Raw genomic sequence first — 72089 nt, 5'->3', positions numbered from 1 at the left:
CCGTAATACGTGATAACGTTATACCATACGACGTTATACCATATGACGTTATACCATACAAAGTAATGCGCTATAACGTAATACCATATAACGTAATACGTTATAACGTTACACCATATAACGGAATACGTTATAATGTTATACCATATAACGTAATACGTTATGACGTTATACCATATAACGTAATGCGTTATGACGTTATACCATATAACGCAATACGTTTTAACGTTATACCATATAACGCAATACGTTATAACGTTATACCATATAACGTAATACGTTATAACGTTATACCATATACCGTAATACGTGATAACGTTATACCATATGACGTTATACCATATAACCTAATGCGTTATAACGTAATACCATATAACGTAATACGTTATAACGTTATACCATATAACGTAGTACGTTATAACGTTATACCATATAACGTAATATGTTATGACGTTATACCATATAACGCAATACGTTATAACGTTATACCATATAACGCAATACGTTATGACGTTATACCATACAATGTAATGCGTTATAACGTAATACCATATAACGTAATACGTTATAACGTTATACCATATAGCGTAATACGTTATGACGTTATACCATATAGCGTAATACGTTATAACGTTATACCATATAGCGTAATACGTTATGATGTTATACCATATAGCGTAATACGTTATGACGTTATACCATATAACGTAATACGTTATAACGTTATACCATATACCGTAATACGTGATAACGTTATATCATATGACGTTATACCATACAACGTAATGCGTTATAACGTAATACCATATAACGTAATACGTTATAACGTTACACCATATAACGTAATACGTTATAACGTAATACCATATAACGTTATACGTTATAACGTTATACCATATGGCGTAATACGTTATAATGTTATACCATATAGCGTAATACGTTATGACGTTATACCATATAACGTAGTACGTTATAACGTTATACCATATAACGTAATACGTTATGACGTTATACCATATAGCGTAATGCGTTATAACGTTATACCATATAACGTAATACGTTGTGAGGTAATAACATATAACGTAATACGTTATAACGTTATACCATATACCGTAATACGTGATAACGTTATACCATATGACGTTATACCATACAAAGTAATGCGCTATAACGTAATACCATATAACGTAATACGTTATAACGTTACACCATATAACGGAATACGTTATAATGTTATACCATATAACGTAATACGTTATGACGTTATACCATATAACGTAATGCGTTATGACGTTATACCATATATCGCAATACGTTTTAACGTTATACCATATAACGCAATACGTTATAACGTTATACCATATAACGTAATACGTTATAACGTTATACCATATACCGTAATACGTGATAACGTTATACCATATGACGTTATACCATATAACCTAATGCGTTATAACGTAATACCATATAACGTAATACGTTATAACGTTATACCATATAACGTAGTACGTTATAACATTATACCACATAACGTAATATGTTATGACGTTATACCATATAACGCAATACGTTATAACGTTATACCATATAACGCAATACGTTATGACGTTATACCATACAATGTAATGCGTTATAACGTAATACCATATAACGTAATACGTTATAACGTTATACCATATAGCGTAATACGTTATGACGTTATACCATATAGCGTAATACGTTATGACGTTATACCATATAACGTAATACGTTATAGCGTTATACCATATAACGTCATACGTTATAACGTTATTCCATATAACGTAGTACGTTATGACGTTATACCATATAACGTCATACGTTATAACGTTATTCCATATAACGTAATACGTTATAATGTTATACCATATAACGTAATACGTTGTGACGTTATGCCATATAGCGTAATACGTTATGACGTTATACCATATAACGCAATACGTTATAACGTTATACCATATAACGCAATACGTTATAACGTTATTCCATATAACGTAATACGTTATAATTTTATACCATATAACGTAATACGTTATGACGTTATACCATATAACGTAATACGTTATAACGTTACACCATATAACGGAATACGTTATAATGTTATACCATATAACGTAATACGTTATGACGTTATACCATATAACGTAATGCGTTATGACGTTATACCATATATCGCAATACGTTTTAACGTTATACCATATAACGCAATACGTTATAACGTTATACCATATAACGTAATACGTTATAACGTTATACCATATACCGTAATACGTGATAACGTTATACCATATGACGTTATACCATATAACCTAATGCGTTATAACGTAATACCATATAACGTAATACGTTATAACGTTATACCATATAACGTAGTACGTTATAACATTATACCACATAACGTAATATGTTATGACGTTATACCATATAACGCAATACGTTATAACGTTATACCATATAACGCAATACGTTATGACGTTATACCATACAATGTAATGCGTTATAACGTAATACCATATAACGTAATACGTTATAACGTTATACCATATAGCGTAATACGTTATGACGTTATACCATATAGCGTAATACGTTATGACGTTATACCATATAACGTAATACGTTATAGCGTTATACCATATAACGTCATACGTTATAACGTTATTCCATATAACGTAATACGTTATGACGTTATACCATATAACGTCATACGTTATAACGTTATTCCATATAACGTAATACGTTATAATGTTATACCATATAACGTAATACGTTGTGACGTTATGCCATATAGCGTAATACGTTATGACGTTATACCATATAACGCAATACGTTATAACGTTATACCATATAACGCAATACGTTATAACGTTATTCCATATAACGTAATACGTTATAATTTTATACCATATAACGTAATACGTTATGACGTTATACCATATAACGTAATGCGATATGACGTTATACTATATAACGCAATACGTTAAAACGTTATACCATATAACGCAATAGGTTATAACGTTATGCCATATAACGTAATACGTTATAACGTTATTCCATATAACGTAATACGTTATAATGTTATACCATATAACGTAATACATTATGACGTTGTACCATATAGCGTAATACGTTGTGACGTTATGCCATATAGCGTAATACGTTATGACGTTATACCATATAACGTCATACGTTATAACGTTATTCCATATAACGTAATACGTTATAACGTTATACCATATAGCGTAATGCGTTATAACGTTATACCATATAACGTAATACGTTATAACGTTATACCATATAACGTCATACGTTATAACGTTATTCCATATAACGTAATACGTTATAATGTTATACCATATAACGTAATACATTATGACGTTGTACCATATAGCGTAATACGTTGTGACGTTATGCCATATAGCGTAATACGTTATGACGTTATACCATATAACACAATACGTTATAACGTTATACCATATAACGTAATACGTTGTGAGGTAATAACATATAACGTAATACGTTATAACGTTATACCATATACCGTAATACGTGATAACGTTACACCATATGACGTTATACCATACAAAGTAATGCGCTATAACGTAATACCATATAACGTAATACGTTATAACGTTACACCATATAACGGAATACGTTATAATGTTATACCATATAACGTAATACGTTATGACGTTATACCATATAACGTAATGCGTTATGACGTTATACCATATAACGCAATACGTTTTAACGTTATACCATATAACGCAATACGTTATAACGTTATACCATATAACGTAATACGTTATAACGTTATACCATATAGCGTAATGCGTTATAACGTTATACCATATAACGTAATACGTTATAACTTTATACCATATAACGTAATACGTTATGACGTTATACCATATAACGTAATGCGTTATAACGTTATACCATAAAACGCAATGCATTATAACGTTATACCATATAACGTAATACGTTGTGACGTAATACCATATAACGTAATACGTTATAACGTTATACCATATAGCGTAATGCGTTAAAACGTTATACCATATAACGTAATACGTTATGACGTTATACCATATAACGTAATGCGTTATGACGTTATACCATATAACGCAATACGTTATAACGTTATACCATATAACGCAATACGTTATAACGTTATACCATATAACGTAATACGTTGTGAGGTAATAACATATAACGTAATACGTTATAACGTAATACCATATAACGTAATACGTTATAACGTTATACCATATAGCGTAATACGTTATAATGTTATACCATATAACGTAATACGTTATGACGTTATACCATATAACGTAGTGCTTTATAACGTTATACCATATAACGTAATACGTTATGACGTTATACCATATAGCGTAATGCGTTATAACGTTATACCATATAACGTAATACGTTGTGAGGTAATAACATATAACGTAATACGTTATAACGTTATACCATATACTGGAATACGTGATAACGTTATACCATATGACGTTATACCATACAACGTAATGCGTTATAACGTAATACCATATAACGTAATACGTTATAACGTTACACCATATAACGGAATACGTTATAATGTTATACCATATAACGTAATACGTTATGACGTTATACCATATAACGTAATGCGTTATAACGTTATACCATATAACGCAATACGTTATAACGTTATACCATATAACGCCATACGTTATAACGTTATACCATATAACGTAATACGTTATAACGTTACACCATATACCGTAATACGTGATAACGTTATACCATATGACGTTATACCATACAACCTAATGCGTTATAACGTAATACCATATAACGTAATAAGTTATAACGTTATACCATATAACGTAATACGTTATAACGTTATACCATATACCGTAATACGTGATAACGTTATACCATATGACGTTATACCATACAACGTAATGCGTTATAACGTAATACCATATAACGTAATACGTTATAACGTTATACCATATAGCGTAATGCGTTATAACGTTATACCATATGACGTAATACGTTATAACTTTATACCATATAACGTAATACGTTATGACGTTATACCATATAACGTAATGCGTTATGACGTTATACCATATAACGCAATACGTTATAACGTTATACCATATAACGCAATACGTTATGACGTTATACCATACAATGTAATGCGTTATAACGTAATACCATATACCGTAATACGTTATAACGTTATACCATATAGCGTAATGCGTTATAACGTTATACCATATAACGTAATACGTTATAACGTTATACCATATTACGTCATACGTTATAACGTTATTCCATATAACGTAATACGTTATGACGTTATACCATAAAACGTAATGCGATATGACGTTATATTATATAACGCAATACGTTAAAACGTTATACCATATAACGCAATAGGTTATAACGTTATACCATATACCGTAATACGTGATAACGTTATACCATATGACGTTATACCATACAAAGTAATGCGCTATAACGTAATACCATATAACGTAATACGTTATAACGTTACACCATATAACGGAATACGTTATAATGTTATACCATATAACGTAATACGTTATGACGTTATACCATATAACGTAATGCGTTATGACGTTATACCATATATCGCAATACGTTTTAACGTTATACCATATAACGCAATACGTTATAACGTTATACCATATAACGTAATACGTTATAACGTTATACCATATACCGTAATACGTGATAACGTTATACCATATGACGTTATACCATATAACCTAATGCGTTATAACGTAATACCATATAACGTAATACGTTATAACGTTATACCATATAACGTAGTACGTTATAACATTATACCACATAACGTAATATGTTATGACGTTATACCATATAACGCAATACGTTATAACGTTATACCATATAACGCAATACGTTATGACGTTATACCATACAATGTAATGCGTTATAACGTAATACCATATAACGTAATACGTTATAACGTTATACCATATAGCGTAATACGTTATGACGTTATACCATATAGCGTAATACGTTATGACGTTATACCATATAACGTAATACGTTATAGCGTTATACCATATAACGTCATACGTTATAACGTTATTCCATATAACGTAATACGTTATGACGTTATACCATATAACGTCATACGTTATAACGTTATTCCATATAACGTAATACGTTATAATGTTATACCATATAACGTAATACGTTGTGACGTTATGCCATATAGCGTAATACGTTATGACGTTATACCATATAACGCAATACGTTATAACGTTATACCATATAACGCAATACGTTATAACGTTATTCCATATAACGTAATACGTTATAATTTTATACCATATAACGTAATACGTTATGACGTTATACCATATAACGTAATACGTTATAACGTTACACCATATAACGGAATACGTTATAATGTTATACCATATAACGTAATACGTTATGACGTTATACCATATAACGTAATGCGTTATGACGTTATACCATATATCGCAATACGTTTTAACGTTATACCATATAACGCAATACGTTATAACGTTATACCATATAACGTAATACGTTATAACGTTATACCATATACCGTAATACGTGATAACGTTATACCATATGACGTTATACCATATAACCTAATGCGTTATAACGTAATACCATATAACGTAATACGTTATAACGTTATACCATATAACGTAGTACGTTATAACATTATACCACATAACGTAATATGTTATGACGTTATACCATATAACGCAATACGTTATAACGTTATACCATATAACGCAATACGTTATGACGTTATACCATACAATGTAATGCGTTATAACGTAATACCATATAACGTAATACGTTATAACGTTATACCATATAGCGTAATACGTTATGACGTTATACCATATAGCGTAATACGTTATGACGTTATACCATATAACGTAATACGTTATAGCGTTATACCATATAACGTCATACGTTATAACGTTATTCCATATAACGTAATACGTTATGACGTTATACCATATAACGTCATACGTTATAACGTTATTCCATATAACGTAATACGTTATAATGTTATACCATATAACGTAATACGTTGTGACGTTATGCCATATAGCGTAATACGTTATGACGTTATACCATATAACGCAATACGTTATAACGTTATACCATATAACGCAATACGTTATAACGTTATTCCATATAACGTAATACGTTATAATTTTATACCATATAACGTAATACGTTATGACGTTATACCATATAACGTAATGCGATATGACGTTATACTATATAACGCAATACGTTAAAACGTTATACCATATAACGCAATAGGTTATAACGTTATGCCATATAACGTAATACGTTATAACGTTATTCCATATAACGTAATACGTTATAATGTTATACCATATAACGTAATACATTATGACGTTGTACCATATAGCGTAATACGTTGTGACGTTATGCCATATAGCGTAATACGTTATGACGTTATACCATATAACGTCATACGTTATAACGTTATTCCATATAACGTAATACGTTATAACGTTATACCATATAGCGTAATGCGTTATAACGTTATACCATATAACGTAATACGTTATAACGTTATACCATATAACGTCATACGTTATAACGTTATTCCATATAACGTAATACGTTATAATGTTATACCATATAACGTAATACATTATGACGTTGTACCATATAGCGTAATACGTTGTGACGTTATGCCATATAGCGTAATACGTTATGACGTTATACCATATAACACAATACGTTATAACGTTATACCATATAACGTAATACGTTGTGAGGTAATAACATATAACGTAATACGTTATAACGTTATACCATATACCGTAATACGTGATAACGTTACACCATATGACGTTATACCATACAAAGTAATGCGCTATAACGTAATACCATATAACGTAATACGTTATAACGTTACACCATATAACGGAATACGTTATAATGTTATACCATATAACGTAATACGTTATGACGTTATACCATATAACGTAATGCGTTATGACGTTATACCATATAACGCAATACGTTTTAACGTTATACCATATAACGCAATACGTTATAACGTTATACCATATAACGTAATACGTTATAACGTTATACCATATAGCGTAATGCGTTATAACGTTATACCATATAACGTAATACGTTATAACTTTATACCATATAACGTAATACGTTATGACGTTATACCATATAACGTAATGCGTTATAACGTTATACCATAAAACGCAATGCATTATAACGTTATACCATATAACGTAATACGTTGTGACGTAATACCATATAACGTAATACGTTATAACGTTATACCATATAGCGTAATGCGTTAAAACGTTATACCATATAACGTAATACGTTATGACGTTATACCATATAACGTAATGCGTTATGACGTTATACCATATAACGCAATACGTTATAACGTTATACCATATAACGCAATACGTTATAACGTTATACCATATAACGTAATACGTTGTGAGGTAATAACATATAACGTAATACGTTATAACGTAATACCATATAACGTAATACGTTATAACGTTATACCATATAGCGTAATACGTTATAATGTTATACCATATAACGTAATACGTTATGACGTTATACCATATAACGTAGTGCTTTATAACGTTATACCATATAACGTAATACGTTATGACGTTATACCATATAGCGTAATGCGTTATAACGTTATACCATATAACGTAATACGTTGTGAGGTAATAACATATAACGTAATACGTTATAACGTTATACCATATACTGGAATACGTGATAACGTTATACCATATGACGTTATACCATACAACGTAATGCGTTATAACGTAATACCATATAACGTAATACGTTATAACGTTACACCATATAACGGAATACGTTATAATGTTATACCATATAACGTAATACGTTATGACGTTATACCATATAACGTAATGCGTTATAACGTTATACCATATAACGCAATACGTTATAACGTTATACCATATAACGCCATACGTTATAACGTTATACCATATAACGTAATACGTTATAACGTTACACCATATACCGTAATACGTGATAACGTTATACCATATGACGTTATACCATACAACCTAATGCGTTATAACGTAATACCATATAACGTAATAAGTTATAACGTTATACCATATAACGTAATACGTTATAACGTTATACCATATACCGTAATACGTGATAACGTTATACCATATGACGTTATACCATACAACGTAATGCGTTATAACGTAATACCATATAACGTAATACGTTATAACGTTATACCATATAGCGTAATGCGTTATAACGTTATACCATATGACGTAATACGTTATAACTTTATACCATATAACGTAATACGTTATGACGTTATACCATATAACGTAATGCGTTATGACGTTATACCATATAACGCAATACGTTATAACGTTATACCATATAACGCAATACGTTATGACGTTATACCATACAATGTAATGCGTTATAACGTAATACCATATACCGTAATACGTTATAACGTTATACCATATAGCGTAATGCGTTATAACGTTATACCATATAACGTAATACGTTATAACGTTATACCATATTACGTCATACGTTATAACGTTATTCCATATAACGTAATACGTTATGACGTTATACCATAAAACGTAATGCGATATGACGTTATATTATATAACGCAATACGTTAAAACGTTATACCATATAACGCAATAGGTTATAACGTTATACCATATAACGTAATACGTTAAAACGTTATACCATATACCGTAATACGTGATAACGTTATACCATAAGACGTTATACCATACAACGTAATGCGTTATAACGTAATACCATATAACGTAATACGTTATAACGTTACACCATATAACGGAATACGTTATAATGTTATACCATATAACGTAATACGTTATGACGTTATACCATATAACGTAATGCGTTATGACGTTATACCATATAACGCAATACGTTTTAACGTTATACCATATAACGCAATACGTTATAACGTTATACCATATAACGTAATACGTTATAACGTTATACCATATACCGTAATACGTGATAACGTTATACCATATGACGTTATACCATATAACCTAATGCGTTATAACGTAATACCATATAACGTAATACGTTATAACGTTATACCATATAACGTAGTACGTTATAACGTTATACCATATAACGTAATATGTTATGACGTTATACCATATAACGCAATACGTTATAACGTTATACCATATAGCGTAATGCGTTATAACGTTATACCATATGACGTAATACGTTATAACTTTATACCATATAACGTAATACGTTATGACGTTATACCATATAACGTAATGCGTTATGACGTTATACCATATAACGCAATACGTTATAACGTTATACCATATAACGCAATACGTTATAACGTTATACCATATAACGTCATACGTTATAACGTTATTCCATATAACGTAATACGTTATGACGTTATACCATAAAACGTAATGCGATATGACGTTATATTATATAACGCAATACGTTAAAACGTTATACCATATAACGCAATAGGTTATAACGTAATACCATATAACGTAATACGTTATAACGTTACACCATATAACGTAATACGTTATAACGTAATACCATATAACGTTATACGTTATAACGTTATACCATATGGCGTAATACGTTATAATGTTATACCATATAACGTAATACGTTATGACGTTATACCATATAACGTAGTACGTTATAACGTTATACCATATAACGTAATACGTTATGACGTTATACCATATAGCGTAATGCGTTATAACGTTATACCATATAACGTAATACGTTGTGAGGTAATAACATATAACGTAATACGTTATAACGTTATACCATATACCGTAATACGTGATAACGTTATACCATACGACGTTATACCATATGACGTTATACCATACAAAGTAATGCGCTATAACGTAATACCATATAACGTAATACGTTATAACGTTACACCATATAACGGAATACGTTATAATGTTATACCATATAACGTAATACGTTATGACGTTATACCATATAACGTAATGCGTTATGACGTTATACCATATAACGCAATACGTTTTAACGTTATACCATATAACGCAATACGTTATAACGTTATACCATATAACGTAATACGTTATAACGTTATACCATATACCGTAATACGTGATAACGTTATACCATATGACGTTATACCATATAACCTAATGCGTTATAACGTAATACCATATAACGTAATACGTTATAACGTTATACCATATAACGTAGTACGTTATAACGTTATACCATATAACGTAATATGTTATGACGTTATACCATATAACGCAATACGTTATAACGTTATACCATATAACGCAATACGTTATGACGTTATACCATACAATGTAATGCGTTATAACGTAATACCATATAACGTAATACGTTATAACGTTATACCATATAGCGTAATACGTTATGACGTTATACCATATAGCGTAATACGTTATAACGTTATACCATATAGCGTAATACGTTATGATGTTATACCATATAGCGTAATACGTTATGACGTTATACCATATAACGTAATACGTTATAACGTTATACCATATACCGTAATACGTGATAACGTTATATCATATGACGTTATACCATACAACGTAATGCGTTATAACGTAATACCATATAACGTAATACGTTATAACGTTACACCATATAACGTAATACGTTATAACGTAATACCATATAACGTTATACGTTATAACGTTATACCATATGGCGTAATACGTTATAATGTTATACCATATAGCGTAATACGTTATGACGTTATACCATATAACGCAGTACGTTATAACGTTATACCATATAACGTAATACGTTATGACGTTATACCATATAGCGTAATGCGTTATAACGTTATACCATATAACGTAATACGTTGTGAGGTAATAACATATAACGTAATACGTTATAACGTTATACCATATACCGTAATACGTGATAACGTTATACCATATGACGTTATACCATACAAAGTAATGCGCTATAACGTAATACCATATAACGTAATACGTTATAACGTTACACCATATAACGGAATACGTTATAATGTTATACCATATAACGTAATACGTTATGACGTTATACCATATAACGTAATGCGTTATGACGTTATACCATATAACGCAATACGTTTTAACGTTATACCATATAACGCAATACGTTATAACGTTATACCATATAACGTAATACGTTATAACGTTATACCATATACCGTAATACGTGATAACGTTATACCATATGACGTTATACCATATAACCTAATGCGTTATAACGTAATACCATATAACGTAATACGTTATAACGTTATACCATATAACGTAGTACGTTATAACATTATACCACATAACGTAATATGTTATGACGTTATACCATATAACGCAATACGTTATAACGTTATACCATATAACGCAATACGTTATGACGTTATACCATACAATGTAATGCGTTATAACGTAATACCATATAACGTAATACGTTATAACGTTATACCATATAGCGTAATACGTTATGACGTTATACCATATAGCGTAATACGTTATGACGTTATACCATATAACGTAATACGTTATAGCGTTATACCATATAACGTCATACGTTATAACGTTATTCCATATAACGTAATACGTTATGACGTTATACCATATAACGTCATACGTTATAACGTTATTCCATATAACGTAATACGTTATAATGTTATACCATATAACGTAATACGTTGTGACGTTATGCCATATAGCGTAATACGTTATGACGTTATACCATATAACGCAATACGTTATAACGTTATACCATATAACGCAATACGTTATAACGTTATTCCATATAACGTAATACGTTATAATTTTATACCATATAACGTAATACGTTATGACGTTATACCATATAACGTAATGCGATATGACGTTATACTATATAACGCAATACGTTAAAACGTTATACCATATAACGCAATAGGTTATAACGTTATGCCATATAACGTAATACGTTATAACGTTATTCCATATAACGTAATACGTTATAATGTTATACCATATAACGTAATACATTATGACGTTGTACCATATAGCGTAATACGTTGTGACGTTATGCCATATAGCGTAATACGTTATGACGTTATACCATATAACGTCATACGTTATAACGTTATTCCATATAACGTAATACGTTATAACGTTATACCATATAGCGTAATGCGTTATAACGTTATACCATATAACGTAATACGTTATAACGTTATACCATATAACGTCATACGTTATAACGTTATTCCATATAACGTAATACGTTATAATGTTATACCATATAACGTAATACATTATGACGTTGTACCATATAGCGTAATACGTTGTGACGTTATGCCATATAGCGTAATACGTTATGACGTTATACCATATAACACAATACGTTATAACGTTATACCATATAACGTAATACGTTGTGAGGTAATAACATATAACGTAATACGTTATAACGTTATACCATATACCGTAATACGTGATAACGTTACACCATATGACGTTATACCATACAAAGTAATGCGCTATAACGTAATACCATATAACGTAATACGTTATAACGTTACACCATATAACGGAATACGTTATAATGTTATACCATATAACGTAATACGTTATGACGTTATACCATATAACGTAATACGTTATAATGTTATACCATATAGCGTAATACGTTATGACGTTATACCATATAACGTAGTACGTTATAACGTTATACCATATAACGTAATACGTTATGACGTTATACCATATAGCGTAATGCGTTATAACGTTATACCATATAACGTAATACGTTGTGAGGTAATAACATATAACGTAATACGTTATAACGTTATACCATATACCGTAATACGTGATAACGTTATACCATATGACGTTATACCATACAAAGTAATGCGCTATAACGTAATACCATATAACGTAATACGTTATAACGTTACACCATATAACGGAATACGTTATAATGTTATACCATATAACGTAATACGTTATGACGTTATACCATATAACGTAATGCGTTATAACGTTATACCATATAACGCAATACGTTATAACGTTATACCATATAACGTAATACGTTATAACGTTATACCATATAGCGTAATGCGTTATAACGTTATACCATATAACGTAATACGTTATAACGTTATACCATATAACGTAATACGTTATAATGTTATACCATATAACGTAATACATTATGACGTTGTACCATATAGCGTAATACGTTGTGACGTTATGCCATATAGCGTAATACGTTATGACGTTATACCATATAGCGTAATACGTTATAACGTTATACCATATAGCGTAATACGTTATGATGTTATACCATATAGCGTAATACGTTATGACGTTATACCATATAACGTAATACGTTATAACGTTATACCATATACCGTAATACGTGATAACGTTATATCATATGACGTTATACCATACAACGTAATGCGTTATAACGTAATACCATATAACGTAATACGTTATAACGTTACACCATATAACGTAATACGTTATAACGTAATACCATATAACGTTATACGTTATAACGTTATACCATATGGCGTAATACGTTATAATGTTATACCATATAGCGTAATACGTTATGACGTTATACCATATAACGTAGTACGTTATAACGTTATACCATATAACGTAATACGTTATGACGTTATACCATATAGCGTAATGCGTTATAACGTTATACCATATAACGTAATACGTTGTGAGGTAATAACATATAACGTAATACGTTATAACGTTATACCATATACCGTAATACGTGATAACGTTATACCATATGACGTTATACCATACAAAGTAATGCGCTATAACGTAATACCATATAACGTAATACGTTATAACGTTACACCATATAACGGAATACGTTATAATGTTATACCATATAACGTAATACGTTATGACGTTATACCATATAACGTAATGCGTTATGACGTTATACCATATAACGCAATACGTTTTAACGTTATACCATATAACGCAATACGTTATAACGTTATACCATATAACGTAATACGTTATAACGTTATACCATATACCGTAATACGTGATAACGTTATACCATATGACGTTATACCATATAACCTAATGCGTTATAACGTAATACCATATAACGTAATACGTTATAACGTTATACCATATAACGTAGTACGTTATAACATTATACCACATAACGTAATATGTTATGACGTTATACCATATAACGCAATACGTTATAACGTTATACCATATAACGCAATACGTTATGACGTTATACCATACAATGTAATGCGTTATAACGTAATACCATATAACGTAATACGTTATAACGTTATACCATATAGCGTAATACGTTATGACGTTATACCATATAGCGTAATACGTTATGACGTTATACCATATAACGTAATACGTTATAGCGTTATACCATATAACGTCATACGTTATAACGTTATTCCATATAACGTAATACGTTATGACGTTATACCATATAACGTCATACGTTATAACGTTATTCCATATAACGTAATACGTTATAATGTTATACCATATAACGTAATACGTTGTGACGTTATGCCATATAGCGTAATACGTTATGACGTTATACCATATAACGCAATACGTTATAACGTTATACCATATAACGCAATACGTTATAACGTTATTCCATATAACGTAATACGTTATAATTTTATACCATATAACGTAATACGTTATGACGTTATACCATATAACGTAATGCGATATGACGTTATACTATATAACGCAATACGTTAAAACGTTATACCATATAACGCAATAGGTTATAACGTTATGCCATATAACGTAATACGTTATAACGTTATTCCATATAACGTAATACGTTATAATGTTATACCATATAACGTAATACATTATGACGTTGTACCATATAGCGTAATACGTTGTGACGTTATGCCATATAGCGTAATACGTTATGACGTTATACCATATAACGTCATACGTTATAACGTTATTCCATATAACGTAATACGTTATAACGTTATACCATATAGCGTAATGCGTTATAACGTTATACCATATAACGTAATACGTTATAACGTTATACCATATAACGTCATACGTTATAACGTTATTCCATATAACGTAATACGTTATAATGTTATACCATATAACGTAATACATTATGACGTTGTACCATATAGCGTAATACGTTGTGACGTTATGCCATATAGCGTAATACGTTATGACGTTATACCATATAACACAATACGTTATAACGTTATACCATATAACGTAATACGTTGTGAGGTAATAACATATAACGTAATACGTTATAACGTTATACCATATACCGTAATACGTGATAACGTTACACCATATGACGTTATACCATACAAAGTAATGCGCTATAACGTAATACCATATAACGTAATACGTTATAACGTTACACCATATAACGGAATACGTTATAATGTTATACCATATAACGTAATACGTTATGACGTTATACCATATAACGTAATGCGTTATGACGTTATACCATATAACGCAATACGTTTTAACGTTATACCATATAACGCAATACGTTATAACGTTATACCATATAACGTAATACGTTATAACGTTATACCATATACCGTAATACGTGATAACGTTATACCATATGACGTTATACCATATAACCTAATGCGTTATAACGTAATACCATATAGCGTAATGCGTTAAAACGTTATACCATATAACGCAATAGGTTATAACGTTATACCATATAACGTAATACGTTAAAACGTTATACCATATACCGTAATACGTGATAACGTTATACCATATGACGTAATACGTTGTGAAGTAATACCATATAACGTAATACGTTATAACGTTATACCATATACCGTAATGCGTGATAACGTTATACCATATACCGTAATGCGTGATAACGTTATACCATATGACGTTATACCATACAACGTAATGCGTTATAACGTAATACCATATAACGTAATACGTTATAACGTTATACCATATAGCGTAATGCGTTATAACGTTATACCATATAACGTAATACGTTATAACTTTATACCATATAACGTAATACGTTATGACGTTATACCATATAACGTAATGCGTTATGACGTTATACCATATAACGCAATACGTTATAACGTTATACCATATAACGTAATACGTTATAACGTTATACCATATACCGTAATGCGTGATAACGTTATACCATATGACGTTATACCATACAACGTAATGCGTTATAACGTAATACCATATAACGTAATACGTTATAACGTTATACCATATGGCGTAATGCGTTATAACGTTATACCATATAACGTAATACGTTATAACTTTATACCATATAACGTAATACGTTATGACGTTATACCATATAACGTAATGCGTTATGACGTTATACCATATAACGCAATACGTTATAACGTTATACCATATAACGCAATACGTTATAACGTTATACCATATAACGTAATACGTTGTGAAGTAATACCATATAACGTAATACGTTATAACGTTATACCATATAGCGTAATGCGTTATGACGTTATACCATATAACGTAGTACGTTAAAACGTTATACCATATACCGTAATACGTGATAACGTTATATCATATGACGTTATACCATACAACGTAATGCGTTATAACGTAATACCATATAACGTAATCCGTTATAACGTTACACCATATAACGTAATACGTTATAACGTAATACCATATAACGCAATACGTTTTAACGTTATACCATATAATGCAATACGTTATAACGTTATACCATATAACGTAATACGTTATAACGTTATACCATATACCGTAATACGTGATAACGTTATACCATATGACGTTATACCATATAACCTAATACGTTATGACGTTATACCATATAACGTAATGCGTTATGACGTTATACCATATAACGCAATACGTTATAACGTTATACCATATAACGCAATACGTTATAACGTTATACCATATAACGTAATACGTTGTGACGTAATACCATATAACGTAATACGTTATAACGTTATACCATATAGCGTAATGCGTTAAAACGTTATACCATATAACGTAATACGTTATGACGTTATACCATATAACGTAGTACGTTATAACGTTATACCATATAACGTAATATGTTATGACGTTATACCATATAACGCAATACGTTATAACGTTATACCATATAACGCAATACGTCATGACGTTATACCATACAATGTAATGCGTTATAACGTAATACCATATAACGTAATACGTTATAACGTTATACCATATAGCGTAATGCGTTATAACGTTATACCATATAACGTAATACGTTATAACTTTATACCATATAACGTAATACGTTATGACGTTATACCATATAACGTAATGCGTTATGACGTTATACCATATAACGCAATACGTTATAACGTTATACCATAAAACGCAATGCGTTATAACGTTATACCATATAACGTAATACGTTGTGACGTAATACCATATAACGTAATACGTTATAACGTTATACCATATAGCGTAATGCGTTAAAACGTTATACCATATAACGTAATACGTTATGACGTTATACCATATAACGTAATGCGTTATGACGTTATACCATATAACGCAATACGTTATAACGTTATACCATATAACGCAATACGTTATAACGTTATACCATATAACGTAATACGTTGTGAGGTAATAACATATAACGTAATACGTTATAACGTAATACCATATAACGTAATACGTTATAACGTTATACCATATAGCGTAATACGTTATAATGTTATACCATATAACGTAATACGTTATGACGTTATACCATATAACGTAGTACGTTATAACGTTATACCATATAACGTAATACGTTATGACGTTATACCATATAGCGTAATGCGTTATAACGTTATACCATATAACGTAATACGTTGTGAGGTAATAACATATAACGTAATACGTTATAACGTTATACCATATACTGGAATACGTGATAACGTTATACCATATGACGTTATACCATACAACGTAATGCGTTATAACGTAATACCATATAACGTAATACGTTATAACGTTACACCATATAACGGAATACGTTATAATGTTATACCATATAACGTAATACGTTATGACGTTATACCATATAACGTAATGCGTTATGACGTTATACCATATAACGCAATACGTTATAACGTTATACCATATAACGCCATACGTTATAACGTTATACCATATAACGTAATACGTTATAACGTTACACCATATACCGTAATACGTGATAACGTTATACCATATGACGTTATACCATACAACCTAATGCGTTATAACGTAATACCATATAACGTAATAAGTTATAACGTTATACCATATAACGTAATACGTTATAACGTTATACCATATACCGTAATACGTGATAACGTTATACCATATGACGTTATACCATACAACGTAATGCGTTATAACGTAATACCATATAACGTAATACGTTATAACGTTATACCATATAGCGTAATGCGTTATAACGTTATACCATATGACGTAATACGTTATAACTTTATACCATATAACGTAATACGTTATGACGTTATACCATATAACGTAATGCGTTATGACGTTATACCATATAACGCAATACGTTATAACGTTATACCATATAACGCAATACGTTATGACGTTATACCATACAATGTAATGCGTTATAACGTAATACCATATAACGTAATACGTTATAACGTTATACCATATAGCGTAATGCGTTATAACGTTATACCATATAACGTAATAAGTTATAACGTTATACCATATTACGTCATACGTTATAACGTTATTCCATATAACGTAATACGTTATGACGTTATACCATAAAACGTAATGCGATATGACGTTATATTATATAACGCAATACGTTAAAACGTTATACCATATAACGCAATAGGTTATAACGTTATACCATATAACGTAATACGTTAAAACGTTATACCATATACCGTAATACGTGATAACGTTATACCATAAGACGTTATACCATACAACGTAATGCGTTATAACGTAATGCCATATAACGTAATACGTTATAACGTTACACCATATAACGGAATACGTTAAAACGTTATACCATATACCGTAATACGTGATAACGTTATACCATAAGACGTTATACCATACAACGTAATGCGTTATAACGTTATACCATATAGCGTAATGCGTTATAACGTTATACCATATGACGTAATACGTTATAACTTTATACCATATAACGTAATACGTTATGACGTTATACCATATAACGTAATGCGTTATGACGTTATACCATATAACGCAATACGTTATAACGTTATACCATATAACGCAATACGTTATAACGTTATACCATATAACGTCATACGTTATAACGTTATTCCATATAACGTAATACGTTATGACGTTATACCATAAAACGTAATGCGATATGACGTTATATTATATAACGCAATACGTTAAAACGTTATACCATATAACGCAATAGGTTATAACGTAATACCATATAACGTAATACGTTATAACGTTACACCATATAACGTAATACGTTATAACGTAATACCATATAACGTTATACGTTATAACGTTATACCATATGGCGTAATACGTTATAATGTTATACCATATAACGTAATACGTTATGACGTTATACCATATAACGTAGTACGTTATAACGTTATACCATATAACGTAATACGTTATGACGTTATACCATATAGCGTAATGCGTTATAACGTTATACCATATAACGTAATACGTTGTGAGGTAATAACATATAACGTAATACGTTATAACGTTATACCATATACCGTAATACGTGATAACGTTATACCATATGACGTTATACCATACAAAGTAATGCGCTATAACGTAATACCATATAACGTAATACGTTATAACGTTACACCATATAACGGAATACGTTATAATGTTATACCATATAACGTAATACGTTATGACGTTATACCATATAACGTAATGCGTTATGACGTTATACCATATAACGCAATACGTTTTAACGTTATACCATATAACGCAATACGTTATAACGTTATACCATATAACGTAATACGTTATAACGTTATACCATATACCGTAATACGTGATAACGTTATACCATATGACGTTATACCATATAACCTAATGCGTTATAACGTAATACCATATAACGTAATACGTTATAACGTTATACCATATAACGTAGTACGTTATAACGTTATACCATATAACGTAATATGTTATGACGTTATACCATATAACGCAATACGTTATAACGTTATACCATATAACGCAATACGTTATGACGTTATACCATACAATGTAATGCGTTATAACGTAATACCATATAACGTAATACGTTATAACGTTATACCATATAGCGTAATACGTTATGACGTTATACCATATAGCGTAATACGTTATGACGTTATACAATATAACGTAATACGTTATAGCGTTATACCATATAACGTCATACGTTATAACGTTATTCCATATAACGTAATACGTTATGACGTTATACCATATAACGTCATACGTTATAACGTTATTCCATATAACGTAATACGTTATAATGTTATACCATATAACGTAATACGTTGTGACGTTATGACATATAGCGTAATACGTTATGACGTTATACCATATAACGCAATACGTTATAACGTTATACCATATAACGCAATACGTTATAACGTTATTCCATATAACGTAATACGTTATAATGTTATACCATATAACGTAATACGTTATGACGTTATACCATATAACGTAATGCGATATGACGTTATACTATATAACGCAATACGTTAAAACGTTATACCATATAACGCAATAGGTTATAACGTTATGCCATATAACGTAATACGTTATAACGTTATACCATATACCGTAATACGTGATAACGTTATACCATATGACGTTATACCATACAACGTAATGCGTTATAACGTAATACCATATAACGTAATACGTTATAACGTTATACCATATAGCGTAATGCGTTATAACGTTATACCATATAACGTAATACGTTATAACGTTATACCATATAACGTCATACGTTATAACGTTATTCCATATAACGTAATACGTTATAATGTTATACCATATAACGTAATACTTTATGACGTTGTACCATATAGCGTAATACGTTGTGACGTTATGCCATATAGCGTAATACGTTATGACGTTATACCATATAACGCAATACGTTATAACGTTATACCATATAACGTAATACGTTGTGAGGTAATAACATATAACGTAATACGTTATAACGTTATACCATATACCGTAATACGTGATAACGTTATACCATATGACGTTATACCATACAAAGTAATGCGCTATAACGTAATACCATATAACGTAATACGTTATAACGTTACACCATATAACGGAATACGTTATAATGTTATACCTTATAACGTAATACGTTATGACGTTATACCATATAACGTAATGCGTTATGACGTTATACCATATAACGCAATACGTTTTAACGTTATACCATATAACGCAATACGTTATAACGTTATACCATATAACGTAATACGTTATAACGTTATACCATATACCGTAATACGTGATAACGTTATACCATATGACGTTATACCATATAACCTAATGCGTTATAACGTAATACCATATAACGTAATACGTTATAACGTTATACCATATAACGTAATACGTTATAACGTTATACCATATACCGTAATACGTGATAACGTTATACCATATGACGTTATACCATACAACGTAATGCGTTATAACGTAATACCATATAACGTAATACGTTATAACGTTATACCATATAGCGTAATGCGTTATAACGTTATACCATATAACGTAATACGTTATAACTTTATACCATATAACGTAATACGTTATGACGTTACACCATATAACGTAATGCGTTATGACGTTATACCATATAACGCAATACGTTATAACGTTATACCATATAACGCAATACGTTATAACGTTATACCATATAACGTAATACGTTGTGACGTAATACCATATAACGTAATACGTTATAACGTTATCCATATAGCGTAATGCGTTAAAACGTTATACCATATAACGCAATAGGTTATAACGTTATACCATATAACGTAATACGTTAAAACGTTATACCATATACCGTAATACGTGATAACGTTATACCATATGACGTTATACCATACAACGTAATGCGTTATAACGTAATACCATATAACGTAATACGTTATAACGTTATACCATATAGCGTAATACGTGATAACGTTATACCATATGACGTTATACCATACAACGTAATGCGTTATAACATAATACCATATAACGTAATACGTTATAACGTTATACCATATAGCGTAATACGTTATGACGTTATACCATATAACGTAATACGTTATGACGTTATACCATATAACGTAATGCGTTATGACGTTATACCATATAACGCAATACGTTATAACGTTATACCATATAACGTAATACGTTGTGAGGTAATAACATATAACGTAATACGTTATAACGTTATACCACATAACGTAATACGTTATAACGTTATACCATATAGCGTAATACGTTATGACGTTATACCATATAACGTAATACGTTATAACGTTATACCATATACCGTAATACGTGATAACGTTATATCATATGACGTTATACCATACAACGTAATGCGTTATAACGTAATACCATATAACGTAATACGTTATAACGTTACACCATATAACGGAATACGTTATAATGTTATACCATATAACGTAATACGTTATGACGTTATACCATATAACGTAATGCGTTATGACGTTATACCATATAACGCAATACGTTATAACGTTATACCATATAACGCCATACGTTATAACGTTATACCATATAACGTAATACGTTATAACGTTACACCATATACCGTAATACGTGATAACGTTATACCATATGACGTTATACCATACAACCTAATGCGTTATAACGTAATACCATATAACGTAATACGTTATAACGTGATACCATATAACGTAATACGTTGTGAGGTAATAACATATAACGTAATACGTTATAACGTTATACCATATACCGTAATACGTGATAACGTTATACCATATGACGTTATACCAAACAAAGTAATGCGCTATAACGTAATACCATATAACGTAGTACGTTATAACGTTACACCATATAACGGAATACGTTATAATGTTATACCATATAACGTAATACGTTATGACGTTATACCATATAACGTAATGCGTTATGACGTTATACCATATAACGCAATACGTTTTAACGTTATACCATATAACGCAATACGTTATAACGTTATACCATATAACGTAATACGTTATAACGTTATACCATATACCGTAATACGTGATAACGTTATACCATATGACGTTATACCATATAACCTAATGCGTTATAACGTAATACCATATAACGTAATACGTTATAACGTTATACCATATAACGTAGTACGTTATAACGTTATACCATATAACGTAATATGCTATGACGTTATACCATATAACGCAATACGTTATAACGTTATACCATATAACGCAATACGTTATGACGTTATACCATACAATGTAATGCGTTATAACGTAATACCATATAACGTAATACGTTATAACGTTATACCATATAGCGTAATACGTTATGACGTTATACCATATAGCGTAATACGTTATGACGTTATACCATATAACGTAATACGTTATAGCGTTATTCCATATAACGTAATACGTTATAATGTTATACCATATAACGTAATACGTTATGACGTTATACCATATAACGTAATGCGATATGACGTTATACTATATAACGCAATACGTTAAAACGTTATACCATATAACGCAATAGGTTATAACGTTATACCATATACCGTAATACGTGATAACGTTATACCATATGACGTTATACCATACAACGTAATGCGTTATAACGTAATACCATATAACGTAATACGTTATAACGTTATACCATATAACGTAATATGCTATGACGTTATACCATATAACGCAATACGTTATAACGTTATACCATATAACGCAATACGTTATGACGTTATACCATACAATGTAATGCGTTATAACGTAATACCATATAACGTAATACGTTATAACGTTATACCATATAGCGTAATACGTTATGACGTTATACCATATAGCGTAATACGTTATGACGTTATACCATATAACGTAATACGTTATAGCGTTATTCCATATAACGTAATACGTTATAATGTTATACCATATAACGTAATACGTTATAACGTTATACCATATAGCGTAATACGTTATGACGTTATACCATATAGCGTAATACGTTATGACGTTATACCATATAACGTAATACGTTATAACGTTATACCATATACCGTAATACGTGATAACGTTATACCATATGACGTTATACCATACAACGTAATGCGTTATAACGTAATACCATATAACGTAATACGTTATAACGTTATACCATATAGCGTAATGCGTTATAACGTTATACCATATAACGTAATACGTTATAACGTTATACCATATAACGTCATACGTTATAACGTTATTCCATATAACGTAATACGTTATAATGTTATACCATATAACGTAATACATTATCACGTTGTACCATATAGCGTAATACGTTCTGACGTTATGCCATATAGCGTAATACGTTATGACGTTATACCATATAACGCAATACGTTATAACGTTATACCATATAACGTAATACGTTGTGAGGTAATAACATATAACGTAATACGTTATAACGTTATACCATATACCGTAATACGTGATAACGTTACACCATATGACGTTATACCATACAAAGTAATGCGCTATAACGTAATACCATATAACGTAATACGTTATAACGTTACACCATATAACGGAATACGTTATAATGTTATACCATATAACGTAATACGTTATGACGTTATACCATATAACGTAATGCGTTATGACGTTATACCATATAACGCAATACGTTTTAACTTTATACCATATAACGCAATACGTTATAACGTTATACCATATAACGTAATACGTTATAACGTTATACCATATACCGTAATACGTGATAACGTTATACCATATGACGTTATACCATATAACCTAATGCGTTATAACGTAATACCATATAACGTAATACGTTATAACGTTATACCATATAACGTAATACGTTATAACGTTATACCATATACCGTAATACGTGATAACGTTATACCATATGACGTTATACCATACAATGTAATGCGTTATAACGTAATACCATATAACGTAATACGTTATAACGTTATACCATATAGCGTAATACGTTATGACGTTATACCATATAGCGTAATACGTTATGACGTTATACCATATAACGTAATACGTTATAGCGTTATACCATATGACGTCATACGTTATAACGTTATTCCATATAACGTAATACGTTATGACGTTATACCATATAACGTCATACGTTATAACGTTATTCCATATAACGTAATACGTTATAATGTTATACCATATAACGTAATACGTTGTGACGTTATGCCATATAGCGTAATACGTTATGACGTTATACCATATAACGCAATACGTTATAACGTTATACCATATAACGCAATACGTTATAACGTTATTCCATATAACGTAATACGTTATAATGTTATACCATATAACGTAATACGTTATGACGTCATACCATATAACGTAATGCGATATGACGTTATACTATATAACGCAATACGTTAAAACGTTATACCATATAACGCAATAGGTTATAACGTTATGCCATATAACGTAATACGTTATAACGTTATACCATATACCGTAATACGTGATAACGTTATACCATATGACGTTATACCATACAACGTAATGCGTTATAACGTAATACCATATAACGTAATACGTTATAACGTTATACCATATAGCGTAATGCGTTGTAACGTTATACCATATAACGTAATACGTTATAACGTTATACCATATAACGTCATACGTTATAACGTTATTCCATATAACGTAATACGTTATAATGTTATACCATATAACGTAATACATTATGACGTTGTACCATATAGCGTAATACGTTGTGACGTTATGCCATATAGCGTAATACGTTATGACGTTATACCATATAACGCAATACGTTATAACGTTATACCATATAACGTAATACGTTGTGAGGTAATAACATATAACGTAATACGTTATAACGTTATACCATATACCGTAATACGTGATAACGTTACACCATATGACGTTATACCATACAAAGTAATGCGCTATAACGTAATACCATATAACGTAATACGTTATAACGTTACACCATATAACGGAATACGTTATAATGTTATACCATATAACGTAATACGTTATGACGTTATACCATATAACGTAATGCGTTATGACGTTATACCATATAACGCAATACGTTTTAACGTTATACCATATAACGCAATACGTTATAACGTTATACCATATAACGTAATACGTTGTAACGTTATACCATATACCGTAATACGTGATAACGTTATACCATATGACGTTATACCATATAACCTAATGCGTTATAACGTAATACCATATAACGTAATACGTTATAACGTTATACCATATAACGTAATACGTTATAACGTTATACCATATACCGTAATACGTGATAACGTTATACCATATGACGTTATACCATACAACGTAATGCGTTATAACGTAATACCATATAACGTAATACGTTATAACGTTATACCATATAGCGTAATGCGTTATAACGTTATACCATATAACGTAATACGTTATAACTTTATACCATATAACGTAATACGTTATGACGTTATACCATATAACGTAATGCGTTATGACGTTATACCATATAACGCAATACGTTATAACGTTATACCATATAACGCAATACGTTATAACGTTATACCATATAACGTAATACGTTGTGAAGTAATACCATATAACGTAATACGTTATAACGTTATACCATATAGCGTAATGCGTTAAAACGTTATACCATATAACGCAATAGGTTATAACGTTATACCATATAACGTAATACGTTAAAACGTTATACCATATACCGTAATACGTGATAACGTTATACCATATGACGTTATACCATACAACGTAATGCGTTATAACGTAATACCATATAACGTAATACGTTATAACGTTATACCATATAGCGTAATACGTGATAACGTTATACCATATGACGTTATACCATACAACGTAATGCGTTATAACATAATACCATATAACGTAATACGTTATAACGTTATACCATATAGCGTAATACGTTATGACGTTTTACCATATAACGTAATACGTTATGACGTTATACCATATAACGTAATGCGTTATGACGTTATACCATATAACGCAATACGTTATAACGTTATACCATATAACGTAATACGTTGTGAGGTAATAACATATAACGTAATACGTTATAACGTTATACCACATAACGTAATACGTTATAACGTTATACCATACAGCGTAATACGTTATGACGTTATACCATATAACGTAATACGTTATAACGTTATACCATATACCGTAATACGTGATAACGTTATATCATATGACGTTATACCATACAACGTAATGCATTATAACGTAATACCATATAACGTAATACGTTATAACGTTACACCATATAACGGAATACGTTATAATGTTATACCATATAACGTAATACGTTATGACGTTATACCATATAACGTAATGCGTTATGACGTTATACCATATAACGCAATACGTTATAACGTTATACCATATAACGCAATACGTTATAACGTTATACCATATAACGTAATACGTTGTGAGGTAATAACATATAACGTAATACGTTATAACGTTATACCACATAACGTAATACGTTATAACGTTATACCATATAGCGTAATACGTTATGACGTTATACCATATAGCGTAATACGTTATGACGTTATACCATATAACGTAATACGTTATAACGTTATACCATATACCGTAATACGTGATAACGTTATACCATATGACGTTATACCATACAACGTAATGCGTTATAACGTAATACCACATAACTTAATACGTTATAACGTTACACCATATAACGGAATACGTTATAATGTTATACCGTATAACGTAATACGTTATGACGTTATACCATATAACGTAATGCGTTATGACGTTATACCATATAACGTAATGCGTTATGACGTTATACCATATATCGCAATACGTTATAACGTTATACCATATAACGCAATACGTTATAACGTTATACCATATAACGTAATACGTTATGACGTTATACCATATAACGTAGTACGTTATAACGTTATACCATATAACGTAATACGTTATGACGTTATACCATATAGCGTAATGCGTTATAACGTTATACCATATAACGTAATACGTTGTGAGGTAATAACATATAACGTAATACGTTATAACGTTATACCATATACCGTAATACGTGATAACGTTATACCATATGACGTTATACCATATGACGTTATACCATACAAAGTAATGCGCTATAACGTAATACCATATAACGTAATACGTTATAACGTTACACCATATAACGGAATACGTTATAATGTTATACCATATAACGTAATACGTTATGACGTTATACCATATAACGTAATGCGTTATGACGTTATACCATATAACGCAATACGTTTTAACGTTATACCATATAACGCAATACGTTATAACGTTATACCATATAACGTAATACGTTATAACGTTATACCATATACCGTAATACGTGATAACGTTATACCATATGACGTTATACCATATAACCTAATGCGTTATAACGTAATACCATATAACGTAATACGTTATAACGTTATACCATATAACGTAGTACGTTATAACGTTATACCATATAACGTAATATGTTATGACGTTATACCATATAACGCAATACGTTATAACGTTATACCATATAACGCAATACGTTATGACGTTATACCATACAATGTAATGCGTTATAACGTAATACCATATAACGTAATACGTTATAACGTTATACCATATAGCGTAATACGTTATGACGTTATACCATATAGCGTAATACGTTATGACGTTATACCATATAACGTAATACGTTATAGCGTTATACCATATAACGTCATACGTTTTAACGTTATTCCATATAACGTAATACGTTATGACGTTATACCATATAACGTCATACGTTATAACGTTATTCCATATAACGTAATACGTTATAATGTTATACCATATAACGTAATACGTTGTGACGTTATGCCATATAGCGTAATACGTTATGACGTTATACCATATAACGCAATACGTTATAACGTTATACCATATAACGCAATACGTTATAACGTTATTCCATATAACGTAATACGTTATAATGTTATACCATATAACGTAATACGTTATGACGTTATACCATATAACGTAATGCGATATGACGTTGTACTATATAACGCAATACGTTAAAACGTTATACCATATAACGCAATAGGTTATAACGTTATGCCATATAACGTAATACGTTATAACGTTATACCATATACCGTAATACGTGATAACGTTATACCATATGACGTTATACCATACAACGTAATGCGTTATAACGTAATACCATATAACGTAATACGTTATAACGTTATACCATATAGCGTAATGCGTTATAACGTTATACCATATAACGTAATACGTTATAACGTTATACCATATAACGTCATACGTTATAACGTTATTCCATATAACGTAATACGTTATAATGTTATACCATATAACGTAATACTTTATGACGTTGTACCATATAGCGTAATACGTTGTGACGTTATGCCATATAGCGTAATACGTTATGACGTTATACCATATAACGCAATACGTTATAACGTTATACCATATAACGTAATACGTTGTGAGGTAATAACATATAACGTAATACGTTATAACGTTATACCATAAACCGTAATACGTGATAACGTTATACCATACAAAGTAATGCGCTATAACGTAATACCATATAACGTAATACGTTATAACGTTACACCATATAACGGAATACGTTATAATGTTATACCATATAACGTAATGCGTTATGACGTTATACCATATAACGCAATACGTTTTAACGTTATACCATATAACGCAATACGTTATAACGTTATACCACATAACGTAATACGTTATAACGTTATACCATATACCGTAATACGTGATAACGTTATACCATATGACGTTATACCATATAACCTAATGCGTTATAACGTAATACCATATAACGTAATACGTTATAACGTTATACCATATAACGTAATACGTTATAACGTTATACCATATACCGTAATACGTGATAACGTTATACCATATGACGTTATACCATACAACGTAATGCGTTATAACGTAATACCATATAACGTAATACGTTATAACGTTATACCATATAGCGTAATGCGTTATAACGTTATACCATATAACGTAATACGTTATAACTTTATACCATATAACGTAATACGTTATGACGTTACACCATATAACGTAATGCGTTATGACGTTATACCATATAACGCAATACGTTATAACGTTATACCATATAACGCAATACGTTATAACGTTATACCATATAACGTAATACGTTGTGACGTAATACCATATAACGTAATACGTTATAACGTTATACCATATAGCGTAATGCGTTAAAACGTTATACCATATAACGCAATAGGTTATAACGTTATACCATATAACGTAATACGTTAAAACGTTATACCATATACCGTAATACGTGATAACGTTATACCATATGACGTTATACCATACAACGTAATGCGTTATAACGTAATACCATATAACGTAATACGTTATAACGTTATACCATATAGCGTAATACGTGATAACGTTATACCATATGACGTTATACCATACAACGTAATGCGTTATAACATAATACCATATAACGTAATACGTTATAACGTTATACCATATAGCGTAATACGTTATGACGTTATACCATATAACGTAATACGTTATGACGTTATACCATACAACGTAATGCGTTATGACGTTATACCATATAACGCAATACGTTATAACGTTATACCATATAACGTAATACGTTGTGAGGTAATATCATATAACGTAATACGTTATAACGTTATACCACATAACGTAATACGTTATAACGTTATACCATATAGCGTAATACGTTATGACGTTATACCATATAACGTAATACGTTATAACGTTATACCATATACCGTAATACGTGATAACGTTATACCATATGACGTTATACCATACAAAGTAATGCGCTATAACGTAATACCATATAACGTAGTACGTTATAACGTTACACCATATAACGGAATACGTTATAATGTTATACCATATAACGTAATACGTTATGACGTTATACCATATAACGTAATGCGTTATGACGTTATACCATATAACGCAATACGTTTTAACGTTATACCATATAACGCAATACGTTATAACGTTATACCATATAACGTAATACGTTATAACGTTATACCATATACCGTAATACGTGATAACGTTATACCATATGACGTTATACCATATAACCTAATGCGTTATAACGTAATACCATATAACGTAATACGTTATAACGTTATACCATATAACGTAGTACGTTATAACGTTATACCATATAACGTAATATGCTATGACGTTATACCATATAACGCAATACGTTATAACGTTATACCATATAACGCAATACGTTATGACGTTATACCATACAATGTAATGCGTTATAACGTAATACCATATAACGTAATACGTTATAACGTTATACCATATAGCGTAATACGTTATGACGTTATACCATATAGCGTAATACGTTATGACGTTATACCATATAACGTAATACGTTATAGCGTTATTCCATATAACGTAATACGTTATAATGTTATACCATATAACGTAATACGTTATGACGTTATACCATATAACGTAATGCGATATGACGTTATACTATATAACGCAATACGTTAAAACGTTATACCATATAACGCAATAGGTTATAACGTTATGCCATATAACGTAATACGTTATAACGTTATACCATATACCGTAATACGTGATAACGTTATACCATATGACGTTATACCATACAACGTAATGCGTTATAACGTAATACCATATAACGTAATACGTTATAACGTTATACCATATAGCGTAATGCGTTATAACGTTATACCATATAACGTAATACGTTATGACGTTATACCATATAACGTAATGCGTTATGACGTTATACCATATAACGCAATACGTTTTAACTTTATACCATATAACGCAATACGTTATAACGTTATACCATATAACGTAATACGTTATAACGTTATACCATATACCGTAATACGTGATAACGTTATACCATATGACGTTATACCATACAACGTAATGCGTTATAACGTAATACCATATAACGTAATACGTTATAACGTTATACCATATAACGTAATATGCTATGACGTTATACCATATAACGCAATACGTTATAACGTTATACCATATAACGCAGTACGTTATGACGTTATACCATACAATGTAATGCGTTATAACGTAATACCATATAACGTAATACGTTATAACGTTATACCATATAGCGTAATACGTTATGACGTTATACCATATAGCGTAATACGTTATGACGTTATACCATATAACGTAATACGTTATAGCGTTATTCCATATAACGTAATACGTTATAATGTTATACCATATAACGTAATACGTTATAACGTTATACCATATAGCGTAATACGTTATGACGTTATACCATATAGCGTAATACGTTATGACGTTATACCATATAACGTAATACGTTATAACGTTATACCATATACCGTAATACGTGATAACGTTATACCATATGACGTTATACCATACAACGTAATGCGTTATAACGTAATACCATATAACGTAATACGTTATAACGTTATACCATATAGCGTAATGCGTTATAACGTTATACCATATAACGTAATACGTTATAACGTTATACCATATAACGTCATACGTTATAACGTTATTCCATATAACGTAATACGTTATAATGTTATACCATATAACGTAATACATTATGACGTTGTACCATATAGCGTAATACGTTCTGACGTTATGCCATATAGCGTAATACGTTATGACGTTATACCATATAACGCAATACGTTATAACGTTATACCATATAACGTAATACGTTGTGAGGTAATAACATATAACGTAATACGTTATAACGTTATACCATATACCGTAATACGTGATAACGTTACACCATATGACGTTATACCATACAAAGTAATGCGCTATAACGTAATACCATATAACGTAATACGTTATAACGTTACACCATATAACGGAATACGTTATAATGTTATACCATATAACGTAATACGTTATGACGTTATACCATATAACGTAATGCGTTATGACGTTATACCATATAACGCAATACGTTTTAACTTTATACCATATAACGCAATACGTTATAACGTTATACCATATAACGTAATACGTTATAACGTTATACCATATACCGTAATACGTGATAACGTTATACCATATGACGTTATACCATATAACCTAATGCGTTATAACGTAATACCATATAACGTAATACGTTATAACGTTATACCATATAACGTAATACGTTATAACGTTATACCATATACCGTAATACGTGATAACGTTATACCATATGACGTTATACCATACAATGTAATGCGTTATAACGTAATACCATATAACGTAATACGTTATAACGTTATACCATATAGCGTAATACGTTATGACGTTATACCATATAGCGTAATACGTTATGACGTTATACCATATAACGTAATACGTTATAGCGTTATACCATATGACGTCATACGTTATAACGTTATTCCATATAACGTAATACGTTATGACGTTATACCATATAACGTCATACGTTATAACGTTATTCCATATAACGTAATACGTTATAATGTTATACCATATAACGTAATACGTTGTGACGTTATGCCATATAGCGTAATACGTTATGACGTTATACCATATAACGCAATACGTTATAACGTTATACCATATAACGCAATATGTTATAACGTTATTCCATATAACGTAATACGTTATAATGTTATACCATATAACGTAATACGTTATGACGTCATACCATATAACGTAATGCGATATGACGTTATACTATATAACGCAATACGTTAAAACGTTATACCATATAACGCAATAGGTTATAACGTTATGCCATATAACGTAATACGTTATAACGTTATACCATATACCGTAATACGTGATAACGTTATACCATATGACGTTATACCATACAACGTAATGCGTTATAACGTAATACCATATAACGTAATACGTTATAACGTTATACCATATAGCGTAATGCGTTGTAACGTTATACCATATAACGTAATACGTTATAACGTTATACCATATAACGTCATACGTTATAACGTTATTCCATATAACGTAATACGTTATAATGTTATACCATATAACGTAATACATTATGACGTTGTACCATATAGCGTAATACGTTGTGACGTTATGCCATATAGCGTAATACGTTATGACGTTATACCATATAACGCAATACGTTATAACGTTATACCATATAACGTAATACGTTGTGAGGTAATAACATATAACGTAATACGTTATAACGTTATACCATATACCGTAATACGTGATAACGTTACACCATATGACGTTATACCATACAAAGTAATGCGCTATAACGTAATACCATATAACGTAATACGTTATAACGTTACACCATATAACGGAATACGTTATAATGTTATACCATATAACGTAATACGTTATGACGTTATACCATATAACGTAATGCGTTATGACGTTATACCATATAACGCAATACGTTTTAACGTTATACCATATAACGCAATACGTTATAACGTTATACCATATAACGTAATACGTTGTAACGTTATACCATATACCGTAATACGTGATAACGTTATACCATATGACGTTATACCATATAACCTAATGCGTTATAACGTAATACCATATAACGTAATACGTTATAACGTTATACCATATAACGTAATACGTTATAACGTTATACCATATACCGTAATACGTGATAACGTTATACCATATGACGTTATACCATACAACGTAATGCGTTATAACGTAATACCATATAACGTAATACGTTATAACGTTATACCATATAGCGTAATGCGTTATAACGTTATACCATATAACGTAATACGTTATAACTTTATACCATATAACGTAATACGTTATGACGTTATACCATATAACGTAATGCGTTATGACGTTATACCATATAACGCAATACGTTATAACGTTATACCATATAACGCAATACGTTATAACGTTATACCATATAACGTAATACGTTGTGAAGTAATACCATATAACGTAATACGTTATAACGTTATACCATATAGCGTAATGCGTTAAAACGTTATACCATATAACGCAATAGGTTATAACGTTATACCATATAACGTAATACGTTAAAACGTTATACCATATACCGTAATACGTGATAACGTTATACCATATGACGTTATACCATACAACGTAATGCGTTATAACGTAATACCATATAACGTAATACGTTATAACGTTATACCATATAGCGTAATACGTGATAACGTTATACCATATGACGTTATACCATACAACGTAATGCGTTATAACATAATACCATATAACGTAATACGTTATAACGTTATACCATATAGCGTAATACGTTATGACGTTTTACCATATAACGTAATACGTTATGACGTTATACCATATAACGTAATGCGTTATGACGTTATACCATATAACGCAATACGTTATAACGTTATACCATATAACGTAATACGTTGTGAGGTAATAACATATAACGTAATACGTTATAACGTTATACCACATAACGTAATACGTTATAACGTTATACCATATAACGTAATACGTTATGACGTTATACCATATAGCGTAATGCGTTATAACGTTATACCATATAACGTAATACGTTGTGAGGTAATAACATATAACGTAATACGTTATAACGTTATACCATATAACGCAATACGTTATAACGTTATACCATATAACGGAATACGTTATAATGTTATACCATATAACGTAATACGTTATGACGTTATACCATATAACGTAATGCGTTATGACGTTATACCATATAACGCAATACGTTATAACGTTATACCATATAACGCAATACGTTATAACGTTATACCATATAACGTAATACGTTGTGAGGTAATAACATATAACGTAATACGTTATAACGTTATACCACATAACGTAATACGTTATAACGTTATACCATATAGCGTAATACGTTATGACGTTATACCATATAGCGTAATACGTTATGACGTTATACCATATAACGTAATACGTTATAACGTTATACCATATACCGTAATACGTGATAACGTTATACCATATGACGTTATACCATACAACGTAATGCGTTATAACGTAATACCACATAACTTAATACGTTATAACGTTACACCATATAACGGAATACGTTATAATGTTATACCGTATAACGTAATACGTTATGACGTTATACCATATAACGTAATGCGTTATGACGTTATACCATATAACGTAATGCGTTATGACGTTATACCATATATCGCAATACGTTATAACGTTATACCATATAACGCAATACGTTATAACGTTATACCATATAACGTAATACGTTATGACGTTATACCATATAACGTAGTACGTTATAACGTTATACCATATAACGTAATACGTTATGACGTTATACCATATAGCGTAATGCGTTATAACGTTATACCATATAACGTAATACGTTGTGAGGTAATAACATATAACGTAATACGTTATAACGTTATACCATATACCGTAATACGTGATAACGTTATACCATATGACGTTATACCATATGACGTTATACCATACAAAGTAATGCGCTATAACGTAATACCATATAACGTAATACGTTATAACGTTACACCATATAACGGAATACGTTATAATGTTATACCATATAACGTAATACGTTATGACGTTATACCATATAACGTAATGCGTTATGACGTTATACCATATAACGCAATACGTTTTAACGTTATACCATATAACGCAATACGTTATAACGTTATACCATATAACGTAATACGTTATAACGTTATACCATATACCGTAATACGTGATAACGTTATACCATATGACGTTATACCATATAACCTAATGCGTTATAACGTAATACCATATAACGTAATACGTTATAACGTTATACCATATAACGTAGTACGTTATAACGTTATACCATATAACGTAATATGTTATGACGTTATACCATATAACGCAATACGTTATAACGTTATACCATATAACGCAATACGTTATGACGTTATACCATACAATGTAATGCGTTATAACGTAATACCATATAACGTAATACGTTATAACGTTATACCATATAGCGTAATACGTTATGACGTTATACCATATAGCGTAATACGTTATGACGTTATACCATATAACGTAATACGTTATAGCGTTATACCATATAACGTCATACGTTATAACGTTATTCCATATAACGTAATACGTTATGACGTTATACCATATAACGTCATACGTTATAACGTTATTCCATATAACGTAATACGTTATAATGTTATACCATATAACGTAATACGTTGTGACGTTATGCCATATAGCGTAATACGTTATGACGTTATACCATATAACGCAATACGTTATAACGTTATACCATATAACGCAATACGTTATAACGTTATTCCATATAACGTAATACGTTATAATGTTATACCATATAACGTAATACGTTATGACGTTATACCATATAACGTAATGCGATATGACGTTATACTATATAACGCAATACGTTAAAACGTTATACCATATAACGCAATAGGTTATAACGTTATGCCATATAACGTAATACGTTATAACGTTATACCATATACCGTAATACGTGATAACGTTATACCATATGACGTTATACCATACAACGTAATGCGTTATAACGTAATACCATATAACGTAATACGTTATAACGTTATACCATATAGCGTAATGCGTTATAACGTTATACCATATAACGTAATACGTTGTGAGGTAATAACATATAACGTAATACGTTATAACGTTATACCATATACCGTAATACGTGATAACGTTATACCATATGACGTTATACCATATGACGTTATACCATACAAAGTAATGCGCTATAACGTAATACCATATAACGTAATACGTTATAACGTTACACCATATAACGGAATACGTTATAATGTTATACCATATAACGTAATACGTTATGACGTTATACCATATAACGTAATGCGTTATGACGTTATACCATATAACGCAATACGTTTTAACGTTATACCATATAACGCAATACGTTATAACGTTATACCATATAACGTAATACGTTATAACGTTATACCATATACCGTAATACGTGATAACGTTATACCATATGACGTTATACCATATAACCTAATGCGTTATAACGTAATACCATATAACGTAATACGTTATAACGTTATACCATATAACGTAGTACGTTATAACGTTATACCATATAGCGTAATGCGTTATAACGTTATACCATATGACGTTATACCATACAAAGTAATGCGCTATAACGTAATACCATATAACGTAATACGTTATAACGTTACACCATATAACGGAATACGTTATAATGTTATACCATATAACGTAATACGTTATGACGTTATACCATATAACGTAATATGTTATGACGTTATACCATATAACGCAATACGTTATAACGTTATACCATATAACGCAATACGTTATGACGTTATACCATACAATGTAATGCGTTATAACGTAATACCATATAACGTAATACGTTATAACGTTATACCATATAGCGTAATACGTTATGACGTTATACCATATAGCGTAATACGTTATGACGTTATACCATATAACGTAATACGTTATAGCGTTATACCATATAACGTCATAAGTTATAACGTTATTCCATATAACGTAATACGTTATGACGTTATACCATATAACGTCATACGTTATAACGTTATTCCATATAACGTAATACGTTATAATGTTATACCATATAACGTAATACGTTGTGACGTTATGCCATATAGCGTAATACGTTATGACGTTATACCATATAACGCAATACGTTATAACGTTATACCATATAACGCAATACGTTATAACGTTATTCCATATAACGTAATACGTTATAATGTTATACCATATAACGTAATACGTTATGACGTTATACCATATAACGTAATGCGATATGACGTTATACTATATAACGCAATACGTTAAAACGTTATACCATATAACGCAATAGGTTATAACGTTATGCCATATAACGTAATACGTTATAACGTTATACCATATACCGTAATACGTGATAACGTTATACCATATGACGTTATACCATACAACGTAATGCGTTATAACGTAATACCATATAACGTAATACGTTATAACGTTATACCATATAGCGTAATGCGTTATAACGTTATACCATATAACGTAATACGTTATAACGTTATACCATATAACGTCATACGTTATAACGTTATTCCATATAACGTAATACGTTATAATGTTATACCATATAACGTAATACTTTATGACGTTGTACCATATAGCGTAATACGTTGTGACGTTATGCCATATAGCGTAATACGTTATGACGTTATACCATATAACGCAATACGTTATAACGTTATACCATATAACGTAATACGTTGTGAGGTAATAACATATAACGTAATACGTTATAACGTTATACCATATACCGTAATACGTGATAACGTTATACCATACAAAGTAATGCGCTATAACGTAATACCATATAACGTAATACGTTATAACGTTACACCATATAACGGAATACGTTATAATGTTATACCATATAACGTAATACGTTATGACGTTATACCATATAACGTAATGCGTTATGACGTTATACCATATAACGCAATACGTTTTAACGTTATACCATATAACGCAATACGTTATAACGTTATACCATATAACGTAATACGTTATAACGTTATACCATATACCGTAATACGTGATAACGTTATACCATATGACGTTATACCATATAACCTAATGCGTTATAACGTAATACCATATAACGCAATACGTTATAACGTTATACCATATAACGTAATACGATATAACGTTATACCATATACCGTAATACGTGATAACGTTATACCATATGACGTTATACCATACAACGTAATGCGTTATAACGTAATACCATATAACGTAATACGTTATAACGTTATACCATATAGCGTAATGCGTTATAACGTTATACCATATAACGTAATACGTTATAACTTTATACCATATAACGTAATACGTTATGACGTTACACCATATAACGTAATGCGTTATGACGTTATACCATATAACGCAATACGTTATAACGTTATACCATATAACGCAATACGTTATAACGTTATACCATATAACGTAATACGTTGTGACGTAATACCATATAACGTAATACGTTATAACGTTATACCATATAGCGTAATGCGTTAAAACGTTATACCATATAACGCAATAGGTTATAACGTTATACCATATAACGTAATACGTTAAAACGTTATACCATATACCGTAATACGTGATAACGTTATACCATATGACGTTATACCATACAACGTAATGCGTTATAACGTAATACCATATAACGTAATACGTTATAACGTTATACCATATAGCGTAATACGTGATAACGTTATACCATATGACGTTATACCATACAACGTAATGCGTTATAACATAATACCATATAACGTAATACGTTATAACGTTATACCATATAGCGTAATACGTTATGACGTTATACCATATAACGTAATACGTTATGACGTTATACCATATAACGTAATGCGTTATGACGTTATACCATATAACGCAATACGTTATAACGTTATACCATATAACGTAATACGTTGTGAGGTAATATCATATAACGTAATACGTTATAACGTTATACCACATAAGGTAATACGTTATAACGTTATACCATATAGCGTAATACGTTATGACGTTATACCATATAACGTAATACGTTATAACGTTATACCATATACCGTAATACGTGATAACGTTATATCATATGACGTTATACCATACAACGTAATGCGTTATAACGTAATACCATATAACGTAATACGTTATAACGTTACACCATATAACGGAATACGTTATAATGTTATACCATATAACGTAATACATTATGACGTTATACCATATAACGTAATGCGTTATGACGTTATACCATATAACGCAATACGTTATAACGTTATACCATATAACGCCATACGTTATAACGTTATACCATATAACGTAATACGTTATAACGTTACACCATATACCGTAATACGTGATAACGTTATACCATATGACGTTATACCATACAACCTAATGCGTTATAACGTAATACCATATAACGTAATACGTTATAACGTTATACCATATAACGTAATACGTTGTGAGGTAATAACATATAACGTAATACGTTATAACGTTATACCATATACCGTAATACGTGATAACGTTATACCATATGACGTTATACCATACAAAGTAATGCGCTATAACGTAATACCATATAACGTAGTACGTTATAACGTTACACCATATAACGGAATACGTTATAATGTTATACCATATAACGTAATACGTTATGACGTTATACCATATAACGTAATGCGTTATGACGTTATACCATATAACGCAATACGTTTTAACGTTATACCATATAACGCAATACGTTATAACGTTATACCATATAACGTAATACGTTATAACGTTATACCATATACCGTAATACGTGATAACGTTATACCATATGACGTTATACCATATAACCTAATGCGTTATAACGTAATACCATATAACGTAATACGTTATAACGTTATACCATATAACGTAGTACGTTATAACGTTATACCATATAACGTAATATGCTATGACGTTATACCATATAACGCAATACGTTATAACGTTATACCATATAACGCAATACGTTATGACGTTATACCATACAATGTAATGCGTTATAACGTAATACCATATAACGTAATACGTTATAACGTTATACCATATAGCGTAATACGTTATGACGTTATGCCATATAGCGTAATACGTTATGACGTTATACCATATAACGTAATACGTTATAGCGTTATTCCATATAACGTAATACGTTATAATGTTATACCATATAACGTAATACGTTATGACGTTATACCATATAACGTAATGCGATATGACGTTATACTATATAACGCAATACGTTAAAACGTTATACCATATAACGCAATATGTTATAACGTTATGCCATATAACGTAATACGTTATAACGTTATACCATATAACGTAGTACGTTATAACGTTATACCATATAACGTAATATGCTATGACGTTATACCATATAACGCAATACGTTATAACGTTATACCATATAACGCAATACGTTATGACGTTATACCATACAATGTAATGCGTTATAACGTAATACCATATAACGTAATACGTTATAACGTTATACCATATAGCGTAATACGTTATGACGTTATGCCATATAGCGTAATACGTTATGACGTTATACCATATAACGTAATACGTTATAGCGTTATTCCATATAACGTAATACGTTATAATGTTATACCATATAACGTAATACGTTATGACGTTATACCATATAACGTAATGCGATATGACGTTATACTATATAACGCAATACGTTAAAACGTTATACCATATAACGCAATATGTTATAACGTTATGCCATATAACGTAATACGTTATAACGTTATACCATATACCGTAATACGTGATAACGTTATACCATATGACGTTATACCATACAACGTAATGCGTTATAACGTAATACCATATAACGTAATACGTTATAACGTTATACCATATAGCGTAATGCGTTATAACGTTATACCATATAACGTAATACGTTATGACGTTATACCATATAACGTAATGCGTTATGACGTTATACCATATAACGCAATACGTTTTAACTTTATACCATATAACGCAATACGTTATAACGTTATACCATATAACGTAATACGTTATAACGTTATACCATATACCGTAATACGTGATAACGTTATACCATATGACGTTATACCATATAACCTAATGCGTTATAACGTAATACCATATAACGTAATACGTTATAACGTTATACCATATAACGTAATACGTTATAACGTTATACCATATACCGTAATACGTGATAACGTTATACCATATGACGTTATACCATACAATGTAATGCGTTATAACGTAATACCATATAACGTAATACGTTATAACGTTATACCATATAGCGTAATACGTTATGACGTTATACCATATAGCGTAATACGTTATGACGTTATACCATATAACGTAATACGTTATAGCGTTATACCATATGACGTCATACGTTATAACGTTATTCCATATAACGTAATACGTTATGACGTTATACCATATAACGTCATACGTTATAACGTTATTCCATATAACGTAATACGTTATAATGTTATACCATATAACGTAATACGTTGTGACGTTATGCCATATAGCGTAATACGTTATGACGTTATACCATATAACGCAATACGTTATAACGTTATACCATATAACGCAATACGTTATAACGTTATTCCATATAACGTAATACGTTATAATGTTATACCATATAACGTAATACGTTATGACGTTATACCATATAACGTAATGCGATATGACGTTATACTATATAACGCAATACGTTAAAACGTTATACCATATAACGCAATAGGTTATAACGTTATGCCATATAACGTAATACGTTATAACGTTATACCATATACCGTAATACGTGATAACGTTATACCATATGACGTTATACCATACAACGTAATGCGTTATAACGTAATACCATATAACGTAATACGTTATAACGTTATACCATATAGCGTAATGCGTTATAACGTTATACCATATAACGTAATACGTTATAACGTTATACCATATAACGTCATACGTTATAACGTTATTCCATATAACGTAATACGTTATAATTTTATACCATATAACGTAATACATTATGACGTTGTACCATATAGCGTAATACGTTGTGACGTTATGCCATATAGCGTAATACGTTATGACGTTATACCATATAACGCAATACGTTATAACGTTATACCATATAACGTAATACGTTGTGAGGTAATAACATATAACGTAATACGTTATAACGTTATACCATATACCGTAATACGTGATAACGTTACACCATATGACGTTATACCATACAAAGTAATGCGCTATAACGTAATACCATATAACGTAATACGTTATAACGTTACACCATATAACGGAATACGTTATAATGTTATACCATATAACGTAATACGTTATGACGTTATACCATATAACGTAATGCGTTATGACGTTATACCATATAACGCAATACGTTTTAACGTTATACCATATAACGCAATACGTTATAACGTTATACCATATAACGTAATACGTTATAACGTTATACCATATACCGTAATACGTGATAACGTTATACCATATGACGTTATACCATATAACCTAATGCGTTATAACGTAATACCATATAACGTAATACGTTATAACGTTATACCATATAACGTAATACGTTATAACGTTATACCATATACCGTAATACGTGATAACGTTATACCATATGACGTTATACCATACAACGTAATGCGTTATAACGTAATACCATATAACGTAATACGTTATAACGTTATACCATATAGCGTATTGCGTTATAACGTTATACCATATAACGTAATACGTTATAACTTTATACCATATAACGTAATACGTTATGACGTTATACCATATAACGTAATGCGTTATGACGTTATACCATATAACGCAATGCGTTATAACGTTATACCATATAACGCAATACGTTATAACGTTATACCATATAACGTAATACGTTGTGAAGTAATACCATATAACGTAATACGTTATAACGTTATACCATATAGCGTAATGCGTTAAAACGTTATACCATATAACGCAATAGGTTATAACGTTATACCATATAACGTAATACGTTAAAACGTTATACCATATACCGTAATACGTGATAACGTTATACCATATGACGTTATACCATACAACGTAATGCGTTATAACGTAATACCATATAACGTAATACGTTATAACGTTATACCATATAGCGTAATACGTGATAACGTTATACCATATGACGTTATACCATACAACGTAATGCGTTATAACATAATACCATATAACGTAATACGTTATAACGTTATACCATATAGCGTAGTACGTTATGACGTTATACCATATAACGTAATACGTTATGACGTTATACCATATAACGTAATACGTTATAACGTTATACCATATAGCGTAATGCGTTATAACGTTATACCATATAACGTAATACGTTATGACGTTATACCATATAACGTAGTACGTTATAACGTTATACCATATAACGTAATACGTTATGACGTTATACCATATAGCGTAATGCGTTATAACGTTATACCATATAACGTAATACGTTGTGAGGTAATAACATATAACGTAATACGTTATAACGTTATACCATATACCGTAATACGTGATAACGTTATACCATATGACGTTATACCATACAAAGTAATGCGCTATAACGTAATACCATATAACGTAATACGTTATAACGTTACACCATATAACGGAATACGTTATAATGTTATACCATATAACGTAATACGTTATGACGTTATACCATATAACGTAATGCGTTATGACGTTATACCATATAACGCAATACGTTTTAACGTTATACCATATAACGCAATACGTTATAACGTTATACCATATAACGTAATACGTTATAACGTTATACCATATACCGTAATACGTGATAACGTTATACCATATGACGTTATACCATATAACCTAATGCGTTATAACGTAATACCATATAACGTAATACGTTATAACGTTATACCATATAACGTAGTACGTTATAACGTTATACCATATAACGTAATATGTTATGACGTTATACCATATAACGCAATACGTTATAACGTTATACCATATAACGCAATACGTTATGACGTTATACCATACAATGTAATGCGTTATAACGTAATACCATATAACGTAATACGTTATAACGTTATACCATATAGCGTAATACGTTATGACGTTATACCATATAGCGTAATACGTTATGACGTTATACCATATAACGTAATACGTTATAGCGTTATACCATATAACGTCATACGTTATAACGTTATTCCATATAACGTAATACGTTATGACGTTATACCATATAACGTCATACGTTATAACGTTATTCCATATAACGTAATACGTTATAATGTTATACCATATAACGTAATACGTTGTGACGTTATGCCATATAGCGTAATACGTTATGACGTTATACCATATAACGCAATACGTTATAACGTTATACCATATAACGCAATACGTTATAACGTTATTCCATATAACGTAATACGTTATAATGTTATACCATATAACGTAATACGTTATGACGTTATACCATATAACGTAATGCGATATGACGTTATACTATATAACGCAATACGTTAAAACGTTATACCATATAACGCAATAGGTTATAACGTTATGCCATATAACGTAATACGTTATAACGTTATACCATATACCGTAATACGTGATAACGTTATACCATATGACGTTATACCATACAACGTAATGCGTTATAACGTAATACCATATAACGTAATACGTTATAACGTTATACCATATAGCGTAATGCGTTATAACGTTATACCATATAACGTAATACGTTATAACGTTATACCATATAACGTCATACGTTATAACGTTATTCCATATAACGTAATACGTTATAATGTTATACCATATAACGTAATACTTTATGACGTTGTACCATATAGCGTAATACGTTGTGACGTTATGCCATATAGCGTAATACGTTATGACGTTATACCATATAACGCAATACGTTATAACGTTATACCATATAACGTAATACGTTGTGAGGTAATAACATATAACGTAATACGTTATAACGTTATACCATATACCGTAATACGTGATAACGTTATACCATACAAAGTAATGCGCTATAACGTAATACCATATAACGTAATACGTTATAACGTTACACCATATAACGGAATACGTTATAATGTTATACCATATAACGTAATACGTTATGACGTTATACCATATAACGTAATGCGTTATGACGTTATACCATATAACGCAATACGTTTTAACGTTATACCATATAACGCAATACGTTATAACGTTATACCATATAACGTAATACGTTATAACGTTATACCATATACCGTAATACGTGATAACGTTATATCATATGACGTTATACCATACAACGTAATGCGTTATAACGTAATACCATATAACGTAATACGTTATAACGTTACACCATATAACGTAATACGTTATAACGTAATACCATATAACGCAATACGTTATAACGTTATACCATATAACGCAATACGTTATGACGTTATACCATACAATGTAATGCGTTATAACGTAATACCATATAACGTAATACGTTATAACGTTATACCATATAGCGTAATACGTTATGACGTTATACCATATAGCGTAATACGTTATGACGTTATACCATATAACGTAATACGTTATAGCGTTATACCATATAACGTCATACGTTATAACGTTATTCCATATAACGTAATACGTTATGACGTTATACCATATAACGTCATACGTTATAACGTTATTCCATATAACGTAATACGTTATAACGTTACACCATATAACGTAATACGTTATAACGTAATACCATATAACGCAATACGTTATAACGTTATACCATATAACGTAATACGGTATAACGTTATACCATATACCGTAATACGTGATAACGTTATATCATATGACGTTATACCATACAACGTAATGCGTTATAACGTAATACCATATAACGTAATACGTTATAACGTTACACCATATAACGTAATACGTTATAACGTAATACCATATAACGCAATACGTTATAACGTTATACCATATAACGTAATACGGTATAACGTTATACCATATACCGTAATACGTGATAACGTTATACCATATGACGTTATACCATATAACCTAATGCGTTATAACGTAATACCATATAACGTAATACGTTATAACGTTATACCATATAACGTAGTACGTTATAACGTTATACCATATAACGTAATATGTTATGACGTTATACCATATAACGCAATACGTTATAACGTTATACCATATAACGCAATACGTTATGACGTTATACCATACAATGTAATGCGTTATAACGTAATACCATATAACGTAATACGTTATAACGTTATACCATATAGCGTAATACGTTATGACGTTATACCATATAGCGTAATACGTTATGACGTTATACCATATAACGTAATACGTTATAGCGTTATACCATATAACGTCATACGTTATAACGTTATTCCATATAACGTAATACGTTATGACGTTATACCATATAACGTCATACGTTATAACGTTATTCCATATAACGTAATACGTTATAATGTTATACCATATAACGTAATACGTTGTGACGTTATGCCATATAGCGTAATACGTTATGACGTTATACCATATAACGCAATACGTTATAACGTTATACCATATAACGCAATACGTTATAACGTTATTCCATATAACGTAATACGTTATAATGTTATACCATATAACGTAATACGTTATGACGTTATACCATATAACGTAATGCGATATGACGTTATACTATATAACGCAATACGTTAAAACGTTATACCATATAACGCAATAGGTTATAACGTTATGCCATATAACGTAATACGTTATAACGTTATACCATATACCGTAATACGTGATAACGTTATACCATATGACGTTATACCATACAACGTAATGCGTTATAACGTAATACCATATAACGTAATACGTTATAACGTTATACCATATAGCGTAATGCGTTATAACGTTATACCATATAACGTAATACGTTATAACGTTATACCATATAACGTCATACGTTATAACGTTATTCCATATAACGTAATACGTTATAATATTATACCATATAACGTAATACATTATGACGTTGTACCACATAGCGTAATACGTTGTGACGTTATGCCATATAGCGTAATACGTTATGACGTTATACCATATAACGCAATACGTTATAACGTTATACCATATAACGTAATACGTTGTGAGGTAATAACATATAACGTAATACGTTATAACGTTATACCATATACCGTAATACGTGATAACGTTACACCATATGACGTTATACCATACAAAGTAATGCGCTATAACGTAATACCATATAACGTAATACGTTATAACGTTACACCATATAACGGAATACGTTATAATGTTATACCATATAACGTAATACGTTATGACGTTATACCATATAACGTAATGCGTTATGACGTTATACCATATAACGCAATACGTTTTAACTTTATACCATATAACGCAATACGTTATAACGTTATACCATATAACGTAATACGTTATAACGTTATACCATATACCGTAATACGTGATAACGTTATACCATATGACGTTATACCATACAATGTAATGCGCTATAACGTAATACCATATAACGTAATACGTTATAACGTTATACCATATAGCGTAATACGTTATAACGTTATACCATATAGCGTAATGCGTTATAACGTTATACCATATAACGTAATACGTTATGACGTTATACCATATAACGTAGTACGTTATAACGTTATACCATATAACGTAATACGTTATGACGTTATACCATATAGCGTAATGCGTTATAACGTTATACCATATAACGTAATACGTTGTGAGGTAATAACATATAACGTAATACGTTATAACGTTATACCATATACCGTAATACGTGATAACGTTATACCATATGACGTTATACCATACAAAGTAATGCGCTATAACGTAATACCATATAACGTAATACGTTATAACGTTACACCATATAACGGAATACGTTATAATGTTATACCATATAACGTAATACGTTATGACGTTATACCATATAACGTAATGCGTTATGACGTTATACCATATAACGCAATACGTTTTAACGTTATACCATATAACGCAATACGTTATAACGTTATACCATATAACGTAATACGTTATAACGTTATACCATATACCGTAATACGTGATAACGTTATACCATATGACGTTATACCATATAACCTAATGCGTTATAACGTAATACCATATAACGTAATACGTTATAACGTTATACCATATAACGTAGTACGTTATAACGTTATACCATATAACGTAATATGTTATGACGTTATACCATATAACGCAATACGTTATAACGTTATACCATATAACGCAATACGTTATGACGTTATACCATACAATGTAATGCGTTATAACGTAATACCATATAACGTAATACGTTATAACGTTATACCATATAGCGTAATACGTTATGACGTTATACCATATAGCGTAATACGTTATGACGTTATACCATATAACGTAATACGTTATAGCGTTATACCATATAACGTCATACGTTATAACGTTATTCCATATAACGTAATACGTTATGACGTTATACCATATAACGTCATACGTTATAACGTTATTCCATATAACGTAATACGTTATAATGTTATACCATATAACGTAATACGTTGTGACGTTATGCCATATAGCGTAATACGTTATGACGTTATACCATATAACGCAATACGTTATAACGTTATACCATATAACGCAATACGTTATAACGTTATTCCATATAACGTAATACGTTATAATGTTATACCATATAACGTAATACGTTATGACGTTATACCATATAACGTAATGCGATATGACGTTATACTATATAACGCAATACGTTAAAACGTTATACCATATAACGCAATAGGTTATAACGTTATGCCATATAACGTAATACGTTATAACGTTATACCATATACCGTACTACGTGATAACGTTATACCATATGACGTTATACCATACAACGTAATGCGTTATAACGTAATACCATATAACGTAATACGTTATAACGTTATACCATATAGCGTAATGCGTTATAACGTTATACCATATAACGTAATACGTTATAACGTTATACCATATAACGTCATACGTTATAACGTTATTCCATATAACGTAATACGTTATAATGTTATACCATATAACGTAATACTTTATGACGTTGTACCATATAGCGTAATACGTTGTGACGTTATGCCATATAGCGTAATACGTTATGACGTTATACCATATAACGCAATACGTTATAACGTTATACCATATAACGTAATACGTTGTGAGGTAATAACATATAACGTAATACGTTATAACGTTATACCATATACCGTAATACGTGATAACGTTATACCATACAAAGTAATGCGCTATAACGTAATACCATATAACGTAATACGTTATAACGTTACACCATATAACGGAATACGTTATAATGTTATACCATATAACGTAATACGTTATGACGTTATACCATATAACGTAATACGTTATGACGTTATACCATATAACGTAATACGTTATAGCGTTATACCATATAACGTCATACGTTATAACGTTATTCCATATAACGTAATACGTTATGACGTTATACCATATAACGTCATACGTTATAACGTTATTCCATATAACGTAATACGTTATAACGTTATACCATATAACGTAATACGTTATAACGTAATACCATATAACGTAATACGTTATGACGTTATACCATATAACGTAATGCGATATGACGTTATACTATATAACGCAATACGTTAAAACGTTATACCATATAACGCAATAGGTTATAACGTTATGCCATATAACGTAATACGTTATAACGTTATACCATATACCGTAATACGTGATAACGTTATACCATATGACGTTATACCATACAACGTAATGCGTTATAACGTAATACCATATAACGTAATACGTTATAACGTTATACCATATAGCGTAATGCGTTATAACGTTATACCATATAACGTAATACGTTATAACGTTATACCATATAACGTCATACGTTATAACGTTATTCCATATAACGTAATACGTTATAATGTTATACCATATAACGTAATACATTATGACGTTGTACCATATAGCGTAATACGTTGTGACGTTATGCCATATAGCGTAATACGTTATGACGTTATACCATATAACGCAATACGTTATAACGTTATACCATATAACGTAATACGTTGTGAGGTAATAACATATAACGTAATACGTTATAACGTTATACCATATACCGTAATACGTGATAACGTTACACCATATGACGTTATACCATACAAAGTAATGCGCTATAACGTAATACCATATAACGTAATACGTTATAACGTTACACCATATAACGGAATACGTTATAATGTTATACCATATAACGTAATACGTTATGACGTTATACCATATAGCGTAATGCGTTATAACGCTATACCATATAACGTAATACGTTAAAACGTTATACCATATAACGCAATAGGTTATAACGTTATACCATATAACGTAATACGTTAAAACGTTATACCATATACCGTAATACGTGATAACGTTATACCATATGACGTTATACCATACAACGTAATGCGTTATAACGTAATACCATATAACGTAATACGTTATAACGTTATACCATATAGCGTAATACGTTATAACGTTATACCATATGACGTTATACCATACAACGTAATGCGTTATAACATAATACCATATAACGTAATACGTTATAACGTTATACCATATAGCGTAATACGTTATGACGTTATACCATATAACGTAATACGTTATGACGTTATACCATATAACGTAATGCGTTATGACGTTATACCATATAACGCAATACGTTATAACGTTATACCATATAACGTAATACGTTGTGAGGTAATAACATATAACGTAATACGTTATAACGTTATACCACATAACGTAATACGTTATAACGTTATACCATATAGCGTAATACGTTATGACGTTATACCATATAACGTAATACGTTATAACGTTATACCATATACCGTAATACGTGATAACGTTATATCATATGACGTTATACCATACAACGTAATGCGTTATAACGTAATACCATATAACGTAATACGTTATAACGTTACACCATATAACGGAATACGTTATAATGTTATACCATATAACGTAATACGTTATGACGTTATACCATATAACGTAATGCGTTATGACGTTATACCATATAACGCAATACGTTATAACGTTATACCATATAACGCCATACGTTATAACGTTATACCATATAACGTAATACGTTATAACGTTACACCATATACCGTAATACGTGATAACGTTATACCATATGACGTTATACCATACAACCTAATGCGTTATAACGTAATACCATATAACGTAATACGTTATAACGTTATACCATATAACGTAATACGTTGTGAGGTAATAACATATAACGTAATACGTTATAACGTTATACCATATACCGTAATACGTGATAACGTTATACCATGTGACGTTATACCATACAAAGTAATGCGCTATAACGTAATACCATATAACGTAGTACGTTATAACGTTATACCATATAGCGTAATACGTTATGACGTTATACCATATAGCGTAATACGTTATGACGTTATACCATATAACGTAATACGTTATAGCGTTATACCATATGACGTCATACGTTATAACGTTATTCCATATAACGTAATACGTTATGACGTTATACCATATAACGTCATACGTTATAACGTTATTCCATATAACGTAATACGTTATAATGTTATACCATATAACGTAATACGTTGTGACGTTATGCCATATAGCGTAATACGTTATGACGTTATACCATATAACGCAATACGTTATAACGTTATACCATATAACGCAATACGTTATAACGTTATTCCATATAACGTAATACGTTATAATGTTATACCATATAACGTAATACGTTATGACGTTATACCATATAACGTAATGCGATATGACGTTATACTATATAACGCAATACGTTAAAACGTTATACCATATAACGCAATAGGTTATAACGTTATGCCATATAACGTAATACGTTATAACGTTATACCATATACCGTAATACGTGATAACGTTATACCATATGACGTTATACCATACAACGTAATGCGTTATAACGTAATACCATATAACGTAATACGTTATAACGTTATACCATATAGCGTAATGCGTTATAACGTTATACCATATAACGTAATACGTTATAACGTTATACCATATAACGTCATACGTTATAACGTTATTCCATATAACGTAATACGTTATAATGTTATACCATATAACGTAATACATTATGACGTTGTACCATATAGCGTAATACGTTGTGACGTTATGCCATATAGCGTAATACGTTATGACGTTATACCATATAACGCAATACGTTATAACGTTATACCATATAACGTAATACGTTGTGAGGTAATAACATATAACGTAATACGTTATAACGTTATACCATATACCGTAATACGTGATAACGTTACACCATATGACGTTATACCATACAAAGTAATGCGCTATAACGTAATACCATATAACGTAATACGTTATAACGTTACACCATATAACGGAATACGTTATAATGTTATACCATATAACGTAATACGTTATGACGTTATACCATATAACGTAATGCGTTATGACGTTATACCATATAACGCAATACGTTTTAACGTTATACCATATAACGCAATACGTTATAACGTTATACCATATAACGTAATACGTTATAACGTTATACCATATACCGTAATACGTGATAACGTTATACCATATGACGTTATACCATATAACCTAATGCGTTATAACGTAATACCATATAACGTAATACGTTATAACGTTATACCATATAACGTAATACGTTATAACGTTATACCATATACCGTAATACGTGATAACGTTATACCATATGACGTTATACCATACAACGTAATGCGTTATAACGTAATACCATATAACGTAATACGTTATAACGTTATACCATATAGCGTAATGCGTTATAACGTTATACCATATAACGTAATACGTTATAACTTTATACCATATAACGTAATACGTTATGACGTTATAACATATAACGTAATGCGTTATGACGTTATACCATATAACGCAATACGTTATAACGTTATACCATATAACGCAATACGTTATAACGTTATACCATATAACGTAATACTTTGTGAAGTAATACCATATAACGTAATACGTTATAACGTTATACCATATAGCGTAATGCGTTAAAACGTTATACCATATAACGCAATAGGTTATAATGTTATACCATATAACGTAATACGTTAAAACGTTATACCATATACCGTAATACGTGATAACGTTATACCATATGACGTTATACCATACAACGTAATGCGTTATAACGTAATACCATATAACGTAATACGTTATAACGTTATACCATATAGCGTAATACGTGATAACGTTATACCATATGACGTTATACCATACAACGTAATGCGTTATAACATAATACCATATAACGTAATACGTTATAACGTTATACCATATAACGTAATACGTTATGACGTTATAACATATAACGTAATGCGTTATGACGTTATACCATATAACGCAATACGTTATAACGTTATACCATATAACGCAATACGTTATAACGTTATACCATATAACGTAATACTTTGTGAAGTAATACCATATAACGTAATACGTTATAACGTTATACCATATAGCGTAATGCGTTAAAACGTTATACCATATAACGCAATAGGTTATAACGTTATACCATATAACGTAATACGTTAAAACGTTATACCATATACCGTAATACGTGATAACGTTATACCATATGACGTTATACCATACAACGTAATGCGTTATAACGTAATACCATATAACGTAATACGTTATAACGTTATACCATATAGCGTAATACGTGATAACGTTATACCATATGACGTTATACCATACAACGTAATGCGTTATAACATAATACCATATAACGTAATACGTTATAACGTTATACCATATAGCGTAATACGTTATGACGTTATACCATATAACGTAATACGTTATGACGTTATACCATATAACGTAATGCGTTATGACGTTATACCATATAACGCAATACGTTATAACGTTATACCATATAACGTAATACGTTGTGAGGTAACAACATATAACGTAATACGTTATAACGTTATACCACATAACGTAATACGTTATAACGTTATGCCATACAGCGTAATACGTTATGACGTTATACCATATAACGTAATACGTTATAACGTTATACCATATACCGTAATACGTGATAACGTTATATCATATGACGTTATACCATACAACGTAATGCGTTATAACGTAATACCATATAACGTAATACGTTATAACGTTACACCATATAACGGAATACGTTATAATGTTATACCATATAACGTAATACGTTATGACGTTATACCATATAACGTAATGCGTTATGACGTTATACCATATAACGCAATACGTTATAACGTTATACCATATAACGCAATACGTTATAACGTTATACCATATAACGTAATACGTTGTGAGGTAATAACATATAACGTAATACGTTATAACGTTATACCACATAACGTAATACGTTATAACGTTATACCATATAGCGTAATACGTTATGACGTTATACCATATAGCGTAATACGTTATGACGTTATACCATATAACGTAATACGTTATAACGTTATACCATATACCGTAATACGTGATAACGTTATACCATATTACGTTATACCATACAACGTAATGCGTTATAACGTAATACCATATAACTTAATACGTTATAACGTTACACCATATAACGGAATACGTTATAATGTTATACCGTATAACGTAATACGTTATGACGTTATACCATATAACGTAATGCGTTATGACGTTATACCATATAACGTAATGCGTTATGACGTTATACCATATATCGCAATACGTTATAACGTTATACCATATAACGTAATACGTTATAACGTTATACCATATACCGTAATACGTGATAACGTTATACCATATGACGTTATACCATACAACGTAATGCGTTATAACGTAATACCATATAACGTAATACGTTATAACGTTATACCATATAGCGTAATGCGTTATGGCGTTATACTATATAACGCAACACGTTAAAACGTTATACCACATAACGCAATACGTTATAACGTTATACCATATAACGTCATACGTTATAACGTTATACCATATACCGTAATACGTGATAACGTTATACCATATGACGTTATACCATACAACGTAATGCGTTATAACGTAATACCATATAACGTAATACGTTATAACGTTATACCATATAGCGTAATACGTGATAACGTTATACCATATGACGTTATACCATACAACGTAATGCGTTATAACATAATACCATATAACGTAATACGTTATAACGTTATACCATATAGCGTAATACGTTATGACGTTATACCATATAACGTAATACGTTATGACGTTATACCATATAACGTAATGCGTTATGACGTTATACCATATAACGCAATACGTTATAACGTTATACCATATAACGTAATACGTTGTGAGGTAATAACATATAACGTAATACGTTATAACGTTATACCACATAACGTAATACGTTATAACGTTATACCATACAGCGTAATACGTTATGACGTTATACCATATAACGTAATACGTTATAACGTTATACCATATACCGTAATACGTGATAACGTTATATCATATGACGTTATACCATACAACGTAATGCGTTATAACGTAATACCATATAACGTAATACGTTATAACGTTACACCATATAACGGAATACGTTATAATGTTATACCATATAACGTAATACGTTATGACGTTATACCATATAACGTAATGCGTTATGACGTTATACCATATAACGCAATACGTTATAACGTTATACCATATAACGCAATACGTTATAACGTTATACCATATAACGTAATACGTTGTGAGGTAATAACATATAACGTAATACGTTATAACGTTATACCACATAACGTAATACGTTATAACGTTATACCATATAGCGTAATACGTTATGACGTTATACCATATAGCGTAATACGTTATGACGTTATACCATATAACGTAATACGTTATAACGTTATACCATATACCGTAATACGTGATAACGTTATACCATATGACGTTATACCATACAACGTAATGCGTTATAACGTAATACCATATAACTTAATACGTTATAACGTTACACCATATAACGGAATACGTTATAATGTTATACCGTATAACGTAATACGTTATGACGTTATACCATATAACGTAATGCGTTATGACGTTATACCATATAACGTAATGCGTTATGACGTTATACCATATATCGCAATACGTTATAACGTTATACCATATAACGCAATACGTTATAACGTTATACCATATAACGTAATACGTTATAACGTTATACCATATACCGTAATACGTGATAACGTTATACCATATGACGTTATACCATACAACGTAATGCGTTATAACGTAATACCATATAACGTAATACGTTATAACGTTATACCATATAGCGTAATGCGTTATGGCGTTATACTATATAACGCAACACGTTAAAACGTTATACCACATAACGCAATACGTTATAACGTTATACCATATAACGTCATACGTTATAACGTTATACCATATACCGTAATACGTGATAACGTTATACCATATGACGTTATACCATGCAACGTAATGCGTTATAACGTAATACCATATAACGTAATACGTTATAACGTTACACCATATAACGGAATACGTTATAATGTTATACCATATAACGTAATACGTTATGACGTTATACCATATAACGTAATGCGTTATGACGTTATACCATATAACGCAATACGTTATAACGTTATACCATATAACGTAATACGTTATAACGTTATACCATATACCGTAATACGTGATAACGTTATACCATATGACGTTATACCATACAACGTAATGCGTTATAACGTAATACCATATAACGTAATACGTTATAACGTTACACCATATAACGGAATACGTTATAATGTTATACCATATAACGTAATACGTTATGACGTTATACCATATAACGTAATGCGTTATGACGTTATACCATATAACGCAATACGTTATAACGTTATACCATATAACGCAATACGTTATAACGTTATACCACATAACGTAATACGTTATAACGTTATACCATATACCGTAATACGTGATAACGTTATATCATATGACGTTATACCATACAACGTATTGCGTTATAATGTAATACCATATAACGTAATACGTTATAACGTTATACCATATAACGTAATACGTTATAACGTTATACCATATACCGTAATACGTGATAACGTTATACCATATGACGTTATACCATACAACGTAATGCGTTATAACGTAATACCATATAACGTAATACGTTATAACGTTATACCATATAACGTCATACGTTATAACGTTATTCCATATAACGTAATACGTTATAATGTTATACCATATAACGTAATACGTTATGACGTTATACCATATAACGTAGTACGTTATGACGTTATACCATATAACGTAATACGTTATGACGTTATACCATATAACGCAATACGTTATAACGTTATACCATATAACGCAATACGTTCTGACGTTATACCATACAATGTAATGCGTTATAACGTAATACCATATAACGTAATACGTTATAACGTTATACCATATAGCGTAATGCGTTATAACGTTATACCATATAACGTAATACGTTATAACGTTATACCATATAACGTCATACGTTATAACGTTATTCCATATAACGTAATACGTTATGACGTTATACCATAAAACGTAATGCGATATGACGTTATATTATATAACGCAATACGTTAAAACGTTATACCATATAACGCAATAGGTTATGACGTTATACCATATAACGTAATACGTTAAAACGTTATACCATATAGCGTAATGCGTTATAACGTTATACCATATAACGTAATACGTTATAACTTTATACCATATAACGTAATACGTTATGACGTTATACCATATAACGTAATGCGTTATGACGTTATACCATATAACGCAATACGTTATAACGTTATACCATATAACGCAATACGTTATAACGTTATACCATATAACGTAATACGTTGTGAAGTAATACCATATAACGTAATACGTTATAACGTTATACCATATAGCGTAATGCGTTAAAACGTTATACCATATAACGCAATAGGTTATAACGTTATACCATATAACGTAATACGTTAAAACGTTATACCATATACCGTAATACGTGATAACGTTATACCATATGACGTTATACCATACAACGTAATGCGTTATAACGTAATACCATATAACGTAATACGTTATAACGTTATACCATATAGCGTAATACGTGATAACGTTATACCATATGACGTTATACCATACAACGTAATGAGTTATAACATAATACCATATAACGTAATACGTTATAACGTTATACCATATAGCGTAATACGTTATGACGTTATACCATATAACGTAATACGTTATGACGTTATACCATATAACGTAATGCGTTATGACGTTATACCATATAACGCAATACGTTATAACGTTATACCATATAACGTAATACGTTATAACGTTATACCATATACCGTAATACGTGATAACGTTATACCATATGACGATATACCATACAACGTAATGTGTTATAACGTATTACCATATAACGTAATACGTTATAACGTTACACCATATAACGGAATACGTTACAATGTCATACCATATAACGTAATACGTTATGACGTTATACCATATAACGTAATGCGTTATGTCGTTATACCATATAACGCAATACGTTATAACGTTATACCATATAACGCAATACGTTATAACGTTATACCATATAACGTAATACGTTATAACGTTATACCATATACCGTAATACGTGATAACGTTATACCATATGACGTTATACCATACAACGTAATGCGTTATAACGTAATACCATATAACGTAGTACGTTATAACGTTATACCATATAACGTAATACGTTATAACGTTATACCATATACCGTAATACGTGATAACGTTATACCATATGACGTTATACCATATAACGTAATACGTTATAACGTTATACCATATACCGTAATACGTGATAACGTTATACCATATGACGTTATACCATACAACGTAATGCGTTATAACGTAATACCATATAACGTAGTACGTTATAACGTTATACCATACAACGTAATGCGTTATAACGTAATACCATATAACGTAATACGTTATAACGTTATACCATATAACGTAATGCGTTATAACGTTATACCATATAACGTAATACGTTGTGACGTATTACCATATAACGTAATACGTTATAACGTTATACCATATAACGTAATACGTTATAACGTTATACCATATAACGTCATACGTTATAACGTTATTCCATATAACGTAATACGTTATGACGTTATACCATATAACGTAATACGTTGTGACGTATTACCATATAACGTAATACGTTATAACGTTATACCATATAACGCAATACGTTATAACGTTATACCATATAACGTAATACGTTATAACGTTATACCATATACCGTAATACGTGATAACGTTATACCATATGACGATATACCATACAACGTAATGCGTTATAACGTTATTCCATATAACGTAATACGTTATGACGTTATACCATATAACGTAATGCGATATGACGTTATACCATATACCGTAATACGTGATAACGTTATACCATATGATGTTATACCATACAACGTAATGCGTTATAACGTAATACCATATAACGTAATACGTTATAACGTTATACCATATAGCGTAATGCGTTATAACGTTATACTATATAACGTAATACGTTATAACGTTATACCATATAGCGTAATACGTGATAACGTTATACCATATGACGTTATACCATACAACGTAATGCGTTATAACGTAATACCATATAACGTAATACGTTATAACGTTACACCATATAACGGAATACGTTATAATGTTATACCATATAACGTAATACGTTATGACGTTATACCATATAACGTAATGCGTTATGACGTTATACCATATAACGTAATACGTTGTGACGTATTACCATATAACGTAATACGTTATAACGTTATACCACATAACGTAATACGTCATGACGTAATACCATATAACGTAACACGTTATGACGTTATACCATATAACGCAATACGTTATAACGTTATACCATATAACGTAATACGTTATAACGTTATACCATATAGCGTAATACGTGATAACGTTATACCATATAACGCAATAGGTTATAACGTTATACCATATAACTTAATACGTTATAACGTTACACCATATAACGGAATACGTTATAATGTTATACCATATAACGTAATACGTTATGACGTTATACCATATAACGTAATGCGTTATGACGTTATACCATATAACGCAATACGTCATAACGTTATACCATATAACGTAATACGTTATAACGTTATACCATATACCGTAATACGTGATAACGTTATACCATATGACGTTATACCATACAACGTAATGCATTATAACGTAATACCATATAACGTAATACGTTATAACGTTACACCATATAACGGAATACGTTATAATGTTATACCATATAACGTAATACGTTATGACGTTATACCATATAACGTAATGCGTTATGACGTTATACCATATAACGCAATACGTTATAACGTTATACCATATAACGCAATACGTTATAACGTTATACCATATAACGTAATACGTTATAACGTTATACCATATACCGTAATACGTGATAACGTTATATCATATGACGTTATACCATACAACGTATTGCGTTATAACATAATACCATATAACGTAATACGTTATAACGTTATACCATATAACGTAATACGTTATAACGTTATACCATATACCGTAAATCGTGATAACGTTATACCATATGACGTTATACCATACAACGTAATGCGTTATAACGTAATACCATATAACGTAATACGTTATAACGTTATACCATATAGCGTAATGCGTTATAACGTTATACCATATAACGTAATACGTTATAACGTTATACCATATAACGTCATACGTTATAACGTTATTCCATATAACGTAATACGTTATAATGTTATACCATATAACGTAATACGTTATGACGTTATACCATATAACGTAGTACGTTATGACGTTATACCATATAACGTAATACGTTATGACGTTATACCATATAACGCAATACGTTATAACGTTATAACATATAACGTAATACGTTATAACGTTATACCATATACCGTAATACGTGATAACGTTATACCATATGACGTTATACCATACAACGTAATGCGTTATAACGTAATACCATATAACGCAATAGGTTATAACGTTATACCATATAACGTAATACGTTAAAACGTTATACCATATACCGTAATACGTGATAACGTTATACCATATGACGTTACACCATACAACGTAATGCGTTATAACGTAATACCATATAACGTAATACGTTATAACGTTATACCATATAGCGTAATGCGTTCTAACGTTATACTATATAACGTAATACGTTATAACGTTATACCATATAGCGTAATACGTGATAACGTTATACCATATGACGTTATACCATACAACGTAATGCGTTATAACGTAATACCATATAACGTAATACGTTATAACGTTACACCATATAACGGAATACGTTATAATGTTATACCATATAACGTAATACGTTATGACGTTATACCATATAACGTAATGCGTTATGACGATATACCATATAACGTAATACGTTGTGACGTATTACCATATAACGTAATACGTTATAACGTTATACCACATAACGTAATACGTCATGACGTAATACCATATAACGTAACACGTTATGACGTTATACCATATAACGCAAGACGTTATAACGTTATACCATATAACGTAATACGTTATAACGTTATACCATATAGCGTAATACGTGATAACGTTATACCATATAACGCAATAGGTTATAACGTTATACCATATAACGTAATACGTTAAAACGTTATACCATATACCGTAATACGTGATAACGTTCTACCATATGACGTTATACCATACAACGTAATGCGTTATAACGTAATACCATATAACGTAATACGTTATAACGTTACACCATATAACGGAATACGTTATAATGTTATACCATATAACGTAATACGTTATGACGTTATACCATATAACGTAATGCGTTATGACGTTATACCATATAACGCAATACGTTATAACGTTATACCATATAACGTAATACGTTATGACGTTATACCATATAACGTAATGCGTTATGACGTTATACCATATAACGTAATACGTTGTGACGTATTACCATATAACGTAATACGTTATAACGTTATACCATATAACGTAATACGTTATAACGTTATACCATATAACGTCATACGTTATAACGTTATTCCATATAACGTAATACGTTATGACGTTATACCATATAACGTAATGCGATATGACGTTATACTATATAACGCAATACGTTAAAACGTTATACCATATAACGCAATAGGTTATAACGTTATACCATATAACGTAATACGTTAAAACGTTATACCATATACCGTAATACGTGATAACGTTATACCATATGACGTTATACCATACAACGTAATGCGTTATAACGTAATACCATATAACGTAATACGTTATAACATTACACCATATAACGGAATACGTTATAATGTCATACCATATAACGTAATACGTTATGACGTTATACCATATAACGCAATACGTTATAACGTTATACCATATAACGCAATACGTTATAACGTTATACCATATAACGTAATACGTTATAACGTTATACCATATACCGTAATACGTGATAACGTTACACCATATGACGTTATACCATACAACGTAATGCGTTATAACGTAATACCATATAACGTAGTACGTTATAACGTTATACCATATTACGTAATACGTTATAACGTTATACCATATACCGTAATACGTGATAACGTTATACCATATGACGTTATACCATATAACGTAATACGTTATAACGTTATACCATATACCGTAATACGTGATAACGTTATACCATATGACGTTATACTATACAACGTAATGCGTTATAACGTAATACCATATAACGTAGTACGTTATAACGTTATACCATACAACGTAATGCGTTATTACGTAATACCATATAACGTAATACGTTATAACGTTATACCATATAGCGTAATGCGTTATAACGTTATACCATATAACGTAATACGTTGTGACGTATTACCATATAACGTAATACGTTATAACGTTATACCATATAACGTAATACGTTATAACGTTATACCATATAACGTAATACGTTATAACGTTATACCATATACCGTAATACGTGATAACGTTATACCATATGACGTTATACCATATAACGTAATACGTTATAACGTTATACCATATACCGTAATACGTGATAACGTTATACCATATGACGTTATACCATACAACGTAATGCGTTATAACGTAATACCATATAACGTAGTACGTTATAACGTTATACCATACAACGTAATGCGTTATAACGTAATACCATATAACGTAATACGTTATAACGTTATACCATATAGCGTAATGCGTTATAACGTTATACCATATAACGTAATACGTTGTGACGTATTACCATATAACGTAATACGTTATAACGTTATACCATATGACGTTATACCATTCAACGTAATGCGTTATAACGTAATACCATATAACGTAATACGTTATAACGTTATACCATATAGCGTAATGCGTTATAACGTTATACTATATAACGTAATACGTTATAACGTTATACCATATAGCGTAATACGTGATAACGTTATACCATATGACGTTATACCATACAACGTAATGCGTTATAACGTAATACCATATAACGTAATACGTTATAACGTTACACCATATAACGGAATACGTTATAATGTTATACCATATAACGTAATACGTTATGACGTTATACCATATAACGTAATGCGTTATGACGTTATACCATATAACGTAATACGTTGTGACGTATTACCATATAACGTAATACGTTATAACGTTATACCACATAACGTAATACGTCATGACGTAATACCATATAACGTAACACGTTATGACGTTATACCATATAACGCAATACGTTATAACGTTATACCATATAACGTAATACGTTATAACGTTATACCATATAGCGTAATACGTGATAACGTTATACCATATAACGCAATAGGTTATAACGTTATACCATATAACGTAATACGTTAAAACGTTATACCATATACCGTAATACGTGATAACGTTCTACCATATGACGTTATACCATACAACGTAATGCGTTATAACGTAATACCATATAACGTAATACGTTATAACGTTACACCATATAACGGAATACGTTATAATGTTATACCATATAACGTAATACGTTATGACGTTATACCATATAACGTAATGCGTTATGACGTTATACCATATAACGCAATACGTTATAACGTTATACCATATAACGTAATACGTTATAACGTTATACCATATACCGTAATACGTGATAACGTTATACCATATAACGTAATACGTTGTGACGTATTACCATATAACGTAATACGTTATAACGTTATACCATATAACGTAATGCGATATGACGTTATACTATATAACGCAATACGTTAAAACGTTATACCATATAACGCAATAGGTTATAACGTTATACCATATAACGTAATACGTTAAAACGTTATACCATATACCGTAATACGTGATAACGTTATACCATATGACGTTATACCATACAACGTAATGCGTTATAACGTAATACCATATAACGTAATACGTTATAACGTTACACCATATAACGGAATACGTTATAATGTTATACCATATAACGTAATACGTTATGACGTTATACCATATAACGTAATGCGTTATGACGTTATACCATATAACGCAATACGTTATAACGTTATACTATATAACGTAATACGTTATAACGTTATACCATATACCGTAATACGTGATAACGTTATACCATATGACGTTATACCATATAACGTAATACGTTATAACGTTATACCATATACCGTAATACGTGATAACGTTATACCATATGACGTTATACCATACAACGTAATGCGTTATAACGTAATACCATATAACGTAGTACGTTATAACGTTATACCATACAACGTAATGCGTTATAACGTAATACCATATAACGTAATACGTTATAACGTTATACCATATAGCGTAATGCGTTATAACGTTATACCATATAACGTAATACGTTGTGACGTATTACCATATAACGTAATACGTTATAACGTTATACCATATAACGTAATACGTTATAACGTTATACCATATAACGTCATACGTTATAACGTTATTCCATATAACGTAATACGTTATGACGTTATACCATATAACGTAATACGTTGTGACGTATTACCATATAACGTAATACGTTATAACGTTATACCATATAACGCAATACGTTATAACGTTATACCATATAACGTAATACGTTATAACGTTATACCATATACCGTAATACGTGATAACGTTATACCAAATGACGATATACCATACAACGTAATGCGTTATAACGTTATTCCATATAACGTAATACGTTATGACGTTATACCATATAACGTAATGCGATATGACGTTATACCATATACCGTAATACGTGATAACGTTATACCATATGACGTTATACCATACAACGTAATGCGTTATAACGTAATACCATATAACGTGATACGTTATAACGTTATACCATATAGCGTAATGCGTTATAACGTTATACTATATAACGTAATACGTTATAACGTTATACCATATAGCGTAATACGTGATAACGTTATACCATATGACGTTATACCATACAACGTAATGCGTTATAACGTAATACCATATAACGTAATACGTTATAACGTTATACCATATACCGTAATACGTGATAACGTTCTACCATATGACGTTATACCATACAACGTAATGCGTTATAACGTAATACCATATAACGTAATACGTTATAACGTTATACCATATACCGTAATACGTGATAACGTTATACCATATGACGTTATACCATACAACGTAATGCGTTATAACGTAATACCATATAACGTAGTACGTTATAACGTTATACCATACAACGTAATGCGTTATAACGTAATACCATATAACGTAATACGTTATAACGTTATACCATATAGCGTAATGCGTTATAACGTTATACCATAAAACGTAATACGTTGTGACGTATTACCATATAACGTAATACGTTATAACGTTATACCATATAACGTAATACGTTATAACGTTATACCATATAACGTCATACGTTATAACGTTATTCCATATAACGTAATACGTTATGACGTTATACCATATAACGTAATACGTTGTGACGTATTACCATATAACGTAATACGTTATAACGTTATACCATATAACGCAATACGTTATAACGTTATACCATATAACGTAATACGTTATAACGTTATACCATATACCGTAATACGTGATAACGTTATACCAAATGACGATATACCATACAACGTAATGCGTTATAACGTTATTCCATATAACGTAATACGTTATGACGTTATACCATATAACGTAATGCGATATGACGTTATACCATATACCGTAATACGTGATAACGTTATACCATATGACGTTATACCATACAACGTAATGCGTTATAACGTAATACCATATAACGTAATACGTTATAACGTTATACCATATAGCGTAATGCGTTATAACGTTATACTATATAACGTAATACGTTATAACGTTATACCATATAGCGTAATACGTGATAACGTTATACCATATGACGTTATACCATACAACGTAATGCGTTATAACGTAATACCATATAACGTAATACGTTATAACGTTACACCATATAACGGAATACGTTATAATGTTATACCATATAACGTAATACGTTATGACGTTATACCATATAACGTAATGCGTTATGACGTTATACCATATAACGTAATACGTTGTGACGTATTACCATATAACGTAATACGTTATAACGTTATACCACATAACGTAATACGTCATGACGTAATACCATATAACGTAACACGTTATGACGTTATACCATATAACGCAATACGTTATAACGTTATACCATATAACGTAATACGTTATAACGTTATACCATATAGCGTAATACGTGATAACGTTATACCATATAACGCAATAGGTTATAACGTTATACCATATAACGTAATACGTTAAAACGTTATACCATATACCGTAATACGTGATAACGTTCTACCATATGACGTTATACCATACAACGTAATGCGTTATAACGTAATACCATATAACGTAATACGTTATAACGTTACACCATATAACGGAATACGTTATAATGTTATACCATATAACGTAATACGTTATGCCGTTATACCATATAACGTAATGCGTTATGACGTTATACCATATAACGCAATACGTTATAACGTTATACCATATAACGTAATACGTTATAACGTTATACCATATACCGTAATACGTGATAACGTTATACCATATAACGTAATACGTTGTGACGTATTACCATATAACGTAATACGTTATAACGTTATACCATATAACGTAATACGTTATAACGTTATACCATATAACGTCATACGTTATAACGTTATTCCATATAACGTAATACGTTATGACGTTATACCATATAACGTAATGCGATATGACGTTATACTATATAACGCAATACGTTAAAACGTTATACCATATAACGCAATAGGTTATAACGTTATACCATATAACGTAATACGTTAAAACGTTATACCATATACCGTAATACGTGATAACGTTATACCATATGACGTTATACCATACAACGTAATGCGTTATAACGTAATACCATATAACGTAATACGTTATAACGTTACACCATATAACGGAATACGTTATAATGTTATACCATATAACGTAATACGTTATGACGTTATACCATATAACGTAATGCGTTATGACGTTATACCATATAACGCAATACGTTATAACGTTATACCATATAACGTAATACGTTATAACGTTATACCATATACCGTAATACGTGATAACGTTATACCATATGACGATATACCATACAACGTAATGCGATATAACGTATTACCATATAACGTAATACGTTATAACGTTACACCATATAACGGAATACGTTACAATGTCATACCATATAACGTAATACGTTATGACGTTATACCATATAACGTAATGCGTTATGACGTTATACCATATAACGCAATACGTTATAACGTTATACCATATAACGCAATACGTTATAACGTTATACCATATAACGTAATACGTTATAACGTTATACCATATACCGTAATACGTGATAACGTTATACCATATGACGTTATGCCATACAACGTAATGCGTTATAACGTAATACCATATAACGTAGTACGTTATAACGTTATACCATATAACGTAATACGTTATAACGTTATACCATATACCGTAATACGTGATAACGTTATACCATATGACGTTATACCATATA

This window comes from Bombus vancouverensis, chromosome 4, assembly GCF_051014615.1.
Source record: "Bombus vancouverensis nearcticus chromosome 4, iyBomVanc1_principal, whole genome shotgun sequence".
Taxonomy (NCBI): Eukaryota; Metazoa; Arthropoda; class Insecta; order Hymenoptera; family Apidae; genus Bombus; species Bombus vancouverensis.
The sequence above is the reverse complement of the archived record's forward strand: the minus strand, read 5'-3'. Positions refer to the sequence as shown.